Here is a 72,089-nt window from a genome sequence, read left to right as displayed (position 1 = left end):
GCTGTGGGCCTATTCATTTGACACCAGGACCTGCATGGGGAGCTTGTTTCAAATATAATAAATAAAAAAACTATTCATTATGTTTGTTTGACCGGAAAGATGGAATATGCATTGTAAAAAATATTTAAAATGTATGAAATGTGTACCATCATTTTCTTTATTTCACAAGACATGGCTATGTATTCATCTTAAAAAGTTCTATATCTGGTAATACAGTAATATCCATTGTTTTCACTATGTGTCTTCGTGTCGTTATTTGATTTTTTAGCTTATTTTGAAGAAGATTCATAATTCTGTTTCCGTGAATTTTATTACTTTTTTGTCCGTGCCTTTCGGAGCTTACTTTAAGGTTTGTTTACACTTATTGAAGACCTTAATAGAACAAGGAAGTCAGTCAATGCTAGCTTTGTAAGCTAACATTATATACACACAACAAACAACACAGCCCAACAATCGTTCTATGATATAAGGGTGACTGCAATGGGTGTTCCAGAGAAGTGAAGCTAAAATGAAATTAAACATCGCAACTTATATGTACATTAAAAGCGTTCAATATTGTACCTCAAAACCTAAATGTAACTTACAAAAGATTGAACAGACTGCCACATATAGATTCATGAAAATTTTCTTTGACAATTAGTATAACAAGTTTCCATGCGAAATAAAACAGACCTAAATTGATCCATGAAATAAAAACAAATACAGAAATGAAAATAACAAGATGCACAGCATATATATATTTTCAACTTTTATTTATTATTACAGAAAATTTAAACAGAACGTATATACTATCACGCTTTTAAAAACTGATAACCTATAAGAAATAATACAATACAGGCGCTGAAGTCAGTCCATGTTACAAGAGTTTGTAGATTGGTATGGTGCTGTCGTCGTCCTGTTTTTTCGTGCTATAATTTGAGTATTAGTTGGTCGATCTTTATAAAATTTTATAACAAGGTTCCAACCCACAAAAAGTAGGTTGATTTTGATTTCGGGGGTAATGGCCTCATCTGTTTTAAAAGGGGGACTAAAAAGTACCTAAAACAAGCATTTCATGGAATTTAACTATATTACTCCAATAAACTCATAGGAAAGTCTATGATATTGTTACACGATTGATTTTTAGGATAAAGACTTGTTCTCTTCCGAAATAAGGGGCCTATAAGGGGACCAGAAACATGCATTTTCCTGATGTCCTGACAATAACTTGGCTATAAGTGAATGAATCTTTTTGACATTGTATTTAATGTGCCATACCATAAAAGGAAGACTGGGATTGGTTGATTTTTTGGTTGTGATTTGAGCCAAGTAAGAATAAAGGGTCAGAAAATAGTAATTTTTTGATTTATTGACGATAGCTTGTTTATTTATGGTCTGATTTTTACGTTTTTATTAGATCCTTGCCTAAGTTGTTCAATTGTTTATGTTGTCCTCTGTGTATCTTCGTCAAGACGTTCCACTCATCAGCTCTTAGGTATTGCTACTTCCAAAATATTTTTATGTGCAATGATGTTTTTCTTAGATAGAGTTAGGCGTAGAAACCAGACTATTTTTACCAGTAATTCATTATTGAGATATAGTATGTTAATGACTATAACTATATTATATACTGATACTACTGTCCTAACAGGTATCAAAGACGCATATTGTTTGATACTCTGTGTCCTTAGTGATTTGTATAGGAATCCTTTAGTATGCTTTAGCGAACTAAAAGAAAACGTGTCCCCCTTTTCTAGTTATGCTCGTCAACTTATTCTACTAGTCAAATGAATAAGTCATTTTTCTTACAATACGAAAACATACTGAATATGACAGCTGTAATAAGCAGTCAAGTCAATGCATTTTACAATTCGACTTATTCGTGATACAAATCAAATTAAACAAATGCGTCTCACAACATCATTTAACGTATTGAATAGGTCATAATAGACATCGAATATTGGTGTTCTCAACTAAAAACTAAATTTAATAATGATTCTATGGAGAAGAAAAAAATGCATAGATGTACAAATAATATAGCTTTAGAATTTGCATTTTTTTTTTCATTCCAAAAGTCGGAAACATTTGTTTTAATATTTAAATCCTTTATGATCATAGGGTTGTGAATAATTCAAATTTAACTCTTCTGTGAATACTTGAAATTTCACTGCATGTAAATATGTAGACTACTTATTGGGTATTAGAAATATTTGTCATCTTGTCCACATGATTCAGTGTTTTTGACGTTCTTTATCATATAACCTGGAATATCATATAAGTCCTGGAAGTACGTAGAGGTTACAAAACTGTAATCTTTAGTCATGCAAGAAATATAGGTCCAGTGGACCTTGCAAAGCTTTTCATGCATACAAAAAGTGATATACCCCTCTCCCATGTAATAATTCGACAAATATTCCCCTCCTTGGAATGACGCTTGGAAAAGTATACACGATAATAGTTCATCAGTCCATTGCAATGAGTTGAAAAACACTATCCAATTTGTATATCATCATATCGGTTAAAATAGTATTCTTTTCCCACCATTGTATAATGTTACATGATTGTGAGGTATTCAATCAAATAGAAAGTTTTGATTGGTTATGTTATGAATATTCATAGATGTATAAAGTAAAGTAACTATGACTCAAATGTCTTTTGTGTATGTTGAAATGTTTTACACATACATAAGACAGGCACACAAAAGTTTGTGGTTTAGGTTTTCAGTTTCTATATAAATAGACTTTAACCAGTCTTTTATACAAGCCGATCGTGTTCATAGTATCCTTTAAGAACCTTATTGACAGTACACTACAATGAGATGGAAAACTACCCTTCAGAAATTGAACTAGCAGGCATTTTCTTTTTTTTTAATCTGCCAAAGTTGCTCATGGCGCGACAAGTGTAAAGTTAAAGCAATGAAAATATGGTGGAAAATGGAAGATAAAAAAAGTATATGAAAAATACATATGACTAAAAAAAAAACAACGTGTCATGTTATTTTTAATAACCTTTGTCACAGCAGTATTCTATTGGTGTCAATCTATAGATAAACTGTAATTCTTATTGTAAACGTTCAAAATGAATCTCAGTCTGTAATACAGAGGGTGTTATTCACAAACTTTCTATGTTGAGCACAAAGTACGAATGAAGTCATATTCATATAACGCGTTAATGGGTTACTTGAGGGTGCCTGGATTGCTTTCTTGCAATGGATCTTTTCCATGACACGTGTTTTAAATATGCCAGGAGTCAGACACTCCTAGATATGATTACACAATGAAAAATGCATTTGACTTGATCTGGTTATGTTGAAATTTATTACAAATGACACCATTCACGTCATGTTAAGGCTTGTTTGAATGATTAATACCAATTAAGGTAATTTTGACGTTTATTATTGTATGCAGTTCCCATTTTAATTAACGTATGTGGTTAGAAATGAGATCTCAAGGATTCTTTCTTCTGCATTTTGATTCCAAATATAAAACAATATGACATACATTTGCAGACATCTGGTTGGAGCAGTTTATCATTATATTTGAAAGCTGTCACAGTATACTTAATTTGCATATGTTAAGAATGAAGTAATTTGCATATTTTGTATTATCAAACGGAAAATATTCAAATCAGCATATCAAACAGCAGATAATTCGACCTTGACCTATTTCAATTTCCCATGAATCATTGTCTGTCACATGACATACGTCCATCAATTGTTAACACAAATACATCATACATCCTGCTTCTGTCATAAATGACAATCACAATGACAGAACAAATCATAAGATGCTTGGAATTTGATTATAATAATAAACTGGCTTCAAAACGTCTTAGAAACTAAATATGTTAATTTATTATAGTTTGATAAGGAGTCGGTGTTCTCATAAATGAGAATGACTTATGACATTTTTTTTATTCTACATGGGGCAAAGGGTCTTTGAACCCTTTGTTTTTGTTTGATCAAATTACCTCTAACAACATATAAGTCAAGTACAGAACAAGACTAACCTTACGTCAAGTACGTAAATACCGAATGATGGTTCTGTAAGTGAAATCAAGCGTGCATGCTGTTAAAGGGAAAACTCCTATCTTATATTCCATTGAACGACGACGTCGAAAGAAAAGGGTGACAGAATAAACGAACAAGTTACTAAAAACTATTGTGAAAAACAAAGCAAACTGAAAGTAAATTGGTCTTCCCTCGAGTTAACAAAACTCAACCGGTTACTTGAAAGGCTTTTTTGAACGACAAGTAAATCCACTGAGATTTTAACTGCATTCGTAGTTTTACATTTCTGTGCATTTTTTATATTGAATGGCGTATTTGGACTTTGAAACTTAACAAGGAAGTGTTATTTAGTTCTTCGAATCATCTCAGTTTTTTTTTCATAGAACAAACAGGTTAAAGGCTGTACTATCTCTAACACAACAGCTACCCCTTTCAACTAACATGCAATTATGAAATTACTCATTTATCTGATATTTTTCTTTGTTTTCCTTGTTGTGATAACAAATATAAATTGCTAGCTATATAAATGTCAAAGATAGAAAAAGAACTTCTATTTAACATATTTTCTACTGATAAAAAGTCACACGAACTACTAGTATTTTTACCATGAATGACAACATTATTATGTAGACTTCAATGTTGAGCAATTGACTGTACGATATTACTATATGTTGACTTCAAAATTGACCACCTTACGTATAAATTGTACAATATTACAATATTACAATATTCTTCAATATTGCCCAGGCCAATGTACGTATTAACCCTACGATATGACAATATGTAGACTTCAATATTGATCAATGTACGTATTAATCGTACGATATTACAAAATGAAGACTTCAATACTGACCATTCACGTATTTACCGTACGATATTACAATATTCTTCAAATATTGACTAATTCACGAATTAACCGTACGATATTACAATATAAAGACTTCAATATTGACCCATTTAAGTATTAAGTATTGGCCATAGATAGATGTACTGTATGCGCTAACGTCGCATGGATGAAAGATATAATGTCGGTTTCTTTTATCATCACTTAGGCCCTCAGGTGTGATTCAGCATAAAATTTAATCAGAAAATATCTACTTGATCTAAGTGTGTATCTATATTTTAATGGACGCTAAAGTCAATGAGTACATATTATTGTACACAAACAAACCTTATAGGAAAATAAAGTTTGATAAAACTGAGACATTGCAATAAACGAAAAAGTAGCTTACATTCGGTAAAAGAAAAGGCCCTGGCTGTACAAACTATGCCAGTGACCATATCAATATTTTAAGGTATTTTTTGTCTTTTTAGCCTACTTTAATGTTTTAGATCACAGCAGTTCGATATAAAAACAGTCATCTTCAGCATTCAATTCATAATCCAATAACTACAAATGATATGTGCTATTGAGTTTGGTTGTATGTAATTTGTATTAAATTTTATTCTAATTCTTATATTTTTTACTGATACAATTGTTTTCCTACAATTTTATGTAGTAGAGATTAGTTCATTGACTTTATTTGCCAATTCACGAGTCGCCGTGGTTACCACAGGGGAAGAAGGTACACGGAGCATCAAGATATTTACAAAGAGCCTTGAGTATGTCCTGAAGCAAAATGGGTACAATTTTATATTAAATCCACTTGTATTTGAAATAAATGTGCTTGATTATTTATTGCACGTTCTGAATTTTTTCTCAATGTTTTAAAATTAAGAATACAAAAACAAACAATTGGTAGGCTCGGAATACCCCGTCCCTTGATCCCTCAATGGCGTCCAAATTTATAAGATGAAAATATATAGTTATATTTTCAAGCTTCTGTAGGATCCTTGTAACCTGGACACTTTCTGGACAAGAACCCGCAGATGTGTCAGATATCATGTTATACATGTAATTTTTTTTATTTATATGATATTAATATCTATCCAGTACCATAAACATCAATAATTTAAACAGAATATTAAGGATCTGACCTGACATACGTTACAGTTTTCTTTCTTATGTACAATGTGTATTTATTAATTACAGGCATTTTTTGCTAAGGTTACTTGCTGGCATCACAGACATTTCATTTATTCACACATGTACAACTTTGCAGTCATCCAGTTATAAGAAAAGTGTTGTTCTTAGTTTGTCCTATTTAAATATATTCGTCTCTCATTTGTTTGCGTTTTGCAGTTTATATAATTCTATTATCACGGTTTCTTTTAAGGTTCCACTATATAAATAGGTCACTGCAGATAACTTTATGACAATTTGTGGTAATAAAGCTATATTGAGACACTTAAACAAGCATATCCAACATTTTTTTCAAGTAAAAGGTATTTATATTTCATAACCTTACATAATAGAGATCCTTGAAAAAAGATAGATATTATTTTTTATTTTGTTATGAAAATCTGTAGCCATGGTAACATAATAAAATTATACATCAGTTTTCATAACAAGTTTGGGTGCCTTCCCAAAAATAATTGTCAAAAAAACATGTTTTCTAAAATATCAGGCACTTAAAAACTGTCAGAAAAAGTAATTTGGCATGGTATTATTGTAAAAAATCAAATAAAAAGAGTACTTTTTTCTGTTAATTTGTTCATGATTTTAATTCTTAAAGTTCGTGCGAAATTTTGCATTTTTGAAAAACAACCAGTTGGTGTAGGGAGGACAATCCAATCGGATGAGGACCTGAATGTTTCCGGATATCTTAAAGCCTGCGTTTTACACTTCCATACCTTCACAAGCATTGCATCTATTCATGTACGAATGCTGCAGGCAGCCCTCTCAGAAAATGCAAGAATCTTGCAAAGTTGGTTTATTTCTAAAACTCTAGAATAGCCTTATGTATGCGATTCTCCTTCGAGAACTGTTTAAGTGTGCACCTTATGTTCTATGTTAGAAAATGATAAAATAAAACAGTTTCATACATAAGTTACGATGCAATCTGACATAAATTATACAATGATGATAATATTATCTCTTAAGATTGTTCCTTTTTACGCTGAGAAAAATATCATAAATTACAACCACCTCCATTGGATATAACTTACTCATCCTCTGTTGTAATAAAAACAAAATAAAATTTTCTTCATAGCCAATGCAAATCTAAAAGTAACAACCCTGAAATTGAGTTATTACCATAACGTGGTCATGATAATAATTCATACACAATTTTTATACCATCAGAACTGTAATTGATAGGGTTATAAATTGAACGTAAAAGTAGAATTAAAACTGCACTCACCCAACGCAGTCTTCTTCTTCTAGAACTTTTCAGGAACAACACACGCTAAAGGAGGGATAAGCTGGCAAAACATTGACCCTGTTCATGTAGAAAAGTTGGGGCATACCAGGTCGTGAAACAGAGAAGGGAACTATTCAACCAATCAAAATTATAGCTGTATTAAATTTACAATGATATAAAACGCCATCTGTTTTGCAAAAAAAAAAAAACCGCAGTTTATTTCGAAATAAATGTTTTAATTTTATCGTGTTTTAACAAATAGGTTCACAGCTTGTATTAACAATAATTTGCGCATTAAATCGATGTAATTATTCTAGCTAAGCAATTGTGTAAACTTCTTTTTTATTATCAACTAATAAATGATCTCTTTTATAAGATCCTATAAACAAAAATAAAAGAATACACATCGCAAAAAATGTTTTTTAGCGAATCATATAAAATAAGAAGACAAAAAACAATAGATGGAACAAAATACTATATTAAAGGTAAAACGAGATGAAGCAAACAAAGACCACAACTTTTGTGAGAATGACGGAAAACTCCATGTGCGGTTCTTATTCCAACACCAAGCCGCCATAATTTTATGCAACTTCATTTGCTCATTCAGTTTGTGTGTGCACCCAGGGAACATTTCATCTCATTAAAATGCAGGTAGTCCTTTGAAGAAATGTTTTCTGCGGCACATTAAAGATCTGTAATATGCCATTACGGTCATTTTACTAATTTAAATTGCAAATAATGGTCATTTATTTTCTCATTTATCTGATTGGAAAGGGGAGGTAAACGAGAAAATTAACAGGAATTTTTTTTTAGATTATTTGAATCTGTATAATGGCGTAAAAAATACCGTTAAATATATTTCTCATTTTGTGTGCGGTATTAGTTGTTTTGTTGGCAGAGAAAGTATGTTATAGACCCTTTTTAAAATGGTCATTTACTTTGGACCACTTTCATCACTGTTTCGGATATTTCTTTTGATTTTTATAATACATTTATCTATGACGGCGAAATAAATATTGAACCTATTCTTTTTGGCAATGATTTACTTACTCATGATCAAAACACTGCTAACTGCGTTACGGTTCAATGCTTTATCAATGTAAATACACTATCAAACATAGTGCTTTTTCATTTATATGCAAATGATTTTTGGTATAAAATAATGTTTTGTTAGATGTACTTTGATTGATGTATATGTATATCTTTCTTTGTAGGTTTGTAGTGTGTATGCTATATTTGTTGTGTTAATTATAGAGACTTTAACTTTGTCTGATCCATTTGATAATTTTTGCATTAAAACATGTTAGAACTATTTGTTTTGATTTCATAAATTAAAATTAACCTTTTCAAGAACGCCTAAAACTTGAAGAAAAGTTTCGAGTTTCGTACCTATTTCATTTCTTCTCGATTTGACTTTTAATAAGTGTGTGCGTATGTTCCTTAGTTGACGAAAGAAATTTGTTAGACATTTCCCAATGTGCATATTCAGAAGAAAAAAATAATAATATAATATGATGGTCATTTGTGCAACAGGTATATTTGCAGTTTCAGTGGCCAGTCGAAAGCAAAATTCTGCTGTGTAAAATGTCTCACCATGCATAAAAGGCCATAGACTGTCTTAGATTGTTTTTTTTTATCATTGTTTGGTCGGGTTGCTGTCTCGTTGGTACATTCCGCGTTTCCACTTTCTTCTCATACATAACAGAATTTTCTCTTCATTACAAATGAAATATATTTTAAGAAAAAAATGTTTTAAATAATTTATCTGCGTACAATTCATTGAAACAACTGATATAATTTTTCTACCAAAAATTCATTGTAACATTTATAGGATCTAATTAGTGAACTTGTTCCATACGAATGCCAGATAGTGTTTCCCAGCCCTGTTAATTAAAGCACGAAGATTAGTTTTTACATTGTCTAAAAATGAAACACGTTTCATACATTATTAGGCTTTCAGCAATCAAGCAGGGTTATGAAGAAGTTAAAAATATTGAATTCATTCTTTATCACTTACGATGGTTTTGAGTGTTAGAATGTTGAAATCAGCATTGGGTTACAGTTCCATCTCGTAAACAATCATAAACCTGTCTTTCTGGACAGTTTTACTACCGAGACAATCTCATTTCCAATTTATGCAGGTTTCCTATGAGAAGCAATTTTCCAGTACTTGATATTAATCTGAACCGCACGTCATACGCCAGTGAGTTTTTATCAGACGTTATACTTTTCAACTTCTTTTATTTCAATGTAAAGTGACCCTGATTAATTTTGAAAAAAGCAGTATACACTGTAAACTGTCTGAACAGAACCCTTTTAAGACTGTAGTGTTTTTGTTAAGACATGTATTCGGTTAACCTAGGTTCAAAATACATTTAAACTGATATGAAAGGAATCGAAAAATATCTAGCATTCAGAGTTCGGTATAGACAGGTTTTTGGTTATTCGGAGTTCGGTATAGACAGCTTTTTGGTTATTAAGAATTCGGTGTAGACAGGTTTTCGGTTGTTCAGAGTTCGATATAGTCAGGTTTTCGGTTATTCAGAGTTTGGTATAGATAGGTTTTCGGTTATTCAGAGTTTGGTATAGACAGGTTTTCGGTTATTCAAAGTTTGGTATAGACAGGTTTTCGGTTATTCAGAGGTTTTACTGTAGTTCGCTCTAATGCTACACAGTGCTGATGAGCATTACTGTATTGATCAATGCGTTTGACAAGCATGAGAATGCCTTATTAATACGCCTTCTTAGTTAGGACGTCAACATAGGTAGTTAGATGTGCAGTTATTTTGATATTTCTTGACAATTGTTGAGGTGAATAGAAATATAAATTCAGCGTGAGAGATACTACGACCACGGCTAAGCTACATTTTTTTTTTTGTCTTTTGCTACAAGATATGTAGTTAAAGATTTGAGAGCGACCGAAATTCTTCGCCGCAACCCCCACCAACTTAACTCTATACATACATATGCGTCGAGGTCCACCAACGCATGTTTTAAATCTATTCATTTATGTCAAAAACTCTTGACGATTTATCACGTCACCTGTATGCTCGTTTAATCGATCGAAAATAAAAATAATGTTATAATTCTAATTAAAATGAAAAGAAATTTCTCTCGTTGAAGAGTGTCGTGAGAAACCCCAATTTGTAGACTCAAATGACAAAATGTGAAGTTGCTGACACATTATTTGAAAATAACTTGAACGGAACAAAACATAAGTAACATTTTGTTTGAAAAAAGGTCAAACTGCGGGTTCTTAATGTTTTTGTCATGTTTAAAGTGTAAATTGCAGTAGATCACGATACGTTTGTAAGTCTTTAAATATTGCTACTTCATTTCTGTAAGTACGCTTAAGAAAACAGAGCATAAATCGAGTATTGTTTCAACAACAAGCACGAAGAAGGGCGTTTGTTTCCCATGTCTTTCATTCCTTAATTGCTCAGCCCATATTTCCTGGTATAGAAAAGCTTATCTTGGTCGATTTTTTTCTTGTATACCACGATCAAAGCGAAACCACAGAACAACTGTAGATGAGTGATTAAAAATGTAAGTACAACAGCACAAAACAGTAATATATTCATTAAGAAGCACATATGTTTACACATATTGTCGGGCAATAAAATTGATACAACCATTTGGTCCTATTTAATTTCTGACACCAACATGTGATTTATGTCCAAATTCTGAGTTTGTTAATTCGATGATCAAAGAAAAACTTGCTGAGTCGAAAAAATCCACAAACACCCAGTCAATCTCCATTTATCCAGAACATTACAATCATACATACCTTTTTACTTGATCAAATGATAAGAGAAGAGAACGCGTAATTTCATAAAGTGTTCTCTCTGTTTGTTTACTCGTAAATATTAAACTTTGGTATTCTTTTTTGATTTACGTCGTTCTAGATGTTCAATATAAATAACATAAATAGTGAAATCAAGGTGTTGTAAATGATTTGTTGGCGTGGAATATTGCAATTTTATATTCACTGAAAATTTGTAGAGCCATATATTACAACCAAATAGGGTAAACATATTAGGTAGTAATTAGACAACCAACTTTGATGTATGAAACGATCTGACGTCATGTCACATTTTAGCATATGATTAGCATTTTTCTACGCGATCTTTGTACGGAACAGTTCACGTACTTGACTGTGTATTGGATGGCGTTGGGCTGGTACACATGGACGTGGTCGTCATATACAGCATTGCAATCTGTCTTATATACATCTATGTTTGAAGTTAAAGAGATCATTGAGTTCCTGAATTTTTGCAAACAAGTTAATTTTAAATGTTGAGGGCTCGGAAAACTCAAAAATGATGATGCCGCTCGAATAAAAACATTTGACCTTGCATGAACCAGGTCCAAAGAATATTTCAATAGAAAAGTACTTTTTTTTACTTATTTGAATGAATTTGATAAAAGTACTTTTTTTTTACTTTTTTGAATGAATTTGATATAAAAAAAAATTATAAACCTTGAATTTTGTTTAGCGGTCGATTACAGCTTGCCATTTAATATAATTCGTAGGCCTGTTGGTGCTGAGTTGTGCCTTTATATGTGTTTTTATCAGAATTAAACAGCTTTTGGTGAAGTGCCATGAGTGCGACAAAAATTTCAGATTTTTTGCCTTTTTAATGTAACGCCACATCATTTAGGTGACTCGTACGCTGTGTTATTCTCGTTCTCTAAAATGTTTTATCTAATTTTCTGTCTCGTCTGAACAAACTCTTTGCGTTTGTTTCTTCTAATTTGATTGTATAAAGCTAGTGAACAATTTAGCGTTTAGACATTGGGGCGCATCTCTTCCTTTGCATTGAGGTTAACCAATTTAAAAGAAAAAACCTTTTAAAAATATTCAATTTGCCGTATATCAGCGACATAAACTAAAATAGTATAATTTTGTAATTGTTGAAATTTTCGCCATGCTATTTATCATGAAACACGTTTTGCTATGTTCGTAATAAAGTCAAATATGCTCTTGTTTATCTAAATTTTGATGTTGGATGCAGGGAGATAACTAAGAAAACAATTGAAAAAGTTACGGCGGGAAAGAACATTGAGGGAAAATACATACAATGTAATTTTATATCAGTTCAAAAATCGATAGCGAGAAAGGTCATGTTAATGCAGTCGCGAGGCACATTACAATATACTTTTTCTAACTTTTCACTGAACGGATAAAAGTAAACATTCTGTTATTTTAATATTTGTGTAAATATGGCGGTTTTACCACAAGTAAAAAATGATAATCAATTTATTACCTGAATATATCAATGACCTCAACATCCATTAATAACTAATGTACATGTTATTCAAACATTGTTCCTAACGTTAAGATTACTTACACCTTATTATGCGTGTATTGACGTTTATTCGCAGATTCATCAAACCTTATCACCGTTTACCTATGCAACTTATTTTCTCAATTTTAAAAATTGGGCATTAGTCAGATATTTGAATTGGTTTCATCTAGGATTTAAATATATAAATCCTTGGTTTCTATGAAACCACAGAAAGTAATCATATACAACTGCGTGTTTTACTAGTATTTTTGATAATTCTTTTTAAAGTTTCATATCGTTCATGTTGATTTGCTTTGCTTTGCTCCTAATCTCTGTTCTTGTTATTTTTTTTATTGAATTACCGTCATTATGCATTTTTTTGTAATCATTGTTTGTATTGGAGAGGACCTCCATAATGTAATAACTTGAGTCCTATCCCCTTGCTTGTATTTTTGAACAAATAAATATCCTTTATTTCTATTGTTATTTTCAATCACACATATCTTATGCAGAAAACTGTTTTCTTTCTTCGTTTTCATTGATAAACTTAAAAAACATATCTAGAATTATGTTAACAAAAAATAACATTTCCTATCCACCAAGCGCCTAAAAGAGATTCGTGTAAGTGCAAGTGATTAGTTTTGAGTTAAAACATAGAGAAAAAAAAACTTTAAAAAGTTTCTAAAAGCAAGTTTGTAAAGCACATTAGAGCGCATTATAAATTCGGTATTAAATTTAAGATCAAATATAAGATATCTATAGTTTTATGGCTAAATTATTCTCAACCCAACCTTGACCAACTAAAATTTGTACCGGCTCCCCTTTGCGGTATTCTAAACACATTTGCCCTGTCATAATTTTATGTATCTCTATATATCTTCTCTGTATAGTTTATCAGATATACCAGGTGTGAACAAACCTAGAGAGGTGTGGCAATTATGATAAATGTGAGCATGAAAACCTTTTAAATTTTTTTCTTATTTGAATATCTGAACTCAACAAGGGAAGGGAGGTCAATCGTCTCGACATATAGTATGGCCAAATTTATTCTGTAGTTGTCTCCCTTTGAGCACGTCTTGGTTATGGACGACATGAGCTGAGAAAATTTCTATATGATTCTGAAGATTGTATACACCTTCTACATGGGAAGAAACAGGCTTTAAGATAAGGAAGTCCATTCCTTGTCGCTTTCGTAATGTTCGCATAATTGTGGAGATAAATATAGCAAGCTGCGATTAGAGATAGTAAATTAAAGTTTTTTTTTCAGAGTGTAAATAAATGACTTGAAAAAATACCCATGGGGTATGAAAATACATTTGTGTGTGATCGACGTTGGGGTCTCACATTCAACTGTCATTGCATATGATCATAAAACTACACAAAACCTCTAGCGTTTTATAGTTAAAAACGCACGTGGATAAAGCCAGGTAGCTACCTAACACATTCCTTCACAACATTTTCAAATATATGTTTTGTTAAACAATTATGCACTTTAGCAATATTTCAATATACTACATGTTTTAATATGAACATTTAAGATATGGAAATGTGAGTAAAAAAACAACTGATCTGGGACCGCATATTGATTTACAGTCTGACAAAATGAAAGTCAATTTATCATTTCCTTATTGAACTATCGGAAATATCAACATTCATAGAACAAATGAGAACAGAAGAGAACATAAGCACTCGTGGTCTTATACTTAATTAAAAGTTGCATAATAATTATTCCCAGATAACATTACAATCAAATGAAAATATAATATTTCAAATTCAATAATCAAAATTTACGAACTGCTATATACACAATATCATACGTACACGACAGGTTTTGTTGTTATCGATTCCCTAAAGAGAGGTAAAACAGCTCAAATGTATGCTTTAATCTTAAAATAAAAACGTTGCAAAGGACCCTATCTCACTAAAGAAATAGCATCGCCAGAACAATATAAAGACATAGAAGTAAATGCTATCGAATTAGCAGGACATCTTGTTAAGTCTCAACTGTTATTTGTGGTAGTCTTGCGTTCTGCTATTCTATGTTCATTTTATTTGTGGGTTTGTATGACTCTACTTTCGGGTATATTATTTCTTTATGTGCGTTAATTTTAATCATAACCTAAGACTCATTACAAAATATTACTGCTTGAAGATTAATACCATACGAAAAAAAAAACATATCTTTACTTAATATCGAACAACTTTTTTTTTACTTTTCTAAAATAAAAATATTTTTGTTGTTTGTTTCTTTTATCTTTTTCTTTTATTTTTTTTCTTTTTTATATTTATTTATTTATTTATTTTTGGCAAATATTTTGCATCATTCGTTGTTTGTACGTATCAACTTGAATAGTGACTTTAAACCAGCTGTTTCTGTCCGATAACATTCTAGCGTCTGTACAGTCATTTGATCGTGATGGAAAATCTCGTCTTTCGACATTTTTGGTCAAGACCCTCATCCCAATATCAATAATATTCTCTAAGTGAAATTACATAATTTGTGTATCAATAACAAGGTGCAACGTTTTATGACAACGTTCACTAGATTTTATTGCCTCTTTTTATCTCCAGTCCTCCATTATGACCATGTGCTTGATTTATCGGATCCTCCCAGCGTTTCAAATAATTGTGCTCCCCATATGGCCATAAAAACCGCAACAACAATTCCATCATTTCACTCGCTAGGATACCGTCTCCGAAAACTCGTTCGTAAATCATTGCTCTTGACTTTTATGTTCTCTGGACAATGGCTTGCACGTGTGCTATACTTGAGAAAGCAGAAAATTAGCTTTCATCTGCAAAGACGGACATGACGGAGGGTCAATTTCTCTGAATTGTACTTTCCCCCGTGTATAACAACTTTCCGCCAAGAATTCTTATTCAGAGAGATGGCTTTATGTGCATCAATGAGATTCGTCTTATTCCATTGCCCTCCATTTCCCATTTGACAAATTATGGTATTTAGTTTTGCCCTGACCATAGGCCACGGAAGAATAGATTAAAACATACATAATAGTCAGATTCATAATCTCTTGTCTTTAATTTTTTGTTCGACTAAACCCTTAAGGTAAGGAAGTACAGTCGTAAGATCATCGTACGCTAGATACCATATATGGGTTTGGATATGAACAAATAGTTTACAAAGCACGAAATATCAACGATTCTTCCAACAAAACATTAGCCTGCCATTACTATGTAACATTCAAGCATTGCTGTATATAATTATTATACCCTCCCTTTTAAGTTTACAGGACAACAAGAAGTAAATAGGGTAACTAAGATTAAGGATCTCAATCAAATCCTTCAACAATAGACCTTTCAAACAAATGAAGAACTATCAGTGCCATACTTACGCAAATGGTGTAGGTGCAACCTGTACATACATGTATCTCCTTCGAGCACGTGCGACACTTTTTTTTTTAATGCAAATTAGGTTTTTAGTATTTGTACGTATCGAAACAGTCGTCAGATTGCATCACACTCCATGATTATCATGGTATCAGTTTTATATAGAGGTCGGGTTTATGTATGTCATTTACCCTTTTTGGTGTATTCATCAAGGTCAAATAAATTATACATTTGCTTGATTCGATACATTCACACTTGCTGTATGGGTTACACTGCATTCTATTTCCTTCATTAAACTTTTTTAAGAAAAAACAAGCGCTAAATCATTTTTGACGAATATAAAAACATCAATAATTTAGAGATACACGTGCAACAAATTTTACGAAATTTATGCTTATTGTTTATTTAATTGGATAAGAACTCTTTTTTGTTCTACCATTCTGCATAGACAGAGTGTAAAGAATCGTTTCAATACTGCTGTATCTGGGCGTTTCAGGATATTGTTCTACATGATGCAATATCAGTATCAGAAGATCGATTCTTACCCTAAACGCTACGTACAGCCCTCACAAAAAAACACAAGGACATTGCAATGTCTCGAAGAAATTCAAGATTTTACGTAACGTTACCTTTTCGATTGTAAAATTTTGTTTTGAATAATGTCCGAGAATTTCGAAAAGCTGTTTTTAGCGGTTAGTAAGAGATGAAATAACGACTGAAGCTGAGTTGCTCGTTCTTATGGCTGTCCAAGTCGGTTTGGACTGAGATGCAACACTACCTTGAACGGAATAAAACCGGTATGAAAGATTTATTGTGGAAGTATATATATTTGTCGTTTTACTAAAGGGTTAAATCTCATCCACATGTAATTTTAGTTGCATTAAAGAAGTCTATTTATCGTGTCTATCACATCATGTATTGTCCGTTTTGTTCATATGATTATGAATTCATCATGATCACCTAGATATATACCTATAAAAAGTTGCTGGGCACTAATACATGTATACCAAATCGGTTAAACTCGTGTAATCACACACGTACTTTTTGATAGTTTACTAATTTTAAATATGCTTCCGAATAGCTTGTTTTGTTTTAAGTTAAAGTGTTCCTATATTGTACTTTATTAACCAACTTACTGCAATATGTATAGAAATGCCCATCCTTTATGGACCGAAAATCTCGACAACTGGTCATTACGAACCAGAAATTCCAGTCATGCATTACGAATTTCAAAACAGGGCATCAATACGGGACCATTATGAACTCAATCAAAATGGCGTACAATAAAAAATAAGTGATAACTTTAATGAAGAGTAACATAATAATTCAATTACATGAAATTAGATATGGATATTTAAAGTGGCTGAAAGATGGTACTGGGACTAAGTATATTGAATTATTAGGTATGTTTAATCTTGAGCTCTGAATTTACGATTAGGGGGATTTTTGGAAAAAAGGTAATAAAAATGAAATCTCGAAGCGGGGACACTTTTCTATACAGAAATGCTAAAAAAAAGGAGATTTTAGTGTTTTAGTGATTTCAAAGACGAAATGTGCTGCCATATCTCAATATTTTGCACGAATCCAGGCGTTGAATTTAATCTTCAAAGTACATTTCTTTTCTCTTTTTACTCACCTACCTTATGCGGTCTGTCAAAATAGTTCCCACGACATTTGAAAATAGCTTGATTCCAGATCAAAATGCACTTAAAAACACGTTTTTACGTAAAAAAAAAATAGCCAAATTATTTGTTTGTTTTTTTTTAAATTTCCCGGGTCACATACTAGAACAGTATCAATAAACCCAAGAACCATGACGAAAACAACCCAAATATTCCGTAAATTATGGATGTCGGAAAACCTGGAAGCCCGGGTAATATTTTCGTTTTACAAGTTTCTCTCTAGGGTCACTTACGATATTGACCAGGGAACCAGATTAGGAGGTATTGGAAAAGACAACAAAACCTTCTTGATTTATTTTCAAAGATATTTGATTCATTGAGATATGAACTTATTTTTAATTAATGTGAAATCATATGTATTAATAATAGATTCTGACTATGTCCTGAAATAAAGTTGGTTAATAAGACTATCAATGCATGGTATTAATAATGGCCTCGGATAGCTGTAATGGCCCTCGGCGCTGCCTCGGTCCATTATAGTCATCCTTGGCCATTATTTATACCTCGGGCATGTTACAGGGCCAATATGGAAAAGGCCGTACATTAATACTATAATAGTAACTGTTTTATTTTCTGTTCGACTTCGATTTAGAGTCCAATACCTTCTTATCATGTTGGCATTTATAGATTTGTCTTTTCGAAATGAAATACGGTGAAATACTCGATCTTTTTTTAATGTGATATATAGTAGTGCAGATACCTTTAACTCGTACAGCAATTATAATTCAAAGACTAAACCACCAAATAGAGAAATTTGAATATGGAACAAGCATCTCAATTTCAATTTAAATGCTGTAGGTCTGTAAGAAATCGAATATGATATGTGGACTTCAGTTCTAAGTCAATACAGATTCTAATGACTTGACTCGTTGGTCAAATCTTCTGATAAGACCACGTAACATAAGGATCTGATGACTTCACATCTGGTGTGACACTTACTAATATCCTACATGAAAAAGAAATAATGCCGACGTATAAATCAACGTCTGATGTGGATAAATAAAAAAGACATTCAGAAGCCATCTTGGACCCATAAAAACTGTACCTGGCCAAAACATTGACTTCTGCTTAAAACTGTTTAGTATCACGCCGTCCGTTGTAGAATTTGGTGTGTTTCAAGTACTTACATACGACATGCTGGATTCTGTTGAGTAAGATAAGTGTCTTTTCCGCAACATACAAATAACTTCTAAATTAATGTACAATATAACACCTCTTGCTATCCTTGGATATACGGAATATGAAATTAAGTGAATCCATATTTTGAAACTAAATTAAAAAAAAAAAGAACTACATCAATATAAGAAAAAAGATGGTCTAAAACAAACGGTCGAGAATCCAATAAATAAGAAATAATGCGAACAAAAACTGACGTGTGTTCGTGTAAATGAGCGATCTGGATTTCATATATATATGCTAAGAGCACAGAACAGGTGCACCGGTAGGGAAAATTCTCTCACTCTTCAAGAAACAATGCAGAGTTGTTTATATTATATTCATTAACAAACGGAAAAGTGGAAGGTATCTTCCATTCAAGGGACAAAATTTGTTTTATTTATTACCAAAGTGTTGAAACACTGAAAAGAGAGTAACTTCAGTTGCCTTCAGATTTTTTTTTTCTAAATTTAAAGAGAATTGTTGCCTTTCGACCCAATATAAGGAAAACATTTTTTTTAAATGAGATAGCGTTAGTTAGTGTAAAAAAGAATAATCAAGGGAACCAAGAGTCGAGCGGAAATCAAAAGAACAAATTCCAAGGACAAATACCAGACAAGGAAAACAAGCACACATCAAAGAAAATAAAATGTCCAAATAACTTGCACAAAGAAACAAAAGTTAATGAGAAACCCGGATTCCACTAAAAATTAGGAGCATGGACCAGGTGCACCGGTAGTGGGATATAATGATTTTGACTGAGAAGTGTTACTCTCTCTGTGTGCCTTGTCAATGTCTCATTATAGTGGAGTTCGTTTTCCAATTTAATTTTTTGTTTTAACTGAGATAGTTGTTTGCTATTCTTGATTGTTTTTGATAACTTCTTTATCGTTGTTTGTCTTCTAGGTTTTACTTCTTTTTTTAAACTCTCTTGGTTCTACTTCATCATGCGCTTGTTCAATATTTCATATCCATTTTGTTATGGTCGTTCATCTGTCCGCACATGCTTAACGATTTTATTTTATTTTCCAATTAAACATATATTTTTGTGTTTTTGAAGACTTGGTACAGCTGTTATCTAAGAGATAAAATCGCATTTGGGTTCGTAGATTGCTTGATACCAAATAACTCTAAAAATGATAGATTAAAAGGGTGACAGGATGCATCAAGCATGGGGTAGAAGACACTCTCATACCTAGAATTATCTAACCAGTCCCCGCTGGTTTTAATATGTTTTCTTGAAAGAACACATTATTTTTTTCAAAGAGCCAAAACACATTTATTTTGGTTTCCCGTTGGTATGGTACTTGACTACTAACAATATTACGTTATCCGAACTAGATAATGTGTATTGGTCATGTGTGCGGTAAAATCACTTCTATACCACAAACAGCAATTCTTTGACAAAGGGAACAAAGGCAATTGAATAAAATACAAATTATCGTTTAATTTGTGTCTGTTTTATTAATGCATTTTACCTTATTTGCACAATCTCACAATTTTAAATGAAAAATAGTCTTTTTATGTAAATGATGAGAATTATGAACCTCCCAACATCATTGCTAAGTAGAAATTCCGTATTGGTGAACAGCTTAGTAATTCACATTATTTATGCAACTGAGGGTTGATCGATTGTATTAATGGAATATTTTAAGCCCATTCAGAGAAGACTAAGTGCAGACATTCCTAAACACTTACATTCATATCTAATATTCAAATATGAAATTAAATATTGTATAACTTTCGTCACTCTTTAATGTTACAAAAATGAATTATTTTGATCCATTAGGCTGTTTCCTGGGGTTTCATATACTTAAAGTTCCAGACTAGTTTCATTCACCATTCTACATAAATTGCTACTGTTACAAACTTTTGAACTAGTAAACGCCAAAAACTGACTAAGTTTAAACATTAAGAGCATTTTCATTCGTCAAATGAGGTAGAATTGTACATTTCAAATTAAAAAGGCTTATTTGGTCCAGCGTGTATTCTGTTTCGATTAAAGTTTTATAGTATAAAGACATTGCAATAATAAAAATAGACAATGTTCCTCTCCGACGGTTAGACAACCTCCATATACATGGAAACAACAATAAAATGCTATGAAATACAGGTAATAAAAACTGAAATCATCCAGTAGTTATGTACAAAACGAAAACAAAAAACAAACAAACAAAATAAACAAAGGTAGGTTTTAACTAGGTCTTTGATTAGCTTTTGCGACTTAATGAAGATCTCGACCTAAAATGTCCACTCCATAACTGATATTAATTGTCGGTAGTCTTTTGAATGATGAGGATTGGACGGCTAAATCCCGCTCCGCCTCTGTCCAATATGGCTAGCCTCGGGCCAACAACTAAGCCAATATGGATAACCTTAAGCAATAGTACTATAATATTGCCTGAAACTATGACAATGCCATCGCTTGCGGTTCGAGGCGTTATCAAGGTCTCAGGCAATATCACTGCCCTTTGGACAGTTAATTTATCTTGATAATACCCGCTACATAAGCAACTATGGTATAGGTAAAGGAATTAATAGAACAGTTAAGCAGGTCATTCATAGCTTTAAATGATTTATTTGATAACGTGACCAGTATAAATCATAATTAGCAGCAATAATGCGTGCGTTCAGACGAAAATAAAACTTATTACTCAAAACAATGGAGAATATTTCACGGTATTTCAGGAAACACATCTAACGTAGACGATTAGGAACCTACTTGTTACATCAGAGCAAATCGTGCTGAATATTTCATATTTATTAATTTGGTTATTAATTAACTTTGTCATTAGGAAGGAATTTATCGTGCAACAAACTTTCCACCAAAATATTTAACTTCTTCATAATCTGCGATAGCATAAAATTACAAAGACTTATAACGTGCGTTAACAAGGAACATACTAATGTAAGGTTTACCTAATAGATTGGAAACGTCGGTACTTTTTTTATAAAGTAAAAGTTTAATCATTCTTTATGGACATTTTGGATATTACAAACATTTAATGGCAGTTCAGATAAAAAAAACCATTTAATTCCTTGACTTTAATTTGAACCATACCATCACGGTCTTGACATAAAACATAGCTGATCCGCCAGAACAGTCCTGGCATAAAACACATAGCTGATCCGCCAGAACGGTCCTGGTATAAAACACTGACGCTTTGGTATACTCCCAGACCCACGTACTCGTTTCCCCCACTATAACCTTTTTAAGGGTTTTCCAGCTAACATTACCTCTGAACCTGTAAATGCTAAATAGTCTAACACATAGTCTGTCATCGTAAAAACAAGACTGTATACTTATGTGATATCACGGTTCGATATCTGTCACCGTATTTGTTATGAGAGACCATTGGTCTGACATGTATACCACCTGCATTAGAGCGACAAGTAACCCCATCTCCCTGTTTCGGGTGGTGACTTGTTTCTCACATTTCGCGTGTGACGTCATAGTCACCTTATGTTATATGCCTTTGCCTCGTTTACAAATTCAATGTTATCATTTTGTCATATAAATGCACTGTCGATATAAAAATATAATTCCTTCCAATGATCTTCAGAAGTAAACATGACCATACATTTTACGAGATCAATTGTTTGAGTTTATTAAGTTTATTGAACAGTTTCATAAATTCATTCTCTCGCTTATTTTAGCATTGTGTTTTCGTTCATTTGGCGATACGCGAATTGATGTATGGATTACAAGTTCTCTTATATTTGTTCCATCCACCTGCTTCACGTCTCATTTTGTAATATGCCAGGGCGAAAATATATAGCGCTATCTTACAAGGAGCTGAAGAATATATTTTGCACGTAAGATGATCTATGGGGTTATCATGTAATAATTATAAGCAGTAAATTTATGGTCTCTTATCTGGTTTATAACGCAGTTACATCATCTTGCCATAGATTATGTTCACAACTGAAACGTTGCAGAATAAAAAAAAGAAACCTTTTGTTCCCAAGTGTCAGCCTTGTGCTTCAATAAACAAGTTATCTTTTGTGTGAATGTTGCAGTCAGCTTCCTCAATAGCGCCTGTAATTTTTACTCGATGTCATGAACAGGAAGTGAAACGAAAGCTTTGTTTATGTTTTATTTCATCGTTAAAGAGTCTCATTCAACCGATGTAAATTTAACTTTTATAACTTTTCTTCCAACTGTAGAAAATTTAACCTTTTTAGATAGCAGGGAAGTCTTTCAAATGCTCGGTTCATTATGAACCCTGAACTTTGAACTACCCAACTTTTACATATTGTGTTTAACACTATTACTCCTGTCATTTCGATTTTGTGGCACAGAAACATTAAACAGCCATCTTCGACGATTTCTCTCCTGATGTATTTAATCGTTTTTAGCCATTTTTTGACATTTTGATTGTCCAGTTAAGTGGTGTCGTAAGATAGCCGGTATTAGACATCGTTTTAGAGGTCATAAAATACAGGACAGCCTGAAAAAATCGTAACTGTTTTGACCATATTGTAAATGGACGGATTTCCGACTGGTTCGTTCCGATACTGTTACGATGTTTAGTTCTTTTCCAATTTTACGGTGTAACTAGAAGCAAAGCGTTTAATACCTGTCCATCAAATATAAAAGGTCTATAAAATCCAGTGTAAATCTTCTCGTAGACAAATCTTGAAAGATATTTTCGAAATATGACGGAACAAATTTCCTGATCAAATGTTAAGTCTTTAATTTTTTAAGTAATATGCTGCGTTTGGAAAGTTGGACATAGAACTTATGCCGTCTGGGAGGGATGTAGTATTCCATTTAGCGCTTAGTACCGGAAGTAGTTAACGAACCGTTAATAGCAGTGAATAATACCACCATTTACTCTTTCTAATGTGCTTTTTAATGCGTTTAAAGTGTTTCCGGACTAGCAGACATGACACTGTCTATACCAAGGAAACTTATTTTCCTCCTTAAGCATCTTGTCACGACGAATTAAAGGTTTCCATGGTGTCATTTTCTGGTTTGAGAGTAAATTATCCGCAAAATAATCTTAGCATGTAAGGTAATAGTATAAATATATGCGATTTCTCTTTTTTTGACATTACTAAGTAGTACATACATATAAGCCAACACTGTGTCCATTGAACTTTGTAATATATTAACTGCATTTTTGTTTTCTTTCTCACACAAAGAAACGTGAACATCAGATAAAAGTTTATCATCTTCTTCTTACAAAAGATAAGCTTTAAGACTAGCCTTGAGTGAAAGTTGATTTATTTGTATTTTGGTACTGATTTATATATTTCTAAACTGATAGAGAATTCATTAGTTTAAGAATGTCAAGTTATTAATCAACACGTCATTTCTAAAGAATATTTTAGCCAAGAAGAAAGAAATAAAACGTAAGCTCATTCTAATGCCCAACTAGCTGTCTCCAACACGAACTGCCTATATTTTTCACTGACGCTCACGCGCGCCGTCTGCAGCCTCGTGAATGTATCTAACATATGTTTTAATGCCGATCTCGTAGAGTTTGTCGACATCTCGTTTCACCTCGTAAAGTAACGTTCCACACCATAAACTATTTTTCTGATTGCTTACTGATAAATCGTATGTGGCCATGTTCTGTACCCCTCGGGAGGTTTCTATTAAATCTGCGTAGTGGTGCTTCGGAAATTGACTGTCATATAGCAGATAAATTATGTGCTGCACTTCCGATTTTTATGTTGATAAACGTAATCTGTTCTTGGAGTTGATGTATGGGAATGCTGGTATATTGTTTTATATGCTCGACTTGTCTCGGTTATATGACATAATTTACTCTTTAGCATAGACATTCTGAAAATAATAAGACTCGTCTACAAGTAACTTTTAAGAATACTGTGATACAGGCTTGGTATACATTCAAGGGATCGTACATATATTCTAGTATTAATAAGACACAGTGCAGTCCATGACTTTACGTAGAATTTACGAAATAGTAGAACGTACGTCATAGGCTAGCTGCAGTCAATACTTAAAGCTCGCATCCAAAATGTATGTCTGGATCTAATCAGAAGTTATATATTGATATTTCATCAATTGATGAATTAATTTTCTTACAACAATTATTACAAGTGTAAATTAAATCGCAGCCTATGATTCCTTAACAGTGCAGCTTTCGTTGCTGCTTCTCATATTAATGAATTTTGACATTTGTAGGCTTTACATAGGTCGTCTTATGCCTCTCGTAAATGATGCAAAAGTCCATAATTATCTTGAACAAGTCGAATAAATTAGAAAATGGCTGCAGCTCTGGTTCCATTAAACTGGGGAAACGAAACAGTGTGCACCTGCATGAAACAGTCATGAAAAGTAGTTATGAGGTACTTGTTCGTTAACTCATAGGAGCAGGCAAAACATTTCCACAATGAATAAAGACAAATACGTGAATAAAAAATGTCACGTTTCCAACATAATGTGATTGGCCTTTTTCCCACATCGACTGAATTTCGATGAAGTATCACACGTCATCTAAACCGTAAAAAGTTTAGGTTAAAACTATAGGACATAAATATCTATCATTAACCATAAAATATGTACTAATTATACTGTGAAATTTATCCGTGTTCCTCATGCTGTATCTTAGAAGATGATATTCATGTACACAAAGATATGTTTCAAGAATATGAACGATTATAATTCAGATATGGACAGCCATAGAAAACAAGAAAGCAGGTTAAACCATAACATGTTATATACAGAAACAGAACGCAACTACACACTTCAAAAACTAAAACGAAGAACAAATGATATAAACCTAATTCTGACACAAACGAACCAGTACCTAAGCGTTATGTTTTTGTTTTTTGTTTTATGTTATAGATCAAAATATGATATACAAAAAAAATCGAGTCTAAACAGCAGGTTATTTTGACTTTTCTCAAAGTGGGTGCATGAACCAGGAAAACGAATGGTCCGTCTTGTTTATAGAATCACTAGTAAGTCGTATCATGACTGAAGTGTTGTGAGGACAATTAACCATCAGAATTGAAACGGATTCGCGCTAATTCATGTGTATTTTTTATGACTGCAGATTAATATAAATACAAGTTCGTTCATTACGTTTAAGTAAACAAAGCTCTGTAGAAAGGCATCATCATGTTTCAACACGAAACAAAACTGAAATCGTTTTAAGTGAAACTAAGTGGTGGTACCTGCTCTTTTACACTATCTTATGTTTGTTTTGTTACTTCTGATTGCAGTAGAGTAGAACTGTCATGTTTGAAAGAATTTTTAATACACGAAGAGAGCTTATGTTTTCAGATGTTGAAAATAGAGTATTGTCTCCATATTTGTGGTATCGAAATAAGATTTGTTTAAAAATTAGAAGAGACAGAAGTAAGTTAATTCGTAGTATGTCGCCCACTAAGGAGTGACATTTAGTTTGATATTCAAATTTTCTTCTTTGGCTTTATTCAAAGGTTTTCTGTCATATCGACTCCAAAATTGAATTTAACAGCAATTATCAAGCAATTAATTGCAACCCCCCTATAATTTTGTGTGTACCCTTTCATGATAACCATCTAAGAGATTTTAAACAACTCGAATAAGGTCAAATTGTCAACAGAGAAGCACGAACGAAAATTAAACGTCTTCTGTGAAATATGGACAGGCCTAAGTGAATCAAAATAACACCTAAATACCCATTTATTAACTACTACTGACAGAATATACACACCAACGTACTGATATTGAATTCTGTCAGGTAATCGGTCTATTTTCTTTTTCATCTCATGGATTTAAAACGTCTTTGCGATCAAGATAGTATTGAAAATGGTCCCTTTGATGTTTGGACCGTTGCTGGTTACGGAAACGAACAAGATCTCTGGAATGCAGATTCCACTTGAGATTTATTTGAACTGCTATTTGATATCAATTTACTGGACAACCAGACAGATATTGCTAAATCGACTCGTATATTTGGTCGACAAACGAAATTAAAACCAGTCTGATGTAAAGTAAACTTATAAAAAAGATAAAAATTTGATATAAACGTTTTCAATTGTTTCCGGTTCTTTTGATAGTACCAAATATCCTTTATGTCTATTGGTAATCCGCATTGAATAATATGAGCAATTCGACCCATAGATCGTTTGACCAACACCATTAAATTTGCCATTAATATCTTCATTTCTCAATACAGGGCAAAAATCAATATGGATAAAAGGCAAAGTTATCATGAATTTTCAAAGCTGAAATCTAAAACCGCAGACAAGCTATGTACAACATACCACAGTGTCTTGTCATGGTGGTATATATGTACCTGATATTTGGAGGTAATCTATCCTATAGTAGCTCTGTTTTGGGATAGATGTTGGAAATGACCTGGCTTATACAATTAGAGATATGAAATACTTTAAATGAAACCTTATTTCGGGGGAAATGAATTGCTTGACTGTTTTTCTCAATAGCTACAACCTTGCAATAGTCACAGTATACTCATGTATTCAAAAATATTACAAATAGGAATATCTTTTGGGTTTTTATCACAGGAAGATGTTCTTTTTTCCATAAGATTTAGTTGATCCTTTTGGACTCTCTTCTTGTCAGTAATACCAGGGTTGCGCTTGCGCCTCTAGAAAGTTACAGCGGAAGGAAAGAAGTCTCATCCACGGTACCACATACTAATCTTCGTTTCAAATATGACGATTCCCATTTCTTAACCCTTAGACCCTGATTCGATATAATATGAAAATGAAGTTACCCTTGGTATGACTAACTATACATTTAACATATTTTTCCAACTAAGTAGCACTCCAGCTAAGAATCATGCAAAATGTGATTATGGGTAAAAAGCCTACATATTTTTATTTTTTATATTTTGTTTGAATTGCAATAGTAAACAGAAACTCACGTTTAGTTTTTCATATAACCCTATAAAGAATGCACTGTAGATTTGAAAATTAAGGGAAACTACTCTGTAAATGACACTCAAATACAATAGAATCTATTGGATTTTCAATGTTGATTATCTCCTAAGAGCAGGCAGATTTAAATGAATAATTACACATTTCATAGTATTGACTCATAAAACAACTTAATTACAAACAAAAATATGTAGCCTTTTTTGGGGTGTCTCACATTTTTCAGATTTTGAATGATTCTTACAAAGACAGCTACTTAAGTATAAAATTGTTTGCCAAAACTGTTATTAATTGGTCTAATTAATAAGTGCTTGGTATGTACTATTTTGAATAACCTTGAAACATTTTGGGGGTTCTTGTTTTATTTCTTCTGTTAAAAGCGCGTAGCATTAGAGACACAAAGTCCATGTTTGATTGGTGTTTTACAAGATAATGCGATTCTTTTGTGTGGTCTCAAATACACGAAAAATCTTCATTCTTTGTGACCGGTCTACGAAATTACATCTTCACGATCTTATACTCATGTCTACTCTGTCTCTCCAAATCTTTTTGCTAATTAATAAGGATATGTTTCATACCTTCCATTGCGTCATTGCAAGACCAAAAAATAACGTGTGACTTGCACTTGATAACTTTTTCCTTCTATAGACACTGCAACCCTCCATCCTTAAGCATATTAATGACCTCGAAATAATAAGATGACGGGAACAAAAGGATTTTAATGACTTCTCTCTACCTTTCATTAAACGGTATCTCGCATCTTACCCATGATACCAAATCATTGTTGACATTCAAATGTTGTGTAAAACAGCCAAAATGTTCAGAAATTAATTGTTTCGTCAACAAAATAAATTATACTGCACTAGCTCACCTGTTGTATAAGGTCGTATTTAATTATACGTTTTATTTATTTCCTTTAAAGCCAAGTATGGACATGAATATAGTGACTCGCATTTAGATTCTATATTGCTGTATAGGAAGAAAGGGTAGTGTAACCATCCTTATGATCGGTTATGAATAGAGGTGGAATTTCATGCTTTCATTCTTCCCATCGTTGGCATTCCTCCTACAACTCAGACAAAAAGGAAGGAACTTCAGATCTTTATAGACTTCCATCTTCAACTTGCCAACTTAAATCCTCAATTACATTTTGTTTAATCATCATGTGTGTTCACTTTCGCTTTGGTAAAATAAATTTAGGAAAGGAAAGTATATTCTTATAAATGTCCTGTATATAATTTAAAAAGATATCGGATCTAACGATATTTAACCATCATTGTTATCCAGTACTAAAAGGGAGAATGTACTTTTCAGCTATAAACAGGAATCAATTAATGGTTTGGAAGAGAGTAGGGCTTTGAATGATATTCAATATGTAAATCATTTTTGTGAACAGATTTCAATACGTATAATAGATATATATTTTTGGAGTTTCCTATAATAGCCGTCTACAAATTGACTCAATAATCATGCCGAAAAAAATGAGGCATGGAGCTTAACATTGTGGAGAGCTTTACAGCAATGCATATCATGCAAGTTGGCGGTTAAAACGATAAGGATATACATTCATCGTCAAGAAGTGATATTTTGCGGAGGGAATGCAAAAATACAATAATGGTTTCCAAAATGATGTTTAAAACTACAACGATGTCATAAATGTTTAAAATTCGAACACTAAGCTCCACAATGTTTGGTAATAGTATGCTTCATAAAAATAAACTACAATATTATAGAGAAAATAATGATAAAACTGAGTTAATTTTCAAGCAATAAATATTTTAAAGACTAAACAATGAATTATCAATGTTCGCTGAAAAAAAATCGATTTTCAAGCTCCAACTTAAGTTTATATACATGTAATATAAATAGATGCTATCCATAAAACTTCCATTCAAGGAAACAGTGGTCTAAGACAAATTAAAACATCAAAAAAAATAAAAATAGATTTCATTGCACTTAATGGTTTGATATGACCATTTTGATGAAAATTTTGTGATCGCTTTAATATTGCCTCGATACTTCCTACTCACTCATCGAAGTGGCTGTATCAATTTACATGCAACATTCCCCTGAAAACATATAAATAAATGTACTTCCTGTATACTATGCTGTAAATCTTGATAAACCTTTATGGTATTGTTATATTGTTATATACATGTTCAGGTCAGTTTTTATCAGTAATATGCTAGTACATGTTCTTCACTTCCTATACAAAATAACAAATATGTCAGGAACGCAGATCTGCACCTAACAATTAAACAACTAACAGCAATGCAGATCTGTCCAAAACAAACAACTAACAGTAACACCGAGCCGTTACAAACCTTTGACTAAAAGCAACGCAGATCTGTCCCCAAACCAACAACTATAACAGCAACGCAGATTCGTACCAAACCAGCAACTATCATTAACTCAGATCTGTCCCAAACTTACGATTAATAGCATCGCAGATCTGTCTCAAATCTCAAACTACCAGCAACGCAGATTCATACCTAACCTTCAACTTTCTGTAACGAAGATTTGTACAAAACCCCAAACAAACAATTATTAGCAACGCAGACCGTACCAAACTTTTCAAACGCATGAGATAAAACACCTCAAAGAAGTTTTTTTTATCGTAGCGTGGAAATCAAATTTTCCACTTGACGTTTGTTTTATAATTATTATACTTTTATTAGGCATATCTTATGATGTAATGAATTAGATGAAATTCTCAACTGATTGCAAATCGTTTAGTTGTGCATGCATTTTTGCACTACTTTAATGCAACAAGAGTGAGCTATTGAATTATAATGATAATACCAAATATTATCGTTTATAACAAAAATGTTTCAATTAAGTATTCTTTCAAGGTAACTGTTTATCGTTAAAATTGTTATATTGAATCACACGAGCCGGTCTCTTTTTCTGTAGTTACACTTTTCGTATGTCGATACTTGGGTTTTCCAATACATTTTTTACTCAATACACATAAAACTATCCAACTGACATTTTAGTCATGTGAAGAAAATAATCATTCAACTTACATATTGTCATCAATTTATTTGAAGAATGTTGTTGGTTTGTGTTGACAATATTTTTTGCAGTTGTTGGATACAGAAGACGCCATTTCCAAAGAGCTCTCAACACCTCCGTACAACAATGGAGACAATTCTTGTACACATACACAACAAATGACAGATCGGTACAGATATCCCGTCTTGAAAACAAACTTTCAATAAAAGTGGAACCGCATTAATCGTTGAAGTTTTTAAATTTTTCATCGTTTTACTTGATTTATCATTTCTTCATATTACCTATGGCCTTTATTTCGAAGCGACACAAATATACATCCGCTGCAAATGTCGAACTGCAAATAATATTTTGAAAAATTACATATCCATGTTTGACAGATCTTCACACTGATTTCTGACTCAATATATTTCAGAAAATAATTGTACATTGTAGAATAACTCAAGTAGAGAAAAGTGCTCCTTACTACGTGGTATTTGATAAAATACAATACTTGACATACAACATACTATCAAAGATATGTATTCTGGCCTACTCAAAAATAAAATGATTTGTTGTTTTTAATGCACCAAAAGGACTCCTAAAAATGAAGAAAAATAGAAATGCAAAAATACAAAAAATGCAACATTCTTTTATATCATACTTATGTAAACAGATTAAGCAGCAAAAAAGGCAACACATTTTCATTTTTGTAATTAAATTGTTTTGTGGGTCTTCATGATGAAAGGTGTGACCATTTCTATTGTGTTGCATTGTCATTTACAGAGTTATCTCACTTAATTTTGAATCTCCTATGAACAAGGATTATATGAAAAGCCACATATTAATTAATTTCTGTTTACTTTAACATTTTAAACAAAATATCTAAAACAAATGGGTGTAGGCTTTCCAACCATGAATCACATTTCATGTGATTCTTAGCTGGAGTACTACTTAATACACATTTAGATCAAGATTTCAGCTTAGAAATGAGTTATCTTTCTTTGACCAAGACCAAAATAAACATATATTGAACTTTTTTACCACACCTGAGAAATGAGTTATCTTTCTTTAACCAATACTAAAATTAACATAATAAAATTTATACTATTTTACCACACCATTACAAACCGCTTGTAGAATCGTAACATTCTGACAATTTTTATTTATAATAGTCAATATAAGAATCATTTCCTTGTAATAAAACTGGAAATCTCTACCATGCATACTCTTGTAAAACTGAGCATTGCCTTATTCTGGTATCTAATGGTCGGTTTCTTTGAACACCTATATACATATTGATCCAGTAATATCCATGATGTGAATAATTTAAGCTTAACTACAACTTAAAAATGATTTCAAATAGACATTCTGAAACTGAATGGACATCAAGTCGACAAATCAGTTCAAATGTTTTTTTTTTACATATCAAATTAAAACAAGAAACTTTCTTTGGATTGGTTTTGGATGTGACACTACAAGAATGGGAGAAACTTTTCTTGGATTGGTTTTGGTTGTGACACTACAAGAATGGGAGAAACTTTTTTTGGTTTTGGTTGTGACACTACAATAATGGGAGAAACTTTTTTTGGATTGGTTCTGGTTGTGACACTACAAGAATAGGGGAAACTTTTTTTGGATTGGTTTTGGTTGTAACACTACAAGAATGGGAGAAACTTCTTTTGGTTTTGGTTGTGACACTACAAGAATGGGAGAAACTTTTTTTGGATTGGTTTTGGTTGTGACACTACAATAATGGGAGAAACTTTTTTTGGATTGGTTCTGGTTGTGACACTACAAGAATAGGGGAAACTTTTTTTGGATTGGTTTTGGTTGTAACACTACAAGAATGGGAGAAACTTCTTTTGGTTTTGGTTGTGACACTACAAGAATGGGAGAAACTTTTTTTGGATTGGTTTTGGTTGTGACACTACAAGAATGGGAGAAACTTATTTTGGATTGGATTTGGTTGTGACACTATAAGAATTGGAGAAACTTTTTTTGGATTGGTTTTGGTTGTGACACTACAAGAATGGGAGAAACTTTTTTTGGATTGGTTTTGGTTGTGACACTACAAGAATAGGAAGCACTTTCTTTGATTTTGGTTGTGACACTACAAGAATAGGAAACACAATCTTTGATTTTGGTTGTGACACTACCAAGAATAGGAAACACTTTCTTTGGTTTTGGTTGTGACACTACAAGAATAGGAAACACTTTCTTTGGTTTTGGTTGTGACACTACCAAGAATAGGAAACACTTTCTTTGATTTTGTTGTGACACTACAAGAATAGGAAACACAATCTTTGATTTTGGTTGTGACACTACAAGAATAGGAAACACTTTCTTTGATTTTGGTTGTGACACTACAATAATGGAATATAACAGAAACTGCCTATTACTGTTTGATAATTTGATACCGAAAACCAAATAAATAAATAGTATTTTGATATTTCTTTATGGATTTGTCTGTAAATATATTTGTATAGCTGAAATTGATACCATTTTTTTGTCGATGGGCTGTGTCTATATGTTTTAACTTTAAAATAATTCCATTGGCTTTGATTCTATTTAAAAAGATATAACAAAAGTCTTCCTTGTCGTTAATATCCACATTTTTCCTTGCATTTTCACTGCCTGTCCCTTGACGCCCATGATTTAACAATTGAAACTAATTCTTTCACAATGTTGACAATCTTTATATATGCGTGTATTTTTGGCATGTGTCCCAAGTTTCTGCTATTCTTCAAGACCAAGTAAGACGTATCAGGGAACTAAGTGAAGTTGTCGGCTAAATTTTCAACAATTTAATGTGATTTTTCCTTGTTTTTTTTTCTTTTTTTTTGGGGGGGGGGGGAGTGGTGAGGTTGCTATATGTACATACCTTTGTGTTGTAATCATTCTGACGATGATTATGTTTAAAATTCATAAAATATATTTATGAAACTACGCCATTAAGCTGTATCCAAGAATCCCCATGTAATTATTTTATTGAGACGACTCCATCAATGGGGAGTTATATCCATCATAATCATATTTAAGTGACCTTGGTATGAACTTTGGTGCCATTTTGTTTGTCTATTGAGACGTTAAAGTAAGTAAAAAATCACATGTCTTTGTTACAGACATTAAAAAAAAACAGATTCATACCTGTTGAACTACAAAATTATCAAGGAACAGCTAATAACCAACCAGAATTTTTGAAGTCGTATTTCTGAAATAAATGTCAAATCAAATTCATTTTCTATTTCTCTTACATAACGAGTTTTTCTCTGTCTAATGGTCTAAAAAGATGCCAGTTTTTTTTTTTTTTTTACCTGGAGGAACATTTTAGGGTAGATAAACTTCCAGATTTATGAATCATACTGATCCTGTTAAAACATAAATTAGTGTGTTTTTATTGTGTAATTGTAGATTAACCTCAATTATACATAAAATTACAAGAACATAAATGTACTGTCATAATTATATTCCCAATCAAACGTCAATTTTGAATTGTATTTTCGAAAAAAAAGATGGAGTTATTACATATTTCTTGAAACAGCGGAGGCCTGAGGCGGCAACCTTGTCTGACACCTCAATCGCTCAATCCAACTTTCTTGTCCTATTGGACGCAAACGTTTGTAGTTAGAGGGTCGAAAGTCTGTGTCACGGTGAAATAATTACTGCAAACTGAAAAAGCAAGACATTTCGTGTCTCGTTGAAGGAATTTACGACCAAATATAGGCATTAAATAACCCTCTGGCCTTGTAGCTACAACAATATGTAACGTGGTCCTTATTTTCGCCTGTCAGTTTTTATACATGAGAAGTGGTTGTTATCACCATTCCATAATATCACAATAAAACAAATCACACAGAATTGGTTATGAAATACAATTTACAACTTTTGTCGGACAGAATTATGAGTTGAGGAAGGCAAAAATAATAAGAATATTGTTAACAATCTAAGTGGGTCTTTATTCAAGACAAAATTATAAGCATGTATTATTTTTTTACAAATGACACTATTTGTAACGAAACTATTTATGTATGGTTTTGTGTTTATTATTATTATTATTATTATTATTATTATTATTATTATTATTATTATTATTATTATTATTATTATTAGTTTGTGTTGTTGTTGTTCTTTGCTGTCGTAATAATTATGATGATAATAATTGTCTTATTTCACAACTTACATATTTTTCTTCTTAATATTTCGTATTCTTCATTAATATTTTACACATGATATACAGAGGTGACAAAATTATACTGGATAAACGTAACAAAAAGAAGAGCTATACAATGCTTTGAATCATGGCTTCTTGAAATGAGGAGTCAGTCACTTTTCTGCTTGACTACATTTAAAGAAAATTTAATGGTCATTTAAAAGGAGAACATGTCCTTCTTCCTGACAGAACTTTTCAAATTAGGTAAGAAAAAAAGGGTGGTAAAGATCTCACTAATTATACCTGTTTTATTCCCACTTAACATCTCTGTGTATAAGCTGTATGGAATAACTCGGAGGAGGATGTTTATAGGTTGTAAAAAGTAATTACAATTGAATTTTTAAATGATCAAAGTCCAGTTGAACTATTTAGTCTTCAAGGACATTATAAAAACGCACATTACATTATCTTAATGGCCATTTAGGACAATTGATAAATTTGTGAATTATTTGTTAAAACATAAAAATTGTTTCGTGTAAAAATGCTATTTCCTCGGTTACATTGCCGCTAAAGGTTCAAAGGTTCTTCAAACAATTGTTTAAAGCCGTTAATGGGATGTGGATTAAAATAATGATCAAAATGGTATGTTTGATTGATCACAATTGAAATTCATCTTTAGGTTTTAAATTCAAGTTAAAATTCTATTTGAATAATTTATGTTTGGTTAGGCAGAGTTGCATAATAAAATGTAATCTAAACATTATCATCATTTTCTTGTTTAATTCGCCAAATATCCCATACAGAAATGCCGTTTTTCTGGCGTGGTTTGAATTTAAATTAAATTAGTGACTTCTCCCTGTTCTTTTTTCACAATGTCGTTCAAGCACCAATAAGGTTAACTATATGAAACCAATTAAACAATTGTTCTATCGTTCCCAGAAAAAAAGGAATTTAACTCGACAAATTCTTTCAAAAGTAATTAACCAAGTACATGTATATATATACATGTACAAAATGTACATATCGTATAGTTCTTCAATTTTGTTTACAAGCTTGTTAAGGTAATTTATTGGCACTTGAAAAGTTCCAGTAAATCATTTTTGTACCAAATATTTTAATTGTCTTTCTGATATATAAGTTTTAATCACAGGACTGTTTATTCCTTCATTTGCATAATTCAAGCTACTAGTTTGACTAAATGTTAGTCATAGCCTCCTGTCTCTTTTAGATTCAATTTGAATCTCCGATTTTTGTGCAATAGTTTATTGGAAAAAAGTTCACCTCAACTAAGAGGTGCGTACAGATTTTTTATAAGATCTATAATGACTTAATTTAAAGAAATCTATCTGTAGTTTTACTTCACATGTTCTATAATTTTCGTGTAAGCAACAAAAATTCTTCTTTAGTGATATAAAACTCGACATAAGGAAAATCAGGTAGAAAAAATGAATTATATCGTTTCGATTTACAGGCAAAATCTTCAATCTTTGTATAACTAATTGGAATACAACAGTCATATACAAAACTAGCACGCCAAATTCTCTTAGGCATTAATCCGATCAACTGAAAGCAGGCACCTGTCTCCAAAACTCTGGAGATTGTAAAAGCAGACATTTCGTGATGAAAAGGCTAATACTAGAGGTACACAGTTTATTGTTTTTGACAATTTCCCGTATAATTGTCACTTTTTAGCAATATTTCAAAATCTTACATTTGACTATTAACGTAGTTTTCGACCAATGTTCATGGATATTTATATACATTGTATATCATTGGTAAATAATTGGCTGGACAATGAATAACATCATGCTACAAATATAATATCAAAGGCAAAAGTCAAAAAGTCAAAAATATATTATAGTTTTCAAAATGGTTCATTTTAGTTCTGTTGGTGACTGGGTGTCGGTCAAATGATTTTACAAATATTCTGTACAAATGTGTTCACTATTGTATGATGGTTGACAGGAAGTTGGTATTTATAGTGAGTCCTTATCCATGTCGAAGACTCTTGTTGTAATTCCATGATAATGTGTCGTTGTTTCATTACCAATTCCACCCCACATATCCGTTACACTATTATGTAACACAGAGTTATTAGTCTAATCCGTGTAATCCATCAATTATCACGAATGTACAAGTAAAAAAAGAAAAAATAATAAGAAATGGTGTGGCCTCTGGGGATCTGGAATTGAATGCTACAAAGAAACTTATAACTTTTTGTACTAATATCATTACATGTAAAACATTTTTCTACCCAACAAGATTACTATGTATACTACTATAAGAACATTATACTGAGATAGCAATCTTCGAGACAGTCATTTTCTTTAGATGGAACAAATTCATCACGGATACAAATAAGAAAATTGTATACTATTGATAAACTGAATACCTTTAAAAGTAGTAGTCTTCATAGGGGTGGTTCATGCATGCCAAACACATTTTTTTCTTGTTCAGAAACAGCTATAGGCCACATAACCAGTCTTAGTTTTTCATTTGGGTGTTGGTCTTTGAGATAGAAATGTTATAGATTGTGTATGAAATTGGCACAATGCAACAGTTATCGTTCTTGATTTGGTTGATTTTAGAGAGAGATGAATGTATGGTTTTCTCAAAAGTGCAAATCAAAATACAGAAAAGAACTATCGTTGTATAAAAATATAGCAAATTTAGACAAAAAAGACATTATTTGTTTGGTAGGGTTCTACATCATGTGCAGTATCACCTCTACTATAAAAAAACAGTGTCTGAACTTTATATGGACTGGTACTTAAATAAAAAAATCACCTTCATGTACTGCATGTGTATCTAAAATAGTTCCTTGTAGTGAGCTTAGTTCTTCAATTTTGACATTCTTGTTGTTAAAGCAATTATGATAAGCAAATGTCTGACACATTTATGCAAAACACAGATTGAAAACACCACGTGCATGCTTGAAACGTTGATGACGAAAATCACTTTTTATTTCCATGTCCTGATTAAGAATGATGAACGAAAAGTATTGTATGAAATTATAACTTTGTTCTGTATATAATTTTAGACATCTGTACCATGCAGTTATTGACCATTGAGAGTATGAATGTTCTTTCGTAAAATTGAAATTTTAAATCATAAAACGGTTGTAACAAAAATTATCGCTGAGCATTTCAGTCATTAATTAGATATTGTGAAAAGAACATTAAATATAATTGTGGGTGGTTCATATAGATACATTTTGTGTGTAGTGTGGTCAATGTGATTATATATTTATATTGAATCAAGTCTTATGGTTTATATTAATCATTTGCATCTGATTTCTTGTTCGTAATAGGCCCCGAATGGGGAAAAATCTTATTATGTTCAATACCTATTGTTGCAATTTTCAAATGGAAAGTTATCGAAAATTACCACTCAATTTTGATGTTTAAAATATAAAAAAGTGTGTTCTGTCTTACTTAAAAGATGTCAGTTTCACTTTAAAAATGTAAAAGAGAATATATTGTAGAAATATCCGGGCATTTATTTTTTTTATTCAAACAAGGTAAACAACATGATTCAATAGAGTCCCCCACATAGCACACGTGGAAAACACGAAATCATTTAACCTTTACTGCTGGTATTAAGTGTATCAAGCTTAGTTGTTAACTCACTGAAATGTCACGAGAAATGACGTTCCACACATTTTTTTTATAATCAGAAAAAATACACACTCTGAATGTACTAACAGTTTCTTTGAAATGTCTATTGACGAGAAGGCTTGTCTACAAGCGTTCTTCACTTTTATTCAACGTAATTCTCAGATTGTTGTTCTTTATTTAAACATACTAGCCAAAAACCAAGAGTCTCAACTATGTAAAGGGTTTTAACAAATGAAAGAAATACAGTAAAGTGTTAGTCGTTCCCATGACGAGTATAAGCAACGATTTTAGTTCATACCATAAATGATTATAAACATGTTATTCAGAGAATGGGACACTTACAAGTAAGAACTGTTTATATTCTTATTTCTGACCAGAGATCTTCAGGTGGTCTCGACATATAACTCATAGTTGCCACCAACGAGCAATCCGTTGAGAGATCACCTGATATATATAAAAAATTGTAAAAATTGTAAAAAAAAAATCCGTGTCTAATTGATGTGTGTAGTTGCAATACATCAGAATGTTAGTTTGCCCGAAGTCATTCGTTTTTTTCTTATAATCATTGAGCTTACCGGGTTAAGGGGCTCTTACACTATGACGAATTGGACAACGAATTGGGAACGAACTGCAATTTTGTAAGTCAAGGGGACGCATAAGGTCGTTCGGGTATCGTCTAGCATTCGTTTTCCGTTGTTAATGCAGCTTCAAATTTAGATAAAAACAATCGTTTAAATAGACTAGGCACTGGAATGCAAAATGATCTCTGCTCCGGTTGTTGGATAACACTTGACAAACATTCCAGAAATTTAAAAATAAGTCCGATGCAGAAAGTTTTTGTAAAGTTCTTTTTTAGCTATTTATTTTTTTCATAGAATTAAAATTGGACTGTTCTATGAACTTTTTTTTGGTATCCGACAGAAATCTATTGGACACAACGGACCCATATATTATTTGCCCGTTTTCCCCTGGCAGTGACAAGACAGATGATATTTGGCAGGCAAAGTAACAAAAGTACTGATGGTATGTGATGAGGTTCGACAACCTGTCAGATCATGTATAAAATTCTGATTATGTGGGCAAACATTTACTTACTTATACCATTCTTAAAGTACTTCTGCGCGATGGCTTTCTGATTGCTTTGTATAAAACTGATAATAAAATCAGAAATAAAACCAAACCAATTTACATATGATTGCACTTGTATAGCGATTTAATTATCCTTTTCCTCGAAATTAAATCTTCAAAAGCACCATTAATAAAAAAAGAATTGACAACCTTTCCCATACCAATTTTAAAAGAATGAAATAAGTTCATAAGGTTTGACAAACATTTATAACATCATGTAGGCATTGCATGGTTTACTTCCCGATTCAATTCGGTCCCAATATTCAACCTATATTAATCAAACCAGGATTAACCCAACATTTCAACTAGGTATGCCGGACAATGGACCAATTCAGAAATTCAACTTCGGTCCTTTTAAACAACGCTGCACCGCCATAGCGTACTCGTAAAGTACGTTTGACCAAACAAAACAAAAATCTCTTGAAATATGACAATCCCAGACTGCTATTCTAAAAAAGGCTCAGCAACTTCAACAAAGAATATGCCGCATGTATATTAAATTCATTTGAAAAGATCCACAATCGCCATCACAGCCTGACTCACCGATATGGAGTGTCCGTCGTTTCCAGTATGACCTACTGTACGGCCTCAGTTTGTCATAATTGATCTTCTACTTATACCAGACTTCATTTTCAACGAGAAGCTCGTTGGTTATCTTGCAGAAATCAGGACATGCTTACCCTTCCGGAGCACCCATTTTAAATTGGGGTTCGTGTGGTTCATTTTTCTGTGTGAACCTTTTTAGCTCTTATGTGTTTACGATTTATTCTTCAAATGTTTTTTTTTAGTATTTTCCCCTCATTTGTACTTTCGAGATTGCTACATCTTCTTACACGTATTTTAACTTTTCCATAATTTTTAATGTTTTATGGTTTTGGATATTCCTGCTAACTTCGAAAATTTGGATATTTACCCTGTTTATGCAGTATATTTATTACAATGGAATTTCCTATCTCAAAGCGTCAATTTTTAATTTTTAAATGAATTTCAGTTGATTTTTTAAATATGCTACCGGTTCAATACTATATTTGCATCAGATGTTAATAGTCCTTTTTTTACTGTGTCGAGGATAGAATAGTACCCCTTGAACAGTGTTTATGTGTACCAAAAATCCTGTTTCTCTCTGCCTACCGGATGTATATGAAGTTCGTAATGTTGTTCGTGATTGGTTATATTGTTGAAGTTTCTGAACACTGAAATCGTGTTTATTGTGAAGATGTGAATCAAAACCCCTGTTATATACTAAATTAGCGTTTTCTCAAATTTCAGTTTATGTTCTGGTTCAAAAAGCTTTACACGAAAATCATCACATATCGACACTTAAAATCGTGTAAAAAGACACAAAAATCTGTATAAACGAGATGCTATCGCACTTTAACTTCGTCTCTTACGCGTGATCTGTCGACATAATTTGATAGGTTTAGGCCATTAAATACATGTAAGACTTGTGAGTGAGAAACCATTTTCTGAATGAGCAATCTCACTGTATTTCGTATCTTACAGAATGGGTTCTTTTGTCTTGTCATGGCTCTTAACATGGCTTACCATTAATAATGGTTTTGAACTGTTTTCATTCATTGTTTTCTGATCGTTTTCCTAATTTTTGGTTTCGTTTTTTTCCTTTGTTTTACTCTCTCTTAAAGTTTCCCTTATTTTAACTCTTCTGTTGATACAATATCTATGTACTAATTGTTATTTGCATATGTTTATTAATCGACTGATAACCACTTGTTATTTACTTTTTCGGTCATACTAATCGACTGGCGATCCTTTATTTACTTTTTCGGTCATACTAATCGACTGGCGTCCACTTGTTATTTATTTTTTCGGTCATATTAATCGACTGATGACCACTTGTTATTTACTCTTTCTGTTATATTAATCGACTGGCGACCACTTGTTATTTACTCTTTCTGTCATACTAATCGATTGGCGACCACATGTTATTTACACTTTCTGTCACTCTATACTCAAAATTACTTATCATTGATACAGTTTTTGTCATTGTCTCTGCTACATTTTATTCTGCACAGTTTTACTCATTGATAGTGACTGCCACTCTACATTTTTTAGGTTTTTGAACGATATTTTACAAATTTGTGTTTGTTATCTTACAGGTCTTATTACTGTTTTGTTAAGTATTATCTTTCTAGTTAGTACTTGTTTGGCTTTTACTCACTGTTATGCTACATTTCACTCATTTTTATTTTGACAGCATCTAGATGTAAGATTTTATTTATTTCATTCATTTTTTCAATTAAGGAACTCATATTTCTTTTTAAATTAACGGATACCCAAGTGAATCACAATAACGTCCACCATGCTCCCTTTTCAATACTGAATTGTTCCTCAATGTAGTCTTTGCTTTTTCATATTTATTTTTAGGTAATTTGTCTTATGATCTATTTCTCCACATTCAATATTTTACCACAAATTTTAACGTTAATGCTTTTCCTTGATCACCTCACAAATAAAACATTTTATCAATGTGTTTTTTTGGTTAATGATTTCGTGTGTCGACCATAGTTGACTGTCCTATGATCAAGTTCATTCATGAGTTTTTGACTTTATATTAAAGGATTTTTTTTATTTTACTGAAATATTGCAAAATTGTTTCATTGAATGCTGGCCGTCCGTTCAATGATGAATTGTTTTGATAAGTCTAATGTTGTAGGAAAAATACCCTGTGTCTTGCTTGCATATCAATAATAATAGGCAGATAGCTTCAGGTTGTATTTATTTTCTTCTTTATGTCAGCTAGTTTTAACATGAACAGAGATATCCACTACACTTGATATAGCCATGCACAATGGACAGATCACTAGCACTGTCCTCGAATACCCTCAACAGTAAATACCAGGAAAGAAATAAAAACATACTAGCTCAATTAAAGACATGGGAATGTGGAAAATACATGTTAATACTTAATGAATATTGCTTGGTAATATAATGGGACCATTTAAATGTGTATCAATTGCTTGTTGATAAATCAAATTACCGTAAATATTGAAAATATGAAAATCGAACTTATGTTTCGTTTCCTACAAAAATCTGTTTTTTTTTATGAAATTTGAATTTCAAGACATGTAATACGCAATTATCTTCAAAAATGTTTAGGATCAGACATAGATTTTTGTAAAGAATATGCAAAAGTCAATATTCAAATGAATAACCATTTGAAAAGAAAATCTTTTGGCTAGTATGTTTTATTTCTGATAATGTAAAATAAGTAGATATAAAATTTATCATACTTGAACTCAACAATCTCGTTATTCCAGTTCGTAAGTTTACAGATAAACATAACAAATTTTTACCGAAAATTTTACAACAGTAAAAACACAACACTTAACTCAATTGAAGGTTGTACTCTTTATGTTAATTTTAACTCGCGAGCTCCCCAGAGGCTCGATTAATTTCGAATAACACATTGGTGACACAAGCCTTTAAAGTTGATCAGTACATGGAAATGAACCATTTAAAGAAAGAATTAGAGTAATTTTACTACCACATGTATTATTATCTTTAAATATAAATGTTCAACACATTTTTCCTCAGTTTAAACTGTTTTGTTTATTTTGAAAAAGGAGTAAACCATTTACAGTCGTTTTAACGTGTCATTATTCGTCATCATAAAATCATAGTACAATATAATTCTCATCATTTTATTTCTATTCTAATATTTACCCTTGAATTAATGTAACAATCAACAAAAATAATAAAAATATTCATACATTTACCCTTTTGGAGAATTTAGAAGACGTGTTGTTCTTCTATAAGACACAGACATACAGCAACACATACATTACAAACACGTAGTCTTTGATAATTGGAAAATTATTTATAGCCATTTTTAAATATTTAATGACTCAATAACAGCAGAATTCATCATAGTTGGCTAGATAACAAGTTTCAGCATCGATTTTCTGAGAATATTAAAATGGGTATTTACGATTAAAATAAACATTGTACACTATAGGATGATTGAGCTGCCGATTGTTACTATTTCGATGAAGCCCAATATCTAATATGTTTATTGAAATTTGTAATGCCAAATTCAAAAGGGAACTTGAATTCGTACATTTAAAAATCAGTAGTCATCCACGATTGCTTGGTCAGGTAAATTTAGGATTGTCCTGAGAATCGCACACAGGACCATAACTGATTATCCTGAGGGGGTACAAATAGTAACCAGAGGTATATTCAAAACAGAGAGAGGTGTCGGGATATGTCAGGGCACCATATTTTTAAGTAAGAAATAGGGGGCATTGTCCCTTCAATATTCACTACTTAAGGTTTCCAGGACTTTTCTCCCTCATGGTTAAAAATGAAATACAGAAGCATTATTCTATTTACTAAATTTTATAACTCTATTGTGTATGCGTCTGTAAACAAAGATAATTGATACAAATTTGTTTACCAATACTACAAGGCAACAGACTAACTGGTTTGCCCTGAACTTTTTTTCACCTTCTTGATACTGTCAAACTAAAATCAACATGGCCACTGATGAAAACATTGCACCATTTACAAATATTAACAATAATGATAAGCACTAATTTTATCTCAAGAGTCATTATTTGGCATTAAACTCATGGCACCGTTTGTAGCGAAATAAACAATGCATTGCACCTATAGGTATCTGTCTTTGAAGTCTACAAGATTGCACGTAATTAACTGAATGCACAGTTGTATGTGTCAGAAAGATAGCTGTGTGCCGAAATTCAATGGAAAACGCAATACATCGGACAGGTGGAACGTGTTATAGTGTCTGCTTAAGTGATACAAAGGGGCGTTGCATCCCACTAAACCGTTAACTCCTGACTTTAAAATAGGATAGCATAAAATGCAGGATGCAACTAAAGTCTTGGCGATGACACTTTTATGATCCACATCATGACCTGCATATCTACCGAACCATAACTCACACTTCCTCGCTCAAAATATGCTTTGGTAAAGACTTCGTTTCTATGGCCGAAAGTATCTTCCTTTGAAGTCTTAGGTAGACCATAAACGAATAAAATTATAAGTACGATGCGCAGCTTGGCAAAACAAAAATACGAACTATTTGCTCTCATTTACACAGTTTGGAAAGTAGGCAAGATAAAAATGAACCCGTTTTAGTACTGTTCAAAACTGATCGCCTGTCATGTGTAATGCTTTCTCGTTAAAATCAATCAGTTATACATTCCGATGAACATCCATCATGACAAATTTTCACTTCCGAAATCATGGCGAATCGTCACTTCCGGCTTCACTTTTTTCATCGTCTTTATCGTCAATTTTGCTCAGCGTTGCATCGTTCAAATCCTTGATAACTTGTCTCTCTTTCTTTAGTTTCATTCGTCGATTTTGAAACCATATCTTAATTTGTCTCTCAGTTAAACATAAATGATGGGCAACTTCTATTCGGCGCTTACGTGTGAGGTAATGATTGAATTGAAATTCCTTCTCCAATTCTAGTGTTTGATATCTACTGTATGTCTGTCTGCCTCGTCGTCTGTGTGCAGAATTAGGACCTACAAAAAAGGGAAAAAAACATGTATTACTTTGTTGCTTAAAGCTCACATTTATGCTTAAGTATCAGTTTTTGTAAGAATAAGACAAAATGGGAAAATCAGAAACATGCAAGTCAAAACCCCACCAATTCACTCAAGGATGTTTTGCTTTCCCTATTTGCAAAGACCATCATTTGATCTCTGCATCACTGGACATTCTCAGAATTTTTTCAATAGAATGTTAGAAAATTATGTTTTTGACAGAATTATATGCCCTTGAAATATTCACTTTCAGTGCATTTCAATGAAATTATAACTCAATTTTCCAACATGATGTGGAAAATCTGGTCTTTAATCCTTGATTTTGATGGTGCAAGCAGTCAAATTAAAACTTTCAAAATAGTGTGGTTTTCTCATACCATGTTTCACCCACTGCCTGATTCTTACAGAGACTGACACTTAAAAAACAGAACTCTTTTACTTCTGTATACATTATAATTTTGACTTGAATATTTGACTTTTAAAAAGTCATGGGAACGATGTTGTATTTTATTAACCATCAGCAGTTGTTAAATCAACAGTCCACTTTTGCTTACTTTCCAAGTTAATTCGTAACAACGTCTTAGATTCAGAAGGAATTGTGTCATGGGTAAATAGAGTCAACGACATGAAGCAATAAACAATGCTACAGATGCTGGTTAATGAACGAGAAAGCCTGGATCTCGAACAGGAAAATAAAAATACGAATGAAAACCATTCCATTATAGTCTAATTTCAGATTTTAATCATTAATGTAGGTCTTATTGATATTTTATGTTTCACGTAATTGATAATATCAACAAGGTTTAGGTCTGTAATTAAAAATTTTCGATGCAACATCGGTTGCAAAGATGACACATTGTCATCCATTGTTCTCTCTACATTGTATTGATCAAATCTACGACAGTGATACAAAACTAACTCAGGTGAATGGGGTACATCATCAATTTTACGTTAAACATCATCAATATTTAAGACAGTCCATTCTAAATTTGTATTGTTTTCAAGATTTTTAACGGTCCGTTTGATTACAACATTGAAACTATTGACTCATATTTTGTCAACTGGAAGTATCAGATGTGTTTGTTTTAGTGAGTCTTTCAATATCATCCCGGACACGTGTTTATTTCATGTTTTATTTAGAGCTATTGGTAAACAAAGACTACTATTTGTTAACAGTTATCCTAAGTCTGAAAATTTCTTAAAGGTTTTTTGATCATGATTGAATTGCAACTGATTGTGTTTCAAATGAATTTGGTATGTTAGGTTGCGAATAATTGAAAAGTCTTGTTAGGGAAATACCTCTAGAGACTGAAAACCCTTATCGCTTGATGTTTTTTACAATGCATAGTATTCAGGCGACAATAATATGCAATCTCCAGCCAACAGAATTGGACAGTCACGTTTGAGAATTTACAGTTGGAAAGTCATTTGATTTTGAGCTCAGATTTGGGTGCATAGTAGGGCAATACCTGCATTCAACCCGCAAAAACGCATGTATATTTACACGTAATATTTCATTTTAGTCGAACATGAAAAAAGGTAAATATATTTGAATATATAATTCTAAATTTGTTTTGCAAATGAGTTGCATAACGGCATTTATTCACGTGGATATCAATGAACCTTGTCGAATTACCTCGACATGTTTTATATCAAATTTACATTATTTTAAATTTAGAAAAGGTATGACAAGGGAAATTCAGAGCAAGGAATGAATAGTTATAATGTTAGTTGAATGGACCACCTACACGTGTATAACTATGCGAAACAAAAAAATTCAATATTTCCTGGAGAATATTCCTTGGCAATTATAACCAATAACATTTATCATATGAACAAGTTATTTGCATGTTATACGCTCAGAAACAGGTGTTTGCTCCTGGGCATGCAATTTATATTTGGTCGTCTAAAAGACATCCTATAAATTTTGCTTAAAGACCACACTAGTTGTCTACAAGTATTTCCGAGTTTCAATACATTTCCATGCCCGTTGATGATGAGTTTTTATTGTTCAAGGATGTTTTGTTGAAGGACAAGTAAGCGCCATTTATGGGATTAAAATAAATCATGGAAGGTTTTTACCATTTTTTCGAAAACATTTGTTTATACTTTACCTAAAATTATTTTCTCTCATCATTTCACTTTTTCAAATACATAAAATAAAATCGTTGAAATATGAAAATAATGGAATTGCTTTTGTTCAGACGACTCCAATGCAATAACATAAAACAATGATTTTTGTTTTCTGAACAATACCGTTCCTTGTCTGATTCTACTCCTCGTGGGACTATTGGTAGCGTCTGTTCTTATAATGGCATAATAGTCCGAGAACAAGTAAGCTAACTCTGCACGCGATGGTACAGCTACACACAATATGAAAAAATAAGGTAGCATCTACAGTTACAAAACCAAACGGCCAACATATTACTCGACAAAATTTCGATAATTGCTATCGTGTTATTGGAGTTCAGGCAAATGAAGTCATAATTCATATGACAATCTATATACTGTCGTAGATCAATAGGCGAATACATGTAATAACTGCGAGCTGAATATAGAAATTATTATGTTGGTTGCATTTCATATCAACGGGAAGGGTTAATTTATGTCCGCCATGATTTAATGTAGTACTAGTGTGTTATTGCCGTTGCCATCCCATTGTACCAAAAGACATCAGAGAAATGAAACAATATATACCTTTAGTAGAGGCAAAAAGAAATAATACTTTTTAATTAATGAAAAAAGATTGTTTGCACATATGTCATGCTACACCATTGATTCCAGTCTAATTTCCATAAATTACATGTCTATGTCTGTTGACTGATGCCCCGTCCTTGAAAATTGTAAATGTGATCGATCGAATTTATACTATCTACTGAAGTTTTTTTTACAGGACAAGGGCATTGGTTAGAAATTAGATGCTATGGGAGCATCTAAAAATGCTCATCCATCTCAACTTAACGCATAAGCATTCAATGTACAAGGGAAAAATAAAAAAAACAGGAGTGTTGCGAACAGAATGGAAAATTGACGTGCAAGCCTATAACTCCAAGGCGATGTCGGTATAGAAGATTGAAAACAAATGTGTCGAGTTGCATGTACAAGACAGTAAAGTCGTATACATCAAGGTTTCTAAATTGGCTCTCATTTAATCCTTCGGTATATCTTCACCGATTTATTTCATTTGTAAATACTGGAACGAAGTTTTCTTCAGTACAGAATGATATATACATATGCATGTTCATGTTTAGTTTGAAGTGAAAGTGAAATGTAAAATTTGCAGCGCCAAACAAGACAGTGGTAAATCCAAAAATTCCGAAAAAGAGGCGCTCCAGTGATTTTCAGTTTTTATTTATATATTTAACCAAACCTTTCGAACAAAAGGAGGCCCGCATCCCCTTTTTCCAACCGGCCCATGCTGGAAGTGAACGTTTAAGATAACAGCATCATACAACAGAAGAATTTAGCGAACATATGAGAGGATCTCAAAATATAATCATCATACGTGAAGCACACAAAATGTAACTGTTTTCAAATTATGAGGGAATGAGTAAGGCGGTTTTTTTTACCGCGATTTGTAGAAGAGTTTTCATTACTATAGTTTTGACTTCAAACCAATGTTTTAAAAAATAGAAAAATAAGAAGGATTTGGAGTTTAGGCTAATAAAAAAGAATTTACACGAAGTAGAGTGAAGAGCCAAAGAGCTGAACATTCTAGATCTTGTACAATTGGCTAATATTTCAAACAACTCCTAGTAAAATGGCGACAAGGAACATGCACAAAGCAAGCAAAAAAAAAAAACTCCTTTACCTACATGTAAAAACAAACAGGTAATGACAAAACGGTACAAAATGGAACATCAATGATGGTGTCATCAATCAACTAGTGACAATCTGTCATAATCCTGAGTTTTCTTCTCTATATACCTGTGGTTGCCCGCCAAGTGCGGCAGGATTGTTGGGGGTTGACTCTCGACATGATTTAAGATGGCGGACTGTGTTTCTATGATTTATACTGCACAGTCGCCGTGGTAGACGTTATTGTTACTGGTTTGTTTCGATTATTGCTGAATTTTATGTTTAGTTCCGTCAGTTTGACATTTTTTCTTTGTCTGGGGGTCTTTCGTGTGGCGTTCATTAACCCCAAAGAAAAAAAAGAAACTTGTTTCCGTTAAAAACACTTTATAAACATAAGTCTAAATAAGGAAGAATAAATTGTAAGTGATATACAAGTCAAGTCAATGTTAATTTGGCAACCTTCATTAAAAGGTAGTCAAAACTTACAACATAGAAACATAATTGAGCTTACAATTAAGGGAGTCCAAAGAAATATTTAGAATTTTCGTACATGCAAGTGTAAATATTATTACTGTAGACAAAACAAAGTAGGGGTTAAGATAAGTGTAAATTTTCTTGAGTTTAGCTTCTTCCTAGTATATAAAGCAATTATCACACGCATGCTATGGAAGACAAAATCTACGTTTAGATGTCTATGTAACATTAAAACTGGTCAGAATATATCATCGAATAATAAAATTTTTATCGTATTAAAATTTTACCAGTAAAATGTTTTAAACGACACAATACTGTGTTCAAAGGTATCTCTAACATAGAGAGAAGATTGGTAACAACAATACTGGAATATAAGTGACCAATGACTGACGTTGTCTGTATTCTACGATAACAGAACTATAGTATAGAAAGATTCATATTATACCAAGGAACTAATTTTGGCACATTTTTCAGAGCATATTTACCATAAATAAGCATGTTCTTCAAATGGCCCCTGGTAAAGACTTAGGTTACGAACTCCAAGAACTTGTAAGTTGGATGAGTAAGGACGTTCACCCGTCTTTCTTCTCCGAATGCGGACATTTGTACTTGCTTGTTTGTTTTTTACAATGTTATTTTCAATTCAATTTCCCCTTGTCTCGCCTATTGATTAATTTGTACTATTTAAATTGTGCTGTTTTATGAATGATGAGGATATAAGATCATTTAAAACCGAACTCAAAGATAAATTTCAGAATGTTCTCTCCAGTAGTTGTACTAATTTGTTTTGTGGAATTTCGGTAGTCGCCTATGTGCTTAAACTTGGGCAGTTATCCCCCTTCTACTTACAAGCCAACTCATTGTGGTCTTGTTTGTTTATCTAATAAGTCACCCAAAATGAAATATTCAATAGATTCAAAAATTAATACATCAACGTCATTCACTAATGCTAGTAATTATATATGTAGCAGTTATAAAACTGGTTTGAATAAGTCAATATATTGTTACACAATTGCTTTATTGATGCCTAAAAAAAACCAAATTAAAACTAACCCACCTTTGGAATAATTTGATGGGGCAATTTCAACCATATGCCTTACTGTTTGCATGCGTTAAAACTTATTCGTAATGGTTATCGAGAAGAAGAATATTTTTGGAAATACCGCTGTAGCAATGGCGATGACAGATAATTTGAAAAGAAGGGATTCCGGAGAAAGTGGGGTACTGAACTATGATTCCTCATTCTTGCCAAAATTTTACACGAAATTAATAACCTTTTTTCGGTATAAGGCGAGTTCTGACTTATGGAACCCTTTAGATCCGCCACTGTTTAGTAAATGTATATAGAAATTGAGTTTTAAAATTTATGTATGTATTTTTCGACTTTTTTTTCCCACCAGAAATAAAGATTTCATTTACAGACCGTTTCAGTGCCAAATTATTGGTTTTTCGTGACAAAACAGACTGTCTTTTTTCTACATCCATTAACCATGCCCAGGTTGTCTCTGATCTTAAATCATTCATTTTAACTTTTTATCTTGGGAATAAACATTTCGATTTTAGTCTAATTGGAAAATATCAAAGTATTCTAACGTTTACTCTTTGATACCATGATTAGAAAAAGACCATTGGAATCTAATACTTTATCGGAAAGATTTCGCAGTCATTTTCTTCAAAGGTTCATGATCGTTTAAATTTGAACAAAAAATTCAATAGATTCGCCAGGTTGTGCTACGATAAAACATCGTATCACCTTCAATAGGAACATTGTAATAGATTATTTCTGTTTATTTTCTGCGGTAGTGTGAGCTTCTATTGATAAACTATTATTGAATACTGAATTAATGTGGGTATTTTGTTTCGCCTCCCATTTATTACCTAACCGGATATTTTTGATTCTTTACCGGAATCGTTGCTGGTATGTGGTGACGCCTAATAAGTTTAAAAGCCATTTTCGGATTAAATAGTACCACTATTGCATTGGCGCTTCTTTTTTTTTCAAATTCGCTAGTTATATACAAAGTTGTGTATTTCATAGTGGTCTCTGTATGCAAATCTTGTACAGTATTTTTTCTACAACTATGAAGAATGAGACACAACCATAATTTTTTTCAAATGATGCTTTTCATGAACCATATGAAGTACCGGTATAGATGTTTATTGTGTACGAAGCCTGCAGCAAAACAAAATTGTTCAAAAGCCTTTTAAAACCAAATTGTATGTATACCTTCAGCAGTTTCAAAATACAATCTGAAGTCCTTTAAAGTGGGGAATACTGCCAAAATGTTTTTATAACCTAATTATGTTCTGAAATGTTGTCTATAGTGCATTCGAAAGGATACAAGTAACAACACCCCTTCTTTCGCTTACTGCACATTGAAATTCAAATTAGATGTGCGAACACGTAAACAAGACACCAACCCGATACAAACGAAGGGTATTACAATTATCCGTTTTTATTGAAATAAGTATCATTTTACCAGATAGAATATCAATGCTATGTTTTCGAAATTCAAATCGAATTTCGAATACTATTCCAGTAATGCTTAGTTTACCGTAACAACCGACAACTTGTATTTAAAGATTAAGTTTCTCCGGAAAAAGCTAATACCAGCCAATAATCTTGTTCGACCATGAAATCCTACATTCGGAGACTAACCCCCGTAAGATGGTATAGAATTAACCAGGGTGTTCGTGTGTACAATTCAGTGTTTACATATTTTACTTAATGGGGCAAACAAACGTTTGTTGTTCCTCCCAGCGTGCTATTAAGTACAAAAACCTCCAAGTCAACAATTCCCTCTCTGTATCATGCAATATCTCCAGAAGGGGGCACTCATCCGCTTCAAATAGGTTTTGTAATGTTATATTACTGACAAAAACGAGGTTTTAATTTTCATTAAATTATTGACTTTAGAGTAATGTTGTTATTCAAACTAGTGTTGAAGGTATAAATCAGTCATAGAAATATAAGAACACATATTTCACGGTCGAGTGAATTCGAAGTTTCATTTGCATGTAATGGTTATAATTATAGTATGATATTTTTCGCAGGTGTGTTCTCGAGGTAAACAATATTTTATTCCACGTAGAAATTAACATAATAATTAATGGATGAGTTGTGTATTTAGACGTGAAACTTACATTAAATTCTTGTGGGTTCCTGCATCACTTTATAGGAAAACAAGTTATATAAAATGTTGTCTTGTATATTCAATTATTTTTTTTTTAATAAGTGGGGACCACATACACCATTGTGATTGATATCAAGCTGAAACAATCTTAAAAATATGAAATACAGATGAATATTTCAAAAATGTTTTACTTTGAAGCATGCAGAAAATCAATTTACTTAATTGCTATCAAATGTGTATTTTCAAGCGTAAAAGCGTTTCAAACATTTATTTAATTGTGAAAACTACACAAACGTTTTCTTGTATTATTTATAGAAAGATTGGGTCACTAAAGTGTAAAAATTTAATTATTTCAGCCATTAAATTTACATTGACGTGTTGGAGCCATCAAATAAATTTAATTTATTAAAAAATATCCATAAATTTGTAACTGCTGATCTAATTAGGTTCAAATTTACGTCTGTCATAAAAATCTCCCCCTAACAAAAAATATATTCAGTTTTTATGGTCTTATTTTCCCCCGTGGAACCATCTCCGTATCTGTTAACGGTTTTGTTCAAATAAAATCTTGTTTAAATTAATATCATGTGAAATTTATATCTGATAATACCCAATCTTGGCACTTTAATGGATCTTGTTCAACTAAGGCACTCTTTAATCCATAAGAAATTGTAACACAGATTTTTTGTCTATTTCCATTTTTATGTTTAGACATTTTGTAGTCAATTTGTTTGAATTATGAAAATGAGAGTTGTGTTTATTTTGGTCTGAAATTGAATTTGACAAAATATTTTGAAGGTGCTTTAGTATACATTGAAAAATGCATGCCCCGTTAATAGATGTAATCAGAAGTGTGAATTAACCAATTATTTTTTTTAGATAAAACAAAGAATAAAACGTTAAGCCTAGGCAGAAATTCCTTCAGTTATTAATAGGAAGAAACTCAATGGATTTTTGGACAACTTCATATCCCTTGCTTTTCACTTTTATCGGGACAAATTACAAACCTGGATATATGTGCCTTACATAAAACCCCAAAATACATTATGAAAGTTTTGTTTCCGTGGATATAAATGGTGCTTTAATATGCCCGATTTTTGTCCATTACATGCGTGTTTGTTAAAAAATAATCTTATGCATTTTATTCGACCAAATATTTATGTTGACGCCATCCTTCCATCTTTAATTGAAAGGGTGTTTTTGATTTTACAGAGGACTTAAAAGGCCTTAAATAATTAATGCAAGAGCACATACAAAAACATGATCAAAATACACAAATGCATGTCACTGAGAGCACATCGTGAATATTTTAAGCTTAAACACAGACCAGAATTTCTAATAATATCTTTCTTGTAGATTTTAACAAGCTGTTTCGTGCTAGCTTACGTTTTTTCACCCACAGCACGACGTAACTCGAGGAAAATATTGATCGAAGTAGAAGTTTTAATTGTGAAAAAGTCACAAATAATTAGGTGTTCGATAAACCGACATCAACGCGCATTAATTCTTTCTCCATTTTCTCTAGAATTTGACAATCGGCTGTCGCCATTTTAATACGAGTGTGGTAACCTATTCGTTTTTTCCGCAGCATTTCACATGTTTATTTGCTAAATGACTTTAAATTGATTCAGTTTGTTAACATGTCACAACAAAACAATGGAGGTTTATTTTGAAAAATAGATCTTTACAGAGCATAATCTATCAAATATTATTTACAGAATTCCTGATCAGATTTTAATGGAAAGAAATGATATTTCATTCACACGTGTTGATTTTTCATGTTTTTTTTACCTTAATTTTATGTGCTCTTGCATTTTTAAAAATTGTCACGTTTTAAACATGAAAGGATATAATTTTAGAATAACTTTTTGTTTTTGTTATGCATGTCTAGGGCAGAGAGAAATAAAACCGTTTTTATTTAAAAAAAAAATATATATATATATCTTGCATATTACATTTTCCTCTCTGTTTCACTATACCCCGATTTTTTATTGTTTCTTATAAGTAGTAATCTTAATCCATTGGGATTTAATAGTGTACGTAGTTTTAAAGCTTTTTAAAATGTACAACAATAATTTCGCACTAGTTTTGTATTGAAAACGCACATGAATTTTTCACAAAAATCATGTACAGCAACTTTTTTTATAGATAGTAATAATAAGACATAAAATACGTATAAATATTAACAATATTGCTTTAAGCCATTCAAAATTTCTCACATAAAAATAACACATTTTTGCCGGGAAATAAAATTTATGTGTTTTATTCTAATTTTAGGAAATAAAATCAGCAAAACGAAAATTTAAGCATCTAACATAAAAGCTACAATTTGTACATTCATTCAATATACACAATTCCATCATACTAACGCCTCAGTTACAATAAAACTAGACATAATTTCTATAATTGAAAGTAATTAAAGATAAATAAAATGCCATTTTCATTCTGCTTAACGTGAAACTATCTCTAGAATTATCTGGCGATTTAATCGGACTTTATGTTCCTTTTACAACCCGTTCATCATTTCGAAGAGGACTAAATCTACAAGCTAAGGGAGACTAGAATTTCTTTACTTATTTGACCCCGAGTGATGTCTAAATACCACACTACCAAGTTAGTACGCAGTTAACCTTGTTGTATGTTTAGAGAGAAATATAAAGTGAATATATAGGTTTTTAATGCATGAGTATGAGTTGATTTATCTATCTTAATAAATAAATGTTTCTGTCTGCTTAATTTACTTAGTCTCTAAAATATTAATGTATTTCTATAAAGCTTAAAATGTTTATTTACTTTGTAAATTGTGTTATGCATTATTTTAACCCCAAAATACACACATTTTATTACAATTTTGTTTTTGTTTCTGTTTTTTTTTGTTTATTGTACTAAAATGATGTATACAAAAACATCAAAAAATTTCAAATGAACAAATGAAAATAGACTCCTAATCAAAATTATATTCTGTCTTCTTGAGACTATTTGAAATGTTACATTTATAAAGTGTAAAAATTGAATATTAAAGAAAAAATTAATAATTTATACACTGAATTTGCTTACTCACCAACAATTCCCATCCAGGGATAAAAGGGCGTTGACGGTTCACTCCCTGAACTCTGATCGGATTTTAAATTTTTCTGTAACATGAGAGGGCAGTTGGAATCAGCATTGTTGGAGTATGGACTGGTACTGTTATGTAAAGAATCTGGCGATCCAGACTGAGCTCCGTGGGGTGGTGGACTCCAATTCTCTGTACTACAATTACTAAAGGATCTTGACACTAAATTGTCCTCGGATTGATGCGCTGGGGGAGGTTGGAAATTCTGTCTACCTCCGTGTTCGCTCGAATTTCCTGACGAATTTTGTCTTGAATGAGAGTCATGGTGATACGCAGAATATCCGTTTGTCAAACGATGGTGTTCGGAATTAAAATTATTGTTATGATATGCCGATAACTGATCTGCAAAACGAGATGCTAAAAATCCAAAATTGTTCGAATTATAGCCCACATTATGTGACATATGAGGATTGTCAGAAGAATACTGCGCGAAAAACGATGCCGGATAATAGGAGTTCATTTTTCCACAATTTTCAACTTATTTTTCTTATTTTACTCACTTCATGACCTTACACAATAAAATAACCTATGATTTGTGTTCGTCCATACTCGATGTCGGCCAAAATAAATCATTTGCATAGAAATCAGAGTAGTGTACGATTAGCCAATCAAAACGAGGATAACAAAAGACGTATTAGTAAGTCGATCTGATGACCGAATCACACCCTCACAATATTCAAGTGAAAAATAAAAACGATTTTATGTATTTAATACAATGGTCGTTAGTTAGTAGATTAATATTTTATTTTCTTTAAGTAATATAAAATGTCTCAATAGAAGAAAATAATATAAATTAACGTCACAAATATTTTTTTTTCATATTATATCATATTATTTGTAAAATCTAAAATATTTGCATGCTATATATTGATCTTTGCTCAAACAAAAAGATGAGATATTAGAATGATTTAAATTTCGCATTGTCTTGTAATTATCTTGCGTTGGTTTATATTACACAGTCACCTCTATGTAAGAAAGGGCTGGGGATATTCAAGGATATCATTTTACTTATATCTGATGGACAATTAAACAAAGTGGAAAAGGACTCCAAACATATATTATTTTAACACTCGCAAAACTAATAAATATTTCTTTAAGACGGTAAAACAACAGATATGGATAATTTTGTGTCAAGAGATTGCTCATATATTATAATGGAACATTTTCCTTTTAATTTTCATTATTTCATTAGAGAAGGTTAATTTAGAAAAATAAATAACTGTTATCTTCTATTTCTCCACAGTTACTAGGCTTACATATTGAAATTATTCAAATTTCCAATATTAGATGAATTTATGAATTTCTCGGATCACCAAGACAGTTTTATGACTTTCCGGATATTTATGATCGAATCTTATCCGTAATATTACATAGATCCACGGGGAAGACCTTTTTGATGAACTTACAACACTTTCAAACCACTTTCGCCATTTCTTATAAATTTGTAATAAGAAAATAGGAATAAATCACAAAATTAATTTTCTTTTGAGTTACCACGGCGAGATGTTGTGCAGAATTAAATACGTTTTGTCACTGAGTACCGGGTTACCATGGAAAATTTAAATAAAATTCCATTTTGATAATTTTTTCCGTTGAACATAAATCAAATTGCAAAAATGAAGAATTTGATAGAAAAGCAGTTTCATTATTCAGTATTTGGACATTCTGTTTGCGGAACAAATCTAAGAAATAGAATGTGCACTCAAAAATGACAGTTTATAGTGTAAATGTGTTTTTCAAGCTTCATTAATACAAATACTTGTAATTCGTTTATTTCGTAAAATCGCCCCATTCAGGAAATTTAATTAACCACAAATCTGATAGATGAGTTTTTCGACAAGTTGATATTTGTGTTTATTTTCTGGCCTTAGAAATTCAACGAAGTCTATCATTTTATGTTTGTTGCGGATTACGGCATTACAGAGATTTCTTAATGTTTCCGGATTTCTTTTCAAAAATGAACGGAAATGTTCTTTGCAGATTGAATAACCGATTAAGAGATTTTACAGACAAAATCGGCTACTGCATTCAAGTATCATTTAAGACAAAACACATAAACTTGTTAAAATTAGATTTTTCTCAGTCGTCTTTTTGTTGCGAAAGTTTTTTTTCCAAGACAATACACAATTTCATTGTTTTGTCTATCCAGTGGTTACATTTTCAAAACCATAAAGATGTCTAAATTTGACGTTTATATAGAATTTGTCCTGAAGACCCTAACCCACATGAAAGCAAACATCGTGTGGAGGCTTATTTTTCGTTATTACTTCGGATCAATACAATGTCCTCCGGCGCAGCCATAAATCAGCCAGTTTGAATTCCACTACGAACACTAATGCAATTCCGTCGAACAGTTTCATCCCTGGTGAATTCTAGCCTACACGATTTGGGTATCCAATTTAATATCTTACCAGATATGCCATTCCGTTTGACCCCGATCATATATTGCATTCGCCCCAGATCAGAGTCCAGTAAAGGAATTAATGCGTCTGACCGGTGCTTGTCCGGATTTTATTATTTAAGATAGCAAGGTGAAAGATTTAAGAGTTGTTGTCCTTGCTGATTAATTAGGTCCAAAAACAACAAGAACAAACTGTCGGACCAATTGTTTTATATGGGAAACTGGAGTTTTCTTACTAAATTTACTAAGGGCGTTTTCTTCCCATAAACCCTGTATACAAATATACATTCTAGAGTTAGTGCATGTTCATACATGTACATGTTAATGATCTCTTTTTTTCAATTTCATTTCACTCCACCACATGCATTTTCTGAAAAGGATAAATTTCAATGACTTATTTCCTTTTTGCACACTTAATACAGAAACCAAAAACACAAATGCATTATTCTACACAGTACTGTATCAATTTTCAGTAGATCCTTGTGGTTCGGAAAATACCATTAATTATAAAGGACAAGAAGTAAAATTTATAGAAATTTAAAGACTTTCAACATATGGTAGCGAATACTGTAATCCTATAGAATTCATTTATCATACGATTATATGGACCAACACTTGTTGAAAGATCATTTCATTTTTTCTTCTTTAAGTATTCAAAATACAAACCCATACCGCGATAGCCTTCGACTGAAACTGTCAACACGGTTATACTTACAACGCCAGCTTGCCGCAACCTTTTGTACATCTCTGCGGGTGCATAGCGCCAAGTTGCTAAATAGATTTTGACTTAATCATTAGATTATTGTAACACTTTTCAAGCATATAATATCAATTTTTACAGCATTATTATTATTATTATTATTATTATTATTACTATCATTATTATAATTATTAATATATATTTATTACTTATATGTAACTTCACTGATTGCATATCGATTTTAAGAGAGATCGAAATTAGTTTGAATTTAAAAAATATATATATAAATAAATAATACTCAGTTGAATTGTTTCCTGCTCCAATAAACTATACTTTGATACAGAATATCATTGTTAATGAGTAATTCAAATAATTGCTTGAGTTAGGTTCGTTTCCATGGATATTCACGGAAAAGCATTAGCCTTCAAGTTCAAAGAGTATGCTTGCCATTGTTATGAAATTTGATGCTGAAAGCGAGATTATCAGTGGTATTTACATACCATCATGAGTCAAAGGTGACTGAAACAATACAAAACCTGATTGTTATTGTTTCAATTTTAATGTCTACCATAATAGAAGAAAACAAATTTTGAAAAGCCTTTTTAATTAACAAATGATAAATATGGATAATGTAAACTATGGACAACCTACATAAAAAATAAAATTAATGATAATGAAATATGTCAAAAATAAAATTTTAAAAAAGTACATAAAGAAGAAAAATAAATAAATTAATTATAGAATAAAAAATAAAAAGTTAATACATGAAGTACGCAAATCTGTAGAAAGCATTAGAAGCAAAGAATTGAAAGCTCAGAAAAAGGGAAAAAAATTGAATAAAAGTTGAACTTTTACCCCGTCGTGTTGACCCTTAGAATCGAACAGTGTCCTATGCAATCACTCGCTCGGTTCTACAGGGTAAAGACGTCAGAGATAGATACTCTCTCCCTCTCATTCAGAAATAGAGAAATATAACAGAACGACACAAGGAAATATATTAGTTCTATGCTTACATATTGAAATACAAGAAAGCGCTAAAAAGAAAAGTTATTGTCTAAGAAGTGCTAATGGGGCTGCTTTATGATACTACTTTAAAATATATGCAGTTAAAAAGAAGAAGAAAAAACAATATGCAAATATTTCTGCATGTTCAAGTGGATAAATTAATGAGAATCTAGGCCACATTAGTCTTGCAAACTGCCATAAGATAGAAAATGACAAATCAACTGAAGTATAACTTATTCGTCACAATGTAGTTTATTTGATCATAATGTGAGGCTTTTTTACGTTCTGGGGTGGCCAATGGGATTTTTACGTTAGTTAATAATTTATATTAATCTGCAAATGTGTTGTTAGTCGACGTACGCGGCAATATTAAAGATTACTTCGCAGTTTAATTTTGACAGAAAAAATAACTTAATCTATTAGGCAAAAGATGGTCGTTTATTAAAAGCTGTTTGACTGATCTTTAAGTTGAACCCTGCTGTTTAAAAGCTTGACCTTTTTATCTAGGTACATTCTAGGGCGTAGGTATACAATAATTTGCTCTATTGGCGGCCATGTTTCACTCGGAACCTTTCGGCATTTGCTAGGCATCCAAACACAAATGACTGAACTGATTCCTATTCGATTATAGTTTTCCGATTTTACAAATAATAAATGTTTTGCTAATGCTTGTAAATTTCATCAAATTACGGTTGTAAATCGTTCAAAAACTAGTGAGTTTCGCTTTAGGACATTGTTTAGACGTCAAAAAGTTCAAAATCAATTTTATTAACTTGTCCATTTGAAAGATTTGTTTCACCTTGTGGGGAGATGGAAAACGAACATTCCATTGATTTATTATATGTAAAATTGCAGATTTATTTAATTTTTCCATGTCAGATTATGTACAAAATGTATATTTTCGTGTCCCATACACATTAAATTTTAACACTGGTTTGTAAGTTGTTAATTCATATTCTATATATACACTAAATGTCGGAAAAGAAGAGTTTAACTCACGTTTAAAATAAATATAAAAAGATAAACAAAAAAATATATATAACAAAATTATAAAAATTACAACAGAATTAAGTTTAGAATACTTAAAAAATTACTAAGTTTTAAATAAATATTCATTGTTATTATATTTGTATAATATAGTATATCAATATTTCATTCCTATCAAGGCACAATAATGCACAAAGTCAACAATTCTATACAACAATTTTGGTTAAATTTCAGTGTTATTATTCTACTGTCAACATAACACTATAGATTATATAGATATGAAATTCATTGTAAAATATGTAATATTTCTCCATAAATTATAAAATTAGAATCATCTTTCGTTATAACGACACCCCATTGAACCACAGAGTTTAATATTATTTAAGGAATATATTTTCAGTAAATTGAGATGAAGAGATAGAAGTTGTGTTCTTTGATCTCACTAACGGTGATGGGAATTTTATTGAACGAAGTGTTATTTTTATGGATGCAATTATAATGCGGTGAACGAGTGCGCTAAATCAGAAGAAAAAATATGTTCTCAGTTAATTCACTGCTCCCGTCAGTTTGTAAAGAAAACTGGGTTAGCCGTACATTTGTTCTTAATTTAAAACGAACTTCATGCACTGATACAGATATGAATATTAATTAACATTTTATTGAGAGTGAAGAAATATGAGAGATGCCTTTTCAATTATTTTATTCAGAAAATACTACCACGCCACATAACTGAAGACACTACCTTTTTCCCTCATCCTCCTTTCTGGGAGGACTGGGTGAGAGATCATTTATTTTTTCCCTAGAATCAGACAATATGGCGGGAATATGACAAATCTTACTTGAGTGTGAATTATGTCCCTTTTCAACTTTAATCAATTACGAAGAACAAAAGCATGAGTGGCAGTAGCCAGATTTACTGAGAGAAAAGATAAATTGTTGTGTTTATCTAAGGTGTGAGGTTCCGGCACAAAAAATACCTCGAAAATCCATTTATTTTACGTTTTTCGTATGCACAAAGGTATCAAATGCGGGCCAGATTTAACTGCAAAATAAATAGTATGTCTTTCTTAACAGTTTAGAATTATTAATGCTTTCTGTGTTTAGACGCATCTGTTCACAACTTAAGTAATATTTTCCGCTTTCGTTTGATCTTTTATAACACAGATGATTGGCGAGAAATAAAAATACTACAAGTTTGGTTTGCTTATTTGAATGTCAGCTGTGTTTTTAAACCATGCGACACGAGCAACATGGTTTTGTTAAAATAAATATTTCTCAAACAAATTAGCATAAGATATTTTATGCTTGCTCCTAGTATATGAAATAAATTTACATTATATTTTTTAACAAGTTTTTTATAGATTTGTTTTCAAAACCTTGTTATCAATTGCATACAAAAAAATCCGAATTCCAACCAACTTGATTTAAAAAGATAGGGCAGTCATATTTGACTTTTATGTTTCTCATGACATTAGCGATCTTAACATATCTCAACTCCCGATGCTGACAATTCTCTCTTGGCATTTTGATGTGAAGTTTGTTATTTATGGAGAGCTAAAGGTTTCTGTCTTGGCTTAACAAATTTCTAGCATTTTCATGACAATTTTATTACTGTCTCTACAACGCTTGTTTACATTAGAAAAAAAGTGAACCAGAATTTAAGATTGACGAAAAATTAAAATTATGCACGAGTATACGGTTAATTTACATGTATTATTAAACGAAAATCTAAAGAATATATAATTTTTTTATCAATTACTACTTAACACATTTCTATTGTAAATGTAATACTACTATCTTCCGGGAAACTCCAGTTTAATGATATCATAACTCAGATCAGTATCGAGTAACGAAATTTCCCATAATTTTCTTTTATTACAAAATAAGGAGTTAATACAGGTGTTATTCCGACGTACACATCATTTTAGATATGGATAGATTTACGGCGTGAAGACACGACATATAATAAATAGCTTTCGGCACTACTTTCAGTTGTGCGGATGAATATACAAAGCTTATCGATTAACCAATGAAAAGACTCGACACAAATGACAACAATCAACTAGAAGAAAGAACCAGTGCAAATGTTTGCAGTTGATTTTCCAAAATAAAAATAACATAAAAATAAAAATTAACGGATATAAATGCCAGTATCGCTTACAAATTCAAAATAAATGGAGAAAAAGATCAATTTTAGATTTGCTTAACTGTGTTTCTTCGGTTAAGATAAAAATAATTTGGACTTAAAAAGTGAAAATTTCTGTAAGTTCTTTTAATTAATATATTTTCATCTTCTCATTATTTTTATTCAGTCTCAAGAAGATAAATATTTTTAAAAACACATTCCCCTTAAACATAATAAGTATTTTTCGATAAGTTATTATTTATCATTTTCAATGAAGAAAAAGTGGGTGAAAATTATATTTCTTACAAATATTTCATTATCTATTCAAATAAATGTAATGATTAAGAACTTGGCTTTCTAATTCAAATTTAATTATTTTTACCAAGAAAATAAAGATTTTTTTATCTAAATAAAAAAAGCAACATCTATCTTATTTTCGGACAATTCTCACACCTAGAAAATCACGTATTGTTTGACAAGTTTGAATATCATTGAAGACAATCTATGATTTAATCAAATATCACAAAATATCAGCAGATAAATGTAGATTTTTTTCAAGTTGTTTACATATTAATTTTAATAATCAAAGTACATACTAAACATATGAAGTATACACAGATGCAGTCTACCACAAAAACACAAAGAATTATCAAAAGCTAATCTTTCCAATTCAATAATCTAAGCCCAAATCCTCGCGTTTTAGATTATTTAAATTTATTTGAAGTCGTATAAATTTGCTATTGTAACTATAGTCTTGCTAACAAGTTGAAAGAAGGGTTACATCCCCGGTTTGTCTTCAACTTGTGTGGTAAAAGCATTTTTTTTATTCAATTATAAAGATTTTCAAGCGGGCAGTCTAAACATACACCAAAATTATAATATTATTTTACAAATAATTTATAATTCTTCTAGTTTTAGTGCACATTGCTAAACAGGGGCATATATTATACTTCAATTAATTTATGATATTTTATAGAATTATATGAAAAAACAAACAAACAAACAAAACAACAACCAAAAAAAAAAACGAACAAATATAAAATTGCAAGTAACATGAAAAATTTTATAACAAATTTTCCAAACATAAATTAGATAAATAAAAAGACCCTCCCGAATCTGCATCAAAAAATCACAACATGGTCGAAAATCATCTTGATATTTATGTTATTCGCAGTTCGTTCGTTCTTATTACAAAATACGAGGAACTGACAAGGCCAAATATAGGACTTATATTCCGACGGCAAAAGAGAATTTCTTTGATGTCAAATATACAAATATTATTTGTACTTTACAACTCAATTAACCAATAGATAAAGTAGATAAACTACACATTCAAGGTGTCAAACACCGGCCATCTTTATGTTCTAATTGACCATTAAAATGACCACTCAAATTCGAACGGACTGACCCTTTAACCACATAAATTTGCACTAGACACGAGTTTAATTTCTGTTTTCCTCACGCTATCTGTCACATCACCTACAAAACAAAGTGGACAACGCTTAGCTAAAGCAATCTGTAAAGCTTGTACCGATGAAGTGCCAATTTTTAAAGATAATTGTGCCATTTCTATAGAAAATTTATAGGAAAACAACACTGTTGCCGTATGGTCATATTACAATAAATTAAGAGAACATGGCTAAAAATACAAAAGTAAAATTTTGCTAAAGCTCTAAATTTTCTTTCTTGACTTTTCTTTTCTTTTTATTGATACAATTTGGTGTCATTCCGAAAATGCGAATACATATAAAATGCAATCAGATTCTAATATTTTGGAGGACATGTTTTCCCTCATGATCTTGGGTGGTTAAATATATTCTAACGTAATATTTACAACGATGGAGAGAGTGGATATCTTTACATCCTTAAGAACACCCTAAATCTATTCTTTTTTCTCCTTCATTGGGGGTAAATTGTACAGTATAAATAATACATGGCTTCTTTACGTTGATATACATGCTCGCTTTGATTTTGATAATGCCAAAAGAAACCATTGAAAACATTTGTTCAACTAACCAACTGTCAGCATAAAAAATACAAAAATGTTTAAAAATGCTAGCATAACTCGCTCAAAGAGCAAACTTAGACAACTCAAAGGCACACAGATATATTTTGGTTTTTTCATTGTTGCCTCAATTACGAATTAGATAATAGCGGTTCATTCTTTGATAGATTAAAATGGAACTGGGACACCAAAGACACGACAAGACTTGAGGTGATGGATGGGATATCGAACAAATTTGACAGCGTCGACCACATTGTCCTCCCCTTAGCTACAACCGCCATTAACGTCACGAAAACTCTCTTCTGATTGGTTGAACAAAACCCATACCTTTCATAATTTCGATGTACGGAAAATAATTTATGAACTACTACATGTATACCAAAGTAATTATTTGATTACCTCCCTTTATGCACACATCTTAAGTGTAAGTGTTTGTAAGAATCTGGCAAAATGGAAAAAATCAGAAACATGCATGTTAAAACCCCATCGATCTGACAATGTAATATCACTTAAGGATGCTTTCTGTATTTGAAAATACCATTATTTAAACTCTGCAATACTGGCTTTGCTCACAAATTTTTCAATAGAACATTAGAAAATGAGGTTTTTGACCGAGTTGTCTGCCCTTGAAATGTTCATTTTCAGTGTATTTTAATGAAATCATAATTCAATGCACTAACATTATATGGAAAATATTGTCCTTTTTCCTTTATTCTGATGGTACAAATAATAAAATCACGCTATCAAAATGATGTTTTTTTTCATAACATGTTTCACCCACTGCCGGACTCTTACAGAGACTGACACTTAATGCGTTTTGTAGATATAAATTCAAATATATGCAACAATACTTAAGCCATTAATTTGATCAAATTTACGAGAAAATTGTAGTGGCCAGTTACGTTGAAAATGTATTTAGGAAAAATAATCTGCACAAGAAAAGACAAGACAAAAACAAAACGGAACAAAACAAGCACAAAAATGCTAACAACAACAGACAAACAAACTAATCAAAGTCAAAAAGAAAATTACATGTATGTTTTATAAAACATGTATGAATGTTTCCTTTTAAAACAATACCATGAAGTGGATTCCATAATTTTGATAAGACACCCTACTGGTTTGGTAAAAACAAATATATAACCAAAAACGAAAATTAAAACGAAATAATGAGAATGAATAAATAAAGCTAAAACATATCAGATTGTAAAACGAGTAACAATAACTGTATCAAAATAGTTTGACCACTTAGTGAGATCAAAACAAATGGCTTGACCACGATTGTATTACTATAGTAAGCGAAAACTGGAAATTGATCAAAGAGAAAAAAAGGTTGAAAAACTCAAACAATGAACTTCAATTAATTTTTGATTGTGATTAAATATTTGACCATAATCGAGGTGATCCCTTTGTGTCCCTAATTCCTGAATGGTCCCAGTCATAACCCACGAAATCAATCCAAGTCTTTCTTTTGGGGTATGACACTTGTGGTACAATTTCAAAAGGGTCTATATTCATTTTAACTCGACATATTATTCGGACATTTGGATAATATCTAGTTCTGATCCCATTCTGACCTCTCATTCATACTCGGTTCTGGTCACAACCACCAAATTCATCCCAGCGTTCCTTTTTTGGCAAAACACTTTGTAATACATTTTTAAAGAGATCCATTCAGTTATAGTATATAAATTGTCCGGTCATCATGAAAATATCATTTCATTAATGGAATGGTACCTTTTGGCACAATTTCATGAAGATTGTTTGGATACCGAATGTCTACAGACAACGCCGACGACGACAGCATCATACCACAAGATGACGGCCGATGAATATCTATGGGCCTTAAATGAACGATGATAACTTTCCAAACCCTGTAGCCTGCCTTGGTCTGGCCTCTTGAAACGACCAATGTACCGGCTCACCAAATACCCTTAACATATATAAAAAAATCAAAACCACTCAAAATAAGAGAAGGCTAAAATCAATAAGCATCCAACCAAGAAGTGTAAAACTGAAATAGAATTGGCATTCATATGTAGTGTATAGAATCTTAATTAGTAGCGATGTACAAGTGAAGCTCAAGTTTTATAAAAAAAAAAAGTCAATTAGGCAACAAACTCCAAACAACACATCAAAAAGTAAAGCAAAAGTAATAGTCCCATGTCTTGCTAACCGTATTGTATTCAGCCACAGCAGATTTCATTATTAGTTGAGCTGCATTGGTTGGAATAGACTGCGGAAACAAAGCTGATGTCATATCATAAACACTATAATATTTATTATCATATTTATATGAAGTCTTCATAGTCAAAGCGTTCCAAAATTGGAACCTCCAACAAGGTTAACTTGGTCTCTAAGGACCAGACTATTGGCATACCTGTAAAAATCACCATTAACAGTGACATTGTTTACAACTGTGTCCATTATAACTAACATTAACGTTATATTATAAGAACAAGACCTTAACAAAACAAATAGTTCGTAGTAAAACAGTAAATGTTCCACATAGCAAAACCCACAAGTCCAATACGACCAACTACAAAAGGAAATCTACCTAAAATATATTTCATTATGGTTTACCTATGAACGAAAACTGTTTGGCTGTACCAGAAAGGTGACCTTGGATAACCATGCCATTACAGGAATAACGATACTGTCTGTGATCAGAATCCTATAGGTATGATGTCAATATTTGGGGAACAAGCCGACTATACGTACACCTGAAAACAGTCCATAGAAAAATGCATGATAAACCTTTTCGTATGCTTTGCCAGTATGGAGTAACTTGGTATCATATTATGGTTTACTTTAGTATCAGGTATATATTACACACTACTGTTTTTTACCAAGCTGCTAAAAGTAGGACTAAACAAGTCCGTGGAAATGATTTAAACGGACATAGTGTTTCTGCCATAAATTTACTTTCCCTTCACTACTATAAGCCTCGAATTTAACACATAGGAAGCAGTGGTGGCTAACGACAAAATATTACACTTTTTCAAAGAAGTAGTTATGCTATTAGAGACGTACAATATAACAGAACAACCGATCAGTATACACACTTGACTTATAATCAACTCTTACGAGACCAACGAAAAGCTTTCCTTCATCATACTGATGTTTCTGATATCACACCATTTGCTAACAGTTTGACCTACTACTAATATTCTTAGGTATGAAGTTGTACTGGTCACATTCAAACACAAGAGAAGGCAGTGAATATGTAAGCAGGCCGCATTATCAACAACAATACAGCAGACTATAGGACGTGTGTCTTGTAGCCATGCTTTCTTTAGAAGATGGTTCATCGCATTACGTAGTAATTATTGTAAACCTGACATATCTAATCTTCAAAAGGACAGCAGTACTGAATGTTACAGAGAAACGTTATTAGGGAAATGATTATAGTTGTCCCAGAGGCCTACAGTTTCTACAGATGTCGCCTCTATAAATGAGAAGGGGCATCGAATAAGGTCAGCTTCGATTTGCACAGAAAAAAAACAGAAGATGTGTTGTAAGAAATTTGATGTACACACTTCAGTTTCAATATATGGCATATCCTTCGGATATACTGCAGATATAATTCCGCAAACCACTTTATTTCAAACTGGAGAATAGAATGAAAACAACGAACGGGCTAGCAAGTTTGAAATAGGACTGGATAAAGTATAACAGTGTTGTGTATATATCTATACTGTTATATGGCGAATGTGGAGTAGAAAAAAAAGTTAGTTAACATAGGAAACAGAAGGAAATCTTTATTGCCAATTTAAACATTTCTTCATACAGAATTTTTTTGTTAAAGGATCAAAGCTGCCTAAAAGACACACGAAGTCACAAATGTAGAAATTGAAAAGACATCATTTACAGCTCATGAGAGAATAAACAGACAGAAACACCGTCTCATCTGCTACAAAAATGGTGTTAAATGAAGGCAAAGACAGGAAAGTAAAATCTAGGGCGTACTCAAAGTCCATCTTCTTTTTCTTTAACAAACAATATTTTTAGTAACGATAACATTGACCTAGTAACTTAACAATCAATCTGATGTTCGATAGACCGAAATGTCTGGAAACTTTAGGTATAGGATGGGTAGAAACAATATCACTACCCCTTGAAGTAACAAAATTACAGAACTGATTAGGCAAACACTTCAGGCAACAGTCATAAAGAAAAAGTTAAAAGAAGGAAAGTCAATATAAAGAATGTCAATTTACAGGCTAATCCTGCAAATTTGCAAGCAACTACAATAGTCCTGACTTGGTGCAGGCGTTTCTGATGGAAATAATTGGTTAAACCAAAACCATTGGAAAAAAAATAGATTAACTACACTTATGATATAGTTTGACCTTGCATTGGTCAGTGTTTTTTTTTTTGTTCATTGGGCATTTTTTAGCAAGCATAGAATGTCGTCATACAAGATGCAACAAGAGACAAGAAAATGTACAAAACAGGTAATGAAATCCCCATAAGAAAAAAGATCATATCAATTTCATAGGACAGACAAAGTCTCAGATTATATTCATGAATACTCAGGTGTCAATCCTTTTACATGGGATAGGGTGGTGGAAAACACACATTGCAAATACAGGTACTATCAAATTGTAGGCAGATCCAGTATAATACAAGAATTCATGAATACTCTGGTGTTCAGGACGACAGACCAATGTGTGCAATGGCAGATCCAGAAATTCCGACCGGGGGTGCCCGGGTGAATTCCACTCTTTCTTTCATGGTGTCAATCGATCTTTTTGAGCATTAGGGATAGCCCATGGATTAGTTTATATGTTATGTAGGTGTTTGACATAAGACTTACCCCTTTAGACCTGTAAGATCGAGGCGAAGTCAATACTAGTAGCTTGTTGTCTTTGTACAGTTTAGGCATGTCAAAGCTCGGCTATACCTAGGACAAGGTACGAGCGATTGTATTATCTAACAACAATGCTAAAATGTCTATATTGTGTTAATACATACCTATAGCTTCTCTTTAAGTCATTTGTTGTTTTAAACTCTACGGGCTAACTATAAAATGGAGAGGTGTTATGACCATAATTTACTCAATTCGGTATTTAGTGTTAAGTAGACTATTGGTGAATCATTAGGCAAATTGGTCTAGCTGATGTCAGATTGCTTATATAGAAAATGGTTTTCTACAGTAGCAATAGTATGCTGTATTTGATCAGTAAAATTTGATAGTGTACATAGTATGCTCTAATTATATGACTTTTTTTTTTACCCAAAATGCATTGATAATTTGGTGTGCAGGTACATGAAAACTCCAAAGGATGATTTTCTGAAGACCATTGTCACATGTTGATACCCACGTGTTCAAATTACATATTGTTAAATGATAGCTCTAACATATCATATGTATGTACTAATATTCTGCAGTTTGAACAAAAGTAACATTTAACTGATTGGTCAGATTTGTAGAGGTCAATAAGATGCTGAATATTAATTACATATTCTAACAACGAATAATTAAAAGGATTAATATCTTTTCCATTTATGTATTTCTTACCTCCTGTGATAGGTACCCATTTCCGGTTTAAGCAGCAAAGTTGCTAAAATTGTTTGGTACTTTCGGAACGGTTTGGTTTCCAAGTATTAGTTAATAATTGCAATCTACTGTAAACGGAAGTGTAATTAGCAAAATTCCTCGTCCTATAAGCAAAATATTTTAACAATCTGTTAACATAGTTTCCGGTGGTTGACTGAGGCACTGCAAAAGGGACGTAAAAATGAAATACAGCCGAAAGGACACATTCCAAGAACAAAAAACATGGTAAGAACTAACCAACATCGTGTTACCAAAAGCACATCGGAAGCTCTCTTAATAAAATTCTTAAAATGAAAATTGTATGGAATATATCACTTTCTGTACCTTGAAGTAATCTTCACTTACATCTAAGTAAAGTAAAACAAGGTACAAACAGTATCAGATCCCGTTCCGGTTGGTGCTTGCCAATGCATGTAACTTATCAGAGTCAAAATCATCAGAACAACAATACAAATGAAATTAATATTCTAAATTAGCTCTTATTTCTTGTAGAAAACATATTGTTTTGTAACCGTGTATATATTGTTTCACCGTACCATCAATTCTAATCAGGTTGGAACAAAAATGCGTAGCAAGTATGCGCGGTAATCTTACTTTTTAAATTTATTTTTGTAAGATTTCTCTCAAAAATAAACAGTTGCGCAATTTTAATCGCCAGAATTTTTCAATAGATAAAGTCATTGGATTTGTGATCAAAGCAACATCCCTTTGGTGCCCCTTTAAAATGTAAACATACCCCAAAACAAAAGACTATGTCAATCGATAGGTGAAGCGGTCACAACCAGAGCTGAATAATTACAAATTGTCACGAAACTTGTAATGCATCCTTTGTGTGAACGAATGGTTGTGTTCTCATTTTAACAAAAGATAGGCATTAAACACGCTCTTTCAAATTGTTCAATACACATTTTAACTTTTTGTAGTTTGTTAAACATAAATTCTATATCTAATTTTCGCTAATTATCTCATTTTCGTCACGTGTTACTCTACAAAGTATTTATTAAACATCAGACAGGAGTGTAAATTCTATTACAGAAAGAGTTACAGACAACTTAACCAATCTTAATTTGTCAATCGTTTGTTGCATTTTTGAGAAAAAAAATATATATACTGTATATCGAGTTTGTCACTAAGCAAGAGTTATCGTTATTTTTTGTTGTTGTTGATGTATGGTCTTTGCAGCAAAACTCAATCTGTATACCGAGAGCACTATAGTTACGTAAAATTATGGTCTGCGTAAAGACAAAAAAAAAACCCATCATTGCTTGATGACAGGTTTTTTCCTGCTCCTTCAGTACCAATTCTACAATTGACAGTATCTGAGTTTTTTATGGATTTGTACTAAAAAAATATACAAATGTATATTGAAGCTAAAGATGTTTACATTAATCAGCTTCCTCCACAGTGCTGGACTTCAGTCTTCTATAATTTGTTTTTTTTCCAATGTTCAGGGAGTACATTTTCAGTTTAGCATACTTCTAACTACACATGTACAAAATTGTTCTATGTCCAGGGAGTACATTTTCAGTTTAGATACTTCTAACTATTCATGTACAAGAATAAGACTAAGACGACACCAACTAAAGATAAATGACACATCTATCGATAAGGCCTCATGTAGGTTACATCTACCTCAAATTAGAAAACGGTTCCTATAGTTGACTTTCTAAACACAGACTGTGGAGGAAATATCTGCCAAATCATTTCATTTGATGGAATGTGCCTTAATAGGGACATTTGAACTTCAGGATCGATTGTACTAATTTACAACTGTGTTATTCAATTATCTAA

General features: G+C 32.0%; 1 protein-coding gene and 2 long non-coding RNA genes across 3 annotated transcripts in view; all 3 read right to left on the bottom strand.

Annotated features, from left to right (window-relative positions):
* The window catches only part of LOC148611490 (uncharacterized), an 18,266-nt gene extending 10,906 nt beyond the window's left edge, over positions 1 to 7,360 (bottom strand). Inside the window, exon 1 of the long non-coding RNA XR_015924134.1 lies at positions 7,231 to 7,360. This is a non-coding gene — a long non-coding RNA (uncharacterized LOC148611490). The remainder of the gene's footprint in view (positions 1 to 7,230) is intronic.
* A 34,814-nt stretch (positions 7,361 to 42,174) lies between these two features.
* LOC148611489 (uncharacterized) lies at positions 42,175 to 56,127 on the bottom strand. Its single transcript, XM_088592086.1, has 2 exons — positions 55,459 to 56,127; positions 42,175 to 44,970 (listed from the first exon to the last, which is right to left on the bottom strand). The coding sequence occupies exons 1-2, from the start codon at positions 55,970 to 55,972 to the stop codon at positions 44,681 to 44,683; spliced, it is 804 nt and encodes a 267-aa protein (XP_088448212.1). The 5' UTR covers positions 55,973 to 56,127; the 3' UTR covers positions 42,175 to 44,680.
* Positions 56,128 to 59,136: 3,009 nt separating this feature from the next.
* Positions 59,137 to 71,829, bottom strand: LOC148611488 (uncharacterized). Its single transcript, XR_015924133.1, has 4 exons — positions 70,260 to 71,829; positions 69,555 to 69,641; positions 67,319 to 67,458; positions 59,137 to 64,209 (listed from the first exon to the last, which is right to left on the bottom strand). It is a non-coding gene; the product is annotated as an uncharacterized LOC148611488 (long non-coding RNA).
* Positions 71,830 to 72,089: the final 260 nt, after the last annotated feature.

This window comes from Perna viridis, chromosome 7 (assembly GCF_037379345.1).
Source record: "Perna viridis isolate PV_CMFRI_1.1 ecotype Kerala chromosome 7, ASM3737934v1, whole genome shotgun sequence".
In the NCBI taxonomy this organism is placed as follows: domain Eukaryota; kingdom Metazoa; phylum Mollusca; class Bivalvia; order Mytilida; family Mytilidae; genus Perna; species Perna viridis.
Note: the sequence above shows the minus strand (reverse complement) of the source record. Positions and strands in the feature narration are given on the sequence as shown.

Coding starts and splice junctions, on each gene's coding strand:
- LOC148611489 (XM_088592086.1), bottom strand. CDS start 55,972: ATGAACTCCTATTATCCGGCATCGTTTTTCGCGCAGTATTCTTCTGAC. Junction 44,971..55,458: donor TCCCTGGATGGGAATTGTTG/GTGAGTAAGCAA, acceptor CCTTTTTTGTAG/GTCCTAATTCTGCACACAGA.